The 72,089-nt window shown below is 40.6% G+C and overlaps 2 long non-coding RNA genes across 2 annotated transcripts in view; both read left to right on the top strand.

The window, feature by feature from the left end:
- The first annotated feature begins 31,524 nt into the window (after positions 1 to 31,524).
- Positions 31,525 to 41,959, top strand: LOC149916141 (uncharacterized). The gene is made up of 3 exons (XR_016470741.1): positions 31,525 to 31,758; positions 34,980 to 35,103; positions 41,851 to 41,959. It is a non-coding gene; the product is annotated as an uncharacterized LOC149916141 (long non-coding RNA).
- A 20,302-nt stretch (positions 41,960 to 62,261) lies between these two features.
- Positions 62,262 to 72,089, top strand: part of LOC149916140 (uncharacterized) — a 13,815-nt gene continuing 3,987 nt past the window's right edge. The window contains exons 1-3 of the long non-coding RNA XR_016470753.1: positions 62,262 to 62,290; positions 63,643 to 63,704; positions 66,945 to 67,012. This is a non-coding gene — a long non-coding RNA (uncharacterized LOC149916140). The remainder of the gene's footprint in view (positions 62,291 to 63,642; positions 63,705 to 66,944; positions 67,013 to 72,089) is intronic.

The raw sequence follows: 72,089 nt of genomic DNA, 5'->3' as shown, positions 1-72,089 counted from the left end.
TTTTAATAGAGTTAAATGGAAATTTTAAATTATCTAGAAGGGATTTCAAAGGTTGTTCTTATTTGACATATTTTGGTTTATTTTAACTTAAGATTCAGAAATGAGGATAGAGTTGAGCTGAACACCTTTTCTACAGCCAGTTCAGCTGCTGTATTTACAAAGCTTGTTGTTGTGTTTGTTGACTTTCTGCACTGTTGAAACGGACTATGATCTCCTATCTTAAAGTTTTATATTTTTCATCAAGAGGACATCTTAAGACTGACATATTCAATTTAGATGTTTTGTGGGTAGGATATAAGCCCTGTCACGTGCAATGTAATCAGATGTTATAATTTTCCATCATTAGAAAATCAGCCATCTTTTGTACAATAAATAAGTGGTAGGTACTGCTTGGGATTCATCAAAGGCAAGAGGTAATTTTACCCAGCTGAATTCTTCAATGTTGCAGCTTAAGGTGTGGTCTTGAAGCATTCTCACATCTGTTTCTTCCCCCAAATAAGAGCATCTTTCTTTTGATAAATACATCACTGTTTAATTGCATGCCTTTGGGAAAGTGTGTGTAGCCTTTCTGCAGGCAGATGTGAAGAAGGTCTGCCTGAACTGTGAGCTTGCCTAAGAATGGAGTGGATGTTAACAGAGCTGAATTCCCTCTAAGGCGTCTTGTTCAGGATCAGTGCTGTGCCTACCCACTTTCTTTCAGCCTATAGGCAAAGAGGAGGGGATGGGAACTCCCTGGGGTTTGCAAAATGCTGTGCAGTTGTATCTTGAAGCTCTAAATCACCCACAGTGCAGTTACTGCTGTAAGGGCAAGCAGTGCTGTCATAACAAGACAGAGATGGCTATGGCCTTCCAAACCTGCTGGAGATGCCGTGTCTGTAGATGGTCAGCTCTTCAGACCTAAGAACAGATACTTCTATGTGTTGAAATGAACTGCAGGGCTGTGCAAGATGGGCACATAGTGTGCAGAACCCACAGCCATGGGTGAAGTTGTCTCAAGATTTATTTGATGGTATTGAGCATCCTTAATGTTCTCCATTTTTTACTTTTCCTGAGGTTTTTGTGAATGTTTCCCTTTTTTGAAGGTCAGAGTGGAAAGGAGGTGCTGCGTGATAACATAGCAGTCTTTCAGTTTATTTAACTTATCTTCTGAACTATCATTCTGTTTTCAGTGGCTCCCAGCAAATGTCATTTGCAAAACAGCAAATTTTGTCTCATCCTCAGAATTTTAAAGACATTCACAATGTACTGAGCTTGATATTGCTAAAATCAGCAGCATTTGTAGTAGAAAGAAACAGATGTTTGGCTGCAGAACGTGGGCATCACCTTCTAACAAAGGTACTTCCCTAAACATGGATCCAAAGGGCAGTGTGTCTCCTTGCTTCAGTCGTACTGATGGACGAGCGTATCCTGGAGTAGTCACATTTTCTGGCTCTATTATACCCAGAGTATTTGTTCATTCCAAAGAGATTCAATACTGAATTGTGTGACTCTGATAAGCCTGACAAAAAGAAGGGACTTGTGTTTGCTGGAAGAACAAACATACTGGTTTTCATAGCAATAGGAATCCAGCAGGAGAAAAAGGCACAATTAATTACATTTGAAGGGACAGGAAAGTGATGTCCCACATTTCCATCGTTAGTCTGCAAAACCACTCAAAACATGAGGGGCTTTCCAGAGGTACCCTTGGGGATGTGGGAGTCCGAAACGCGAGTGCCTGCTGTGTGTGCCAGAGTTAAGTACAAGGCATGAGCCTGCCCTCACTGCCAGTTGGCTGTACACAGAAACAAACCTCATGCAGATGAGAATAATCTTCATAATCTTAAGCTTCCTGGCACCTTAATGTGTTGCTGATTTATGAGTACTGGAGCGTACATATATCTAGACTTTTTATTTTATTTTTTTTAAGGGAGGAACATTTCTTTAGAAATAGAGACCCCGATTGATCATTATGCCTTGTGTACCCAATCAAAGGGCTCTTCCAGACCGTGTGCAGAACATTTCAGTGGCTATGAAATCTTCAGTTGTTTGTGAATCTCTCTTTTAAAATGTGATCTTAACAGAGAGAAAGAACAGCCCGATTGGGCCAATGGATCAGGCTGCCATCATATTATCCCTGCAGGTTTTCAGGCACAGCACTGGAGAAAACTGTAAATCAAAGAGTCAGCTGAAAATAGATATGGCATAAACCATCACTGAGTTCTAATTCTCTGTGTGACAGACATTTTTGAGAGTTTTGAGTAATAACTGAGGAACATCTCCACATTCCCAATCAGGAAATCTAGTCTAAAATTGCTGACTAGTTGTGTGCCAAGGCTCATCCATTGCAATGAGAGCAGAATGTACAAAACACAGTGCTGAAACAGAAGGATCTGTGCCTGACTCAAATCACTGTGTCTTTATTGCTTACTTCATAGGTGGCTTTTTTTGTTTGTTTTGTTTTGTTTTTTAAATCATTTTAAGTGCATTAAAGTTATAATTTCCTTGGGTACTCACAGTCTTCATGAGACTGATATCCCTTTTGATTGTTTTATTACAAACACTAGAAACAAATCTTCCTTACACAAGGCTCTTGAGTACATTTCAACTAGATTTGGTTTAAGATATTGACGGTCTCAGGACATTCAAATGCTTTCAGAAGTTGGTGTTCAAGTAGGTTCTGAGCATCATTTTCCGGCTCATCATAGGCTATATTTTATTTTCTCCTCACAGTATTTCCTGTAATTCAACAAAGGCCTTTGTGAAGTTTTGGAAATAGCTTGGGCAATTGTGAGGTCCATTGTTTGAGGACCCTGACCTCAGTTTTTAACCCTTTGGGCCCACAGCTATCTATTGCTAGTAAGTTCTCTTTTCTTCCCAAACAGTAAAAATTAAGACTGGAGAATTCCTTCCCTTCATTGCTGCCAAAGGAGAGACTTCTAGAGCAAATTGACTTGTAGCCTCAAAAACAGTGTGGCAAGATGCCGTATGTAGTAATTGTATGCACTGTTCAAAATATTTTAAATGAACTTGTTCTCACAAAGAAATAAATTATGAAGTTAACTTTTACGTGTGTGTGAATAATTAAACTATTGTCACTACTCTAAATTATCATCTATTGTTAACTTACATCATTAAATCTTGCTTCTTTGCTAAAGAATAATGAAAAATACACTTAATTAACAGTTATTGCAAGCTTGAGGCCATCGATAACACAGTTCTCAGACTGAATTTCGCAAGTGTGTTTTGTACTTGACTTGAAATTGCTGCTTTATTCTAAAGCCCTGCACAGTGATGTGGGCATAACAAATTTTGCATCACAAGAACGAACTCCCTTAGTAAATTATGTCACTGTTGGTTAAGATTAGATTGCTACAAGCAAACAACTCAAGTGTTATTTTTTTCCCAGTTGCAGAGGGCGGAGTTACGGTTTGAGCCTGCTGTTTCAGTTGCTTTTAGCAAATTTACGAAAAGCTTTTGCCGTGTGCCAAATCTGACAGAATCCCACCCTCTTTGCCTCTCAGCTTTGCTGTGCCAATCCATCAGAAGGTTTGGTTTTGGGTTTGTTTTTTTTTTTTTTTGTAGCAGTTCCCTGAGGAAAGTGACTCTGGTTAATTTCCTTGTTGTTTCGATTAAAGAGGTGATAGGGTTTTTTTCCTTGGATATTGTTAAAGAGGCTTGCCAGCACCGTAAAGAATGTGCTGCATTCTTCAGATGAAATAAGGCCAATCAGTGGAATAATGAGGAAAGTAATATCTCCCTAGAGAGTCTGATTGGGTTTTCATCAAATCAGCCAACCTTTTCCAGTCATTTACACCAATGTTTACTCCATGCAGGGTGTTAGGCTGTCTCAGATTCTTTCCTCCTTTTAAATCCCTTGTGATTATTACTGATAACTAAATAATTAGGATGAGGCAAATTTATGTATATTGTATATGTTCTCCTCTTTAAAATTAATTATTTTGCTCTTATTTTTTCACATTTATTTTAAATGTGTCTCCTATCCCAGAAGCTATTCGAAGGAAGAGAGGCATATGCAAAGAGCTGGAAGATTTATTTCTTTGTGACACCAAATGTCCTTTTATTTTTAATATGTGGGGCAGTCTCCCCTGAATGGAAGGTTACCTACCGCTCTGTCTAAAATTTCATGTCAAGGCGCCCAGTTCTTGTTGTTAATTAGAGCCTGACACATTTATTTTTATTTATTCATTAATTTGCCTTTCAGAGATAAACCTCTAAAATGAGCTGTTTAATTTATTGGGGAGCGAGGAGAACAATAGTTACCATGATCTTCCCTTATTTCTCGCTCTTTTCCTCTATCAGGAGCGTGGCATTAAATGCACAAGGAACAGCTCTCTAGCTAAATAAACACACACTTTCTCTTTTGCATTTGCACAGAATTCAAACTAAGAAAACGGTCATTTTAGGTTTGCACATGGCTACAGTGGGAAACCTGTATAAGCTATGTGCATTCTGAAAAACAGGAGGATTGTGGGTCAGGGGCAGATCCTCCCATGGTGTAAAGCAGCTGCTTCTACTGCTACCAAGAGCTGCAATCATGCTTTTGGAGCGTTTCACCCAGCACATCCCTGCTGGTTCACACAGTTGTGGGCTCACCAGGGCCACTGCTCAGCCATCATGGAATGGCAGTTTCCTACGTAGCTGAGGCCTCCCACTCACTGAGGAGAAACAAACTCAAAGGGTGCGGGTGCTGGAGAGCCTGCTGTGCGGGTGCCTTTGCAGACTGGTTGTTGCAGTCGACTATGGCTGGCAGCTGCACACATGGTTGTGCTGTACCTAGAGGAGGGGGGGTTGTGTTCTTTCTGTGCTATTCGTGCTGTGTTCTTAGCACGGACTGAAGGAAAGCTGGCATCCTGTCCAAGTCATCTTCCTTCTACGGCAGGGAGAGTCAGAGACAGCAAGGCAGTTATACGCAAGCACGTTTATGGCATCTTTGTCAAGCTCCTGGACCACATCAGGCATGGTCTGATTACATCACTAAAATTAATGTGGTCTTTGGATGTTTTACGCGGCAATCTGGGAGGCATTTGTTTCCTGCAGTTGGGGGGCGGGGGGACATGTTTAGCATGTGAAAGTTTTCAAAATTAACTGAGTTCCATTCACACCAGTCCTCCCACACTGCTCAGCAAATGATTCAAAGCCTTCAGCGTGATTTCATCTGTGCAGACTCTAATCCACTTACTTAATGAAATACATAATTAACATATTATAATTGCAGTAAAGATGGTTTTGACAGAAATCATTTCCCGTATCTAATACCGTGGTAATTTAATCTGTTCCCCACTCCCTAACACGACCCTCCGTGATTAAGTTTCATAAGAATTTTTTTGATTGATTGATTCATCTGACGTGCCTGGGCCCTGCTAAAGGAGTGTCTGTCAGTTTGCAGAGCCACGTGACGTGGTGGCAGATGGTTGTGGAGAGGCTCTCTGCGCTGTCTCCCTGTGTGGTCTTTTTTTTTTTTTTCCCGTTTTCCCCTAAATGCCCTGATAATCCAAATACAGCAACCCTGATCCACTAAATCGCTGCCTGTTTTTATATGCTGTCTTTTAGTTGTGTGTATAGTTATTAAACTAGGGAAGGCAGGATGTGTTAAACTAGGAGGTCTAAATCCTAATGCTGTCATTCACTTCCACAATAAAACAACCCACACAGATACTTTTTATTTGATTTTTCTTTCTGTTTGTTTTCAACACAATCTCTCTAGTCTGTCATTCACTCTCAGGCAGTTCCTTGAGTTAAAAGGGCCAGCAAGCCAAGTTATACAGACCTTCTCAGCTAAATATCACTTGTTACCTGCAGGAATATATGGGAGCATTATCAGCCACTGGCTTTTCAAGTCAGACTCAAACGGCTGCTCTCTTGATATGGGTCATGACTCATGAGATAATATCCAGTAAAAGGTCTGTGGCAAATGATTACTTCCTTCTTATAGACTGAAACCCTATAATTTTTTTAATGCTGTCAGTCTACAGGAAGCTGTGTCCTAGTGACACTAAAAAGAAATAATACAGATATATATATCCCAAAGCAGAGTGATGCTGGGCATCTTCCACTGAGACAAACCAAACCATGTGGCAACACAAAGTGCTCTCCTCTCACTTCCATCCCTGCCCTTTGCATTGCTCTGTGCCCCAGTACACGTTCTCCATCTGTTTTGCTTCTGTTATGGTAGCAGTTCAGTCGGCAGCGCTCACCCCACTCCTGTCTTTTCCCCTCTGTCAGCAGCTTACATGCAGTGAGCCAGTTCTGCAGCAGTCCTGGTGAAAGCAAAGACCGTCTGTGTTGGGGATAGTCGATGGAAAGACAAAGGCTTGCTGCTGTTGAGGCAGCTAGGTGCTGCCACAGCTGAGATGAGAGCGGCTTGCTCCAATTAGCTGCCCAACACGCTAATACAACACATTTTCTTACAGGTTTGGGCACTGGTCTTTTGTAAATTTTGTTACGCATCCCAGGAGGTTCCCTGGCACCCCAAGCAGAGACAGTGGCAATATTTGCTCTTTTGGCTATATGGGACCCAATGTCAGTTGTAGGGTTTGTAAGAGCTGAGGAAAACTGCAGGCACAGGGACTGCTGTCAGCTGCAATGCTGTCATGCCCAGCTGCTGGATGTGTTCTGAGCAGCAGTCCCTTGGCTCTGTTGGTCAAAAGGTGGATGAAGGTGATGGAATGGTAAAGAACAAGCAAATCTTACTTTGCTTTGTGTCAGCCTGAGTCTTAATTTCTTGCTTTTTCATAACTGCAAATAGTCTCACAAGGCCTAGTGGCCAATGTTATTTGTGTGACATGGGGTACAGATTTTGGATGCACAAGAATTGCTTGTGCAGTTGCAAATTGCAGCATTTGTTCTGCTTTACACCTGGAAAGTCCAAGTGGTTGAATCTATCGCCAAGGAAAGTAGAGGCAGTAGGAAATAGCGGAAGATAATCTATTGCATGTCTTTTTGCTTTGTTTTTGCTTTGTTTCCTTTTTGCTCTTGGTAATAAGTCAAAGGTGACTCAGGCTCCCTCCCTTGTGATGGTTGTAGTGCACCACAGGGACTGGATGGCAGTGCTGACCCACCAGTCCCCCTGCCCCACATCCTGAACATTACACACTGGGCAACTGCTTGTGACAGAGCCTCTCATCATAAAAGTCTTCTTCCTGGTAGAAAGATATATGAATCATTTTTGATGATCTGTAGCTGTATTTAATTGCATCGTCTTTCATAAGTGGCATGAGAAGCAGTGCTTGATAACAGTAGTTTGTGTTTTTCTGTTCGATGATACTAAATGCAGTGTGTTCATTCATTTTGTCAGTGTCTTTAACACTGATAGGGATTTAGGTGCCTAATTTCTGTTGATGAGCTAATGCATTAGTTATGCTTTATCTGCTTACCAGTCCTCGCTGACCTATGTACTACTGGAGTGTTTGCATAAAAACTTACGCTGGGATTATCCTGTGGGAAGTGGAGGCTTTCTGTGCTGCATCTAATTCTGCATCCCCTCTCAGTGACAGATTACAAGTGCGCTGATCAACAAAGCTCTGCCTTTTCCCATTGAACTGAGAAACACTTACCTGGGAACAGCTTGAGCATGCAGTGCAAGGGAAATGAAGAAGAGGAATTTATGTAAAAGGGGAGGGGCAGAGATTTTGTAAAAAAAAAAAAAAAAATGAATGCAGATAGCCGGTTTGTTAATCCCCTCACACAAATCCACGATTGTGGACAATTGCCCCAGCCCCATAGAGCAACCCATAGAGAGGTCGAGGAGACCATACAAAATGATGCATAACAGCTCTTTCACCCAAGTCAGTGAACTCATTGAACTGGACTGAAATTCCTGTTGGAGCATTTTCTTTTTCCTAAGAGTGTGGAAGGAGGGGGAGGCTCCTTTGTGAGTGGCAAGTGTACATGAACACTACCACATCAACTGCCAATATGTTATGAGGCCTTGGTAACAATCTGGAGTCTCTGGGGAGCTCTGCTGCAGTTCAAGTGAGTATCAGACAGAGAGAAAACAATTTCTGGTGCCAATAATGCAGCACAGATGAAAAATGTTTTAATATTTGAAGCTGCTTTATGGCAGAAGCAATGACAGTGATGGAGTCAATGTCAGCTTTTTTCCTTTAAATGTCATCTTTCGTCTATGAGTTTTTTCTGCTCTGGAGGCATGCAAGCCTGATGCTGACTGCTTGCAACCATTGATCATTGATTTTATTCTAAATGGAAAGCTTGCCAGAAGACTAGAAATTCTGGAATTTATTAGGATTTCTTTAAGAGGCACTTTAGCTCAACAGTTCTCATTACTGTCTTTACAATGTTACTTATTTTTCTTTTTATGTCATATGATTTGTAAAGGGTTAGTACTCAGAGAACAATATACGATTAAACCATTGTGCATGCTGGAGTTGCAGGCTTAGATGGGAAAAAAGAATTCTAAGGAGGGCTAAGCACATATCCGAGTGTTAAACAACAACTAACATCTCTTCAGAACCAAAGGCTCTATTTTGAAATCTGTGGACATGGTTTTTATTAAATGGCACTTTTGATTAAATAAGGTCACTCTTAAATTAATAACTCTTAAATACATAAATAAAAGGGCTAAACCATCTTTATATTCTGACATTTAGTGCATAAACAACGTACTGTATGTACCAAATGTCAGAATATAATGAAAGTTTGTCCTGTTAAACTAATACTACTGATGGGCAAAAATGTCTTGGACTCTAATAGCTCTTCAATGTATTTATTTACAGTGACATTATTCTGAACATGCCAGCTAGGAGTGGTTTAAGGCTTTATTACATATTAACATTTCACATATTTGTGTGCTTATGTATAAGTGATTATTCTTCATTTGGTTAAAAAGAATCCATTTACAATTATACAGTAGGCTAAATGTTTTCAGTTTGTGATATGTTTCCATTGGCACAGGACTAGTTCAAACAGGTATGTTAGCTTTTGGCTGACATGCCTGACATTCAAGCTTTATTACAGAGCGCCGTACCCAGGGAATGTGAATTATAGTGAGTATCAACCTTGGCCTACTAAAAGCATCATTCAGCCTCGTTGATTATGGAATTTACTCTGGACTTTGGGCCTGGAGATCCATCTACTGAACTGATGCTCTTTATTTGTGTAGTCACAAATATGTTGCAGGCCAGACAAAGGGAAAACCGTAGTGGGAAACAGGCTGGCGAGGTATCAGTGAAGAGGGAAAATCAAAATCTTCCAGGATAAAGAGCCAATAGTAAAGTTTATCGTTGCTGTTTAGATAAAAACTAATTCTGGCAAACTCTTCAATACACCATTGAGCGCGGCACTTGGAACGTAAGAGAAAACTTTCCAGAAAATAAAATGACCATCTGCAGCATTACCTTTGATGCTGTAGATGGAGTTTCTGGTGTAGAGGGGTCTATAGCACCCCACTGATCAAGTTGCTTTTAATGCTCATATTAATAAACTCTCACGGTCTGCACTGCCACGTGTAACACAGTGGTTATGTTGTAATTGGGATTGAGGAACAGCAGAATACTCTCTGCTTGCCTCACCACCCTCTGTTCAGCACAGGCAGATATCCCCACATACTCATACTTGTTAACAGGTGTGTTTCTGTGTCTGCAGCAGTGAAGCACAGGTAATAAAAAATGGCATATTTTCTTCTTATTGTCGAATAACCTATGCTTACTTCTGCATATATGGCCACCAAAAGGGCTTGCTTAGAGTTGTTCTGTACCCAGTGATCTGTTATTTCTGGCAAGGTTTTAAGCATTCACAGATGAGATTCGTACCCTTTGGCTAAGTGCAAAAATGAGAAATACTGAATACCCTCTGGCAGCCATGTTCTTGAGAGTACCATTTGGGAGCTCTGGTACTAGTAATATCTATATCCATAAACTGTAATATCATTTGCATGAAACATTTGTGCACTGTTAAAAGGTGACTCTTCAGAGATGGTCCATCAAGTGGCCTTGCAGCTTAAAATCTTAATGAACATTTGCAAAGCAGCCATGAATTTGCCCTAATAGGAACAGCTGGGAGCTTATCTGATTGTTTTTGTATTTGTTTGCAAACCAGAGAATCCTAAAAAAAAATAAATGTTAAGTACAAAGACGTGACAGCGCTTTATGCTTCCATGGCAAAAAAAATAAATATTGATTTGTGTTGTAGCAGAATGTAGGGGCTGCAGTGGATTTTAAGAGTCCCATTGTTAATGCTTCACATACAGATGTTTCTTGTACTTAAGAACATAGTTTCACAAGAACGAGATGGAACAGGGAGAAATGGGAAATGAATAGGAGATGTCCCAAAGACCTTGTGGTTTGGGGGTGGAACTGAGATTTAGTGGACTTTAGTTTAGTGTCTTGTTTTTAGCAGATTGCTTCACACACTTCAAGTACCCCGTATTTTTCTGCACAGAATTTATGGTTACAGATTTCTCCCTGGACAAATCTATGGCTGACTGCAGGTCTCTGCTTCCATCGGGAAGTGATTGGCAAAGGAGAGCCACCCAGGAGAGCAAAAAAGTGGTGTTTAAAAAAAAAACTAAGTCAAAGTAATCCACAAAGAAAATATTATATGGTGGGGAAAAAGATTCTAAGGAAAAGCAAACTTAACTTTTCTACTCCTAAGTGGCTTGCTACTAAGTGGCAGTAGAAGGCTGCAGAGACAATGGTGAGTGTGTCCAGAGCAGTAATATTAAAAAATAAAAGAATTTTGAGGAGGAACCTCCATGCCTAGGATATCTCTAGTAAGGATGCGACTCCTTTAAACTGGCAGTTAGTGACTTTAGCACTCCTGTGCTCAGCAGTACATAGCTCTGTGGATCTACCTTACTTTCTTTACCAGTACCCAGCTAACAGCAGTGGAAGTAGTCAGTTCCTTTGCCACTGGGAGCTTAGCCTTGCTAGAAACCTTCTCCTGCTAATCCTTCCTCAGAGAAGCCCTGAGAGAGCTATCAAGGCTATACTGAGAATAAATTATGCATCCAGGAGAGGATTACAGAATCCTGGCTCTGCTCAAGGTTCTCAGCTAGACCAAGTCAGTATTTGGTGTATGTTCATGCTGATGATGCTCAGTGTGCTGATGGCCGTGGGACTATTCCTTAGAGACCTCTGAGAGGCTGAAGAGCAGAGCCTTGGTTTTCAGAGCAGGTGAAATCCACAGCCACTGGTGATGCTGAGTGGAGCACTTAGGTTTCACTGCTGGTGACACCAGGCTGGGACACAGCTGTGATCACCCTGTCGCAGTGCACCTCTGTGACTAAAGAGAAGAGTTCAGCTGCCAACATAGTCAATCTAGAGCTCCTCATTAAAAAAGGCACTACTCCACATTTCATCTTCAACAAATGTCCTATATATATTATGACATAATTTAATTTAGTGCTCAGAATGTGTTATGGCTGCCATAACGATTTTACATTTATAGATTTCATACTTTTGCTACTATAAAAAAACTACAATCTGTACCCTTTCCAGCTAATTACAATAAAATGCTTCCATTCACATTTGCAATGTAAAGAGAAGGCAGGTGCAGGTGAATCCTGAATCAGGTTTATAGCTTCCCAGCCCGTGAGACTTCCTAAATGTGGCATCCCCTGACGGAGGAGCCTTCTGGGGTCAGTGCCCATGGACACCTGCCAGGTAGGGATCATGCCCATTGATGGGAGATTGTAGGAGTCAGTGAAGGGATGAGAAGAATTCTTCCCTTGAGAAGAGGGAAGAAGCTGGGAGAAAATGAGACTGTATGTCCATTTAGGTAAAAAAGAGTACCAGACCCAGGTATGATGGGACTCACTAGAAAGAGGAGGGGAAATCAGTGATGTGCAATCCAGATTGAGTGAGAAGGGTCCAGGTGAATGAAATTTCAGAACCTAAATGACAGATTCAAAAGGCATATGTGTAACTGAGAAAATTCAAAGCAAGATGGGAGAACAAGAGATATTATAATGGGATTCATTTTCCTACCATAGTGTAATGTATTTATTCAAGAGCTGTTTGCTTACAGAAACTCTGCTAAAAGCAATGCGTATTTTATTTTTTCAATTGAAACATAAAATCAAATGTCCCCAATGACTGCAGAAAAAGTTAACAAAATCCTTTCTTATTTCAAAATCCCCAGTGCTAAAATAACCTTGTGTCAAGAAAAACGATAATTTCCCAGTTAAGAAAAATAGAACACGATACTTAATGGACTTTCTCTGTTTATTAATTAACAAATAGATTTCCCATATCCACACAAATCAGTTAAAAATGAGCTACCACCTACTTTGATATTCTATTTGTTTAAGCCTTCCCCAGGCTGTATGTAAGCTTTGCACGTAAAAGTATCTGATAAGGAGATGCAGGTAGAGAGGCCTTGGGTTCTTGTGGAAAGCTCTACTCAGGAACCCAAGTTCTTAATGACCACAGTGGAGAGGAGTCATTCCAGCTATTAGGTCATGTGCAACTAATGAAAGTATTTTTTGAGTTGTAGTCCTTCCTAGGCAGTAATAAAAATGCCCTGGCAAGTTGATCACATTTTTTATGATCCATCCTGTTTTCTGATTCTGTGAGGGCCTCTTTTTTTTAGGAAAGAAAATTCTACCTTTAGATGGATTAGAAATGGCTGATGTTTGTGGCAGCAAACACTACTGCCACTACAATTCTAATGAGGCAATATACATGTGAGTTTGCGCTTGCACATACAATAAAAATATGTCTGATTCCACTTCCACGTGGCAACCCAAGTATATCTGATGACCCAATTTTTGACACTGCGATATGGCCCCAGGTCTAATAACCTTTTTTCTGCAGATGCAGTTTTGTATGCTTTTAATCATGAATCATTCCTTATCTATTAACCAATCATATTTGCTAACTGGATTGCATGTGAAGACCTCTTATTGTAATTAGCATGCTTCAGCTGAAGAGTAAACAAATATTCTAACAAACTACTACGACATAAGTTGATTTTCTGTTACTCAATCACTACCATTGTGGATACAGCAAATTTTGAATTAAACATCTCTCCATGATATAATGATCTCAATCAAGAAGCTTTTAATTAAATTATGGTATTTAAACTTTTATTTTTGACAGGGAGTTAATAAATCAGCAAAAGGTGATTCTGGTTCAGTGAAAAAAGTTGATTCGGAGAAACAAATCTGGGAAATAATTAAAATTAGGTTGACCAACTGTGCTCAAAAGGAAAAGTAAATATTTTGTGCTAAAACATAAAATGTACCACAGTGAATTCAAAGTATTACTGGAGCAAGATGAGCATGTGCCTACCATACAATAGCTCTCTGACAAGGAGGTCATGTCTTCCAGCAGTACCAGAGCTCTGTTCTGTCATCCTTGTGTTTGAGTTGACAGATGTGAATGTTGGGCTATTTCAGGAAATATATTAGCAACATTTTGGGAGGTCTAGATATATTGGAGAATGGAAAGACCTTCTATTTGAAAAAACTCAGCTTTAAATCTGTCTGGTATGACTGTTGAACTGAGTTTGTGGTCTGCAGTTTTCTGCCTCTCCTTTTGGATACTCATCCACTGTTACAGAAGCTGCAATATACAACATTTACTACGACCTTTTGTTTTACTGGCAAAATAAATAGAACTGGACATCAATCCAGAACAACAGATTTATGTATATAAAAAACACATGACTAATATGCTCAGATCAACCAAATAGCATCTGTCTGGCTCCTTTATTTTAAATTTATACTATGTTTAGAAACACATGCACACACACACGTATCTCTGGATATTTAATCAGACAAATTACCTGAGAACTAGGTCTTGTGTAGTGAATATATTATGAGCTACCAAGAAATATAAGTTTAACAAAAATACCTGACATCTTTACAAAAAAATTCAAGGTTAAAGCAACTCAAGGATCCAATCTGTAGAAGCTTGCTCATACATCAGACAATATCTCTTCTCATATTCTTTAAACCACTGCACGCAACTCTCCTAATCTTAATAGTACTCTGGAGAGTGTAGAATGGCCAAAACATGAAACAGAATAAACCAAATACACAGAAAACTGTTGCATTTGCATTGCAAAATATTGGCTTGAGTTTGAAAATAATGGAATGACAGTTTGTCCTCTAAACATTGTCCAACCTCCTTAACCTTTAAGTGTCATCTGCCTAGGCGGCCCTCAATGCTTGTTTTCACAGATGAAAATAGGACCCATAGGACTTGGAGGAGATCAGATAACTGGGTTCCATTAACAGCTGGGCTCATTCCTAGAATAATAGGTAGAAAGAAATAAATGAAAACAAAAGGGGACTGATTTAGAAATGAATTTATTTGCAGGAAGGGAGAGGGAAAAATAATATGAGGGCAAACTGAGATGCACATGCCTGAAGCATGCTTCAAACCCTTTCATCCTGTCCTCATCCTGGTGGCAGGAAAGAAAATTCAAACTGGGAGGATGCTTCTCCAAACTCCATCCAGGTTCATCTCAGTCCAGTGTAGATCAGCAAGCAGAGCATGTGAGAACTTGCACAACTGCCTCTCTTCCTGGCCTGTCTCCTCATCCTCCAAGAGGCAGCCAGCTATGTGACAATTCCTTGTGGACATCCACCTTCCAAACTTAATGCAGCATTTAATTTTCCTCATTTTAGTAAGAGGAATGTTTTGGTTTTGGTTGTTTTTTTTTTCCCCCCTTGTTTCTCCTCACCATAGCTCCACTTAAAAGTCAGATCTAGTTTCTGATACCTATTCTCTCATAACCTCTCTCACACCTAAGAAAATCTTTCTAGTCCTTGCATCTAAATCTCTTTGCCAGACCATCAAAAATTCATTTCTTGAGTACTACAAGATCCTCTGTAGCCTATTTAACCCCCTTCACCCTCAAATGACACCAAAAGGGTTCACTAAAGAGAGGCTTTGAGATGCTGTATCAGAAAAAATGGCAATTTTAGTTTGCAAAATGACATTATAGAAAAAGGAAGGATTGTTCTTAGGATATTTGTCCAGATTTGTTGAGATGTTTTGCATTGCCCAAAGAAGTGTTTTTGTATCTTCATGGTAAGAAAGTGTCTTTGTTCACCTGATAAGAACAATCAGGAAACATTTGCCTTTCTCTCCCAGAACTGATTTCAGTGGTTTTGCCTTTCCTCCTCATGGGAAAGAGAGCAAAATACAGCAGGAAATAGAGACAATAATATTAAGTGTGCAAAGGAAAAAATGCTATAAATATTTTGTTGAAACAGCAGAGACATTAAAGATAAAAGTTAAATGGAAATAAAGGCAGTCAGCTGGTTATTATATGTTGCTATAAAATTCAAGAGCTGTTAGAAAGGTAGATCAGAATTTGCTTTTAAAAAAATGACAGGCCTGTAAGAAAGCAATATTTTTGATTGATAGAGATTTTAATTGCTCTGATATTTATTGGAATGACAGCTATTAGGAAGTGAAGCAGTGATAAGGGATTCTCTGAAGCTTGAGGGTATTTGGATAAACACCTCAAATTTGAATGCCTATCAGAAGCTTATTAAAATTATTAAGACCTTGAATTTTTCATTTGGGCTAAAAGTCTTTGAAAAGAGGTTTGCTTGGAGAATTTCTTACAAAATAATGTAGCCTATTAGTGAAGACTTTTTTCTTCTCCTTTTGCAAAGTATGTGCAAGCTAGAATAGGCAGAAACTGCTGGCGTGTATATCTGTAGAGATTATAATGGTGGGGATAAAATTCATGTGGATAAAACATGTTCCAGAAAAATGTGTTGCCTTAGAATTAACAAATAGTGTTACTTCCGTTAGCAATTCAGTTCCTTTTTTTTTTTTTTTAAAGGGACTTAATCTGCACATGTGCTGTTTTCCATTTATGGCAACTTTAGTTTTTAGAAATTTAGTTACTTGCTTTGTATATGTAATCTGAAAATTAACTTCTGGGTTTTGATTGTTGAATGTTCTCTTGTCCAAAATGATTTTTCTGAACTGTTGAGCATCTGCAAACTGAACCAAAGAAAGGAGATGGCTGTTGTTGCAGAGGCAGGGGGATGTGAAAGTTCCAGGTGTGGTTGTCACATCACAGTTTTGCTGATCTATGTGTCTTTTATTATCCTACAGCGATAAAAACATGAATGGCAAAGTTAATAAAATGGCCATTCATTATCTTTCATGTATATTTCCTCTTTTAAATGTTTTATTTAGTCATTTCCACATTAAAAGGCAAGAGGGTAGAACTCTAGCACTATTTGACCTCATGATACTGGTCATGCAAAGGTAGGATTTTTCTTTCTTTCCCTTTGCACAAATGCCATCCCAGTTATGTGGTAGTCATGACCATTCATTATCATTAGCTAAACCAGTTCCCTGGGAGAAGTTCTAATAAAATGTCCAAATTATACAGATTAAGTGCGTATGTTATATAGTGATAGCTAAAGTCTAAGTATAGGTGAGTTTGGCACGGAGCATTTATATGGGCATATTAAAATAATGGGATGGAGTATGATTGTATAACAACTTAAATTGCTGTTTCCAAGAGCATTGGAAAAGGATGATGTGAGAAAGGGATGATGTGAGGATATCACTGTTTTTGGAATGATGAAGCCTGGACAATAGGATCAGATAGCAAATAAAACATAACCTGTAATAGCAGTACCCTGCTGGTTTTATGGAACAGAGTTTACATGGCTGAGATTTCAGAATGGATACAGTAAAAGACCAGGGACTGGATCCTTCCAATCTACAGATGTGTTGTGAATCAAGTGACACAAACTGTTAGAGAAAAAACCGTGTAAGAATGAAAGAAGCAGTACAGGCAGCTATTGCATGAGTTTTGGAAGGAAATGGAAAGAAAGGATAGGTCTGTGGAGAAAGGAAGCAATATCCTATGTTCTGATGGCCAACAGAAGTGTTGCCTGGCAGAATTAGCTCAGAGGTACTGAAGAGAGTTAGACAGAAAAAGTAAATGTTGGAAAGAAGAGTCATTCCAGAAAGTTTCAAATAGATATGTTTACTTTGGAGAAGTAAATTACAACATGATTTAGTTCTTTCACATGTAATTTTCTCTTTGTCATTTTTTATCCCATCATCTCTTCTGTGCTGTAACTCGATGTCTTTTCCTCCTTCCCAACCTTTTTTTCCTCTTGTTCTCTCCCATGAGTTCTTCACTGTGGGACTCAGTTTATTAATGCTTGCAGTACAATGCTTCTAAAATGCTGTGGTAGAGGAAGGGGAGAGTATGTTGATTAAATGCATGTAACAGCATTCCACTCTTTGTGGTACCGGGCAGATTTCACCCAATGTATTGCATATATATTAAACTATTTCAGTCACTTGTGTATTTGGAGCATTTTGCTATTTGAATTTCAATGCCCAACTCAGAACTGTAGCTTTGGCTTGTTTTTATGCTTCCATGCTCCACTAAGATGTATCAGCCAATAATTAAGAATGTGAAAAACAAGCTGCAGTGGAGAGTCAATACTCCATACACTTCCATGTATCAAGCGTCCTCCAGATTGTTAGCAAATTTCTCTCTGATAACAACATGTTTTCTTTCACACTGGCACAGTGACATGACATAACCCTTGACTATTGAGAAAAATAGGTATTTTTTTTTCTGTTGGATTAGTTCAGGTAAGCAGATCTGATCCGAATATTTAACAGATTGTCCATAAATCTGACGTTCATAGGAAGCTGTTAATTCTGAAGTGATCATAAACACTTCAGAAATGTAAAGACTTAATTTAGTGCATAATTCAAGTAAGACCAGAAAGTGAGGTGGTTGCTTCTGACAAATCTTTCATTGATGTGTGTGTCTAGCCATCAAAAGATGAACAGAGAGTCAGCAGTTTCATAAAATACACTCCTTATTTTAATTCTTTTGTAAAAGTATTTGACATCTTTTTAGATCATTTCTTGGATTTACTTTTTGTTGCACTCAATCTTGATTCAACTAAATGTTCTTACCAAAACATTTTTAATAATGAAACAGTTACAGCAGTAAATTTACATAACTAATGAGTTCTTTTATTGTTTCTGTTTACTACAGCATTCTTCTTTTATTTCAGAGTACTGTCTGCTAGTCAGTGTGGACCAAAGAAAATAGTTTTGTTGAAACTGCAGCTTTATTCATTGAGCCTTAAAATAATGACAGTTTATTTCATATTTCTTCATAGTTTCAGTGACTCTGTAGTTCTAGAATAAAGCTAGAAGCAGAAGACAGCAATAATTGGTCTGTTCTAGCAGAGCTTCAACCCCAGCACTAGAGCAGTGACAGCTGGGCTGTCTTCACAGTTCCTCCCCCCCGCACCACATGGGGACCTGACCTTTCCTTAAATTGTTCTCTATTTCCTTCCAAAATGGTGGTCCTTACGATATTGATTGCATCTTACAATTAAACAAATCTTGCAGCAAATTGCGCACACAAGCGCTGAGTTCACTGGTGCTCAATAGCTTTCTCAAGTTGTATATCAGGTTCACTACATGGGCACAGTACATTTTCACCAAGTTTTCCCCTCTTTATTCTAACCAAGGAACCTCAAAGAATGCTGATCCTGCAGTGGCAGCCCTACATATTTTGCAGCAGGAATGGGGAGAAAGTCTTGCTGCTGCTCTTTTGAATCATTTGAACTCGCATCCTTCTAGCTGCTTACTTCATGTTGTCCAAAATAGTGGCGTTTTGAAATAATCCAGGTATGTGGGTGCAACTAATGAGGACAGTAAAACAGAAGAAGCAAACTTTAGAGCAGGATTAAAAATATGCTATGGAAATAACCTGTCTCGGTTTTGACAGATGAAATTTGAAGACAAATGATTTGTCTTTCAAGCAAAGGCATTTTTAAAAGAAAATTTAAATGTAATGCATGAGGAAGAGTTGTGCTGATCTGAAAGGTGGATTAACTGACATGATCTTGATTGTAGGGTCGTTGTACTGCTACTTTGGAAAAATAAAACAAAATAAGTTAAGAAGAGGTCAGGCAGTGACTTTTAGCAGCCCAGCCCATGGGGGAAAAATGTAACATGCAGAACTGCAGAGTGTAGAATTGCTCGATTGTGGGAGATTTATGGGCTTTGTGGGGAGCAGAGGGCTGTGCTGCATTTCTCCCAGAGTCCACAGGCCTGGGGGAGGGACAGCAGCCAGAAACAGCTTCCCCAGGAAGGTTTCAAGAAACAAGGACTGCCGTGAAACCATCTGAGCCTTTGCTCTGACTTAGCCATCAGGTCGTGCTGGAACTTTGACATTCCAGTCACTTTTGCAGCAAAAACCTTTGTAAGGAGAAGAAAAAAAAAAAAAAAAGTGTTGCGAGATTGATAAAATGTGCTCATCACATAATCTTGTAGCGCTGCTCCGCCAGAAAAATGTATAACAATATGTGCAATTTATTGATAAATGTCAGCCTAAATAGTCTGTGAGAGAAGGGGGGGAGAAGAAAGCTATACATTTCCCACAAGCACCCCCTCAGGCAACAGCTTGAGCAAATACAATACATGCGCTGCAATAAACTAAGATTATGGGACTTCACTGCAGACAAGTGTGGCCTTCACCGTAGGCTAAGTAGGCAGTCACCTCAGCACTATATTTTAAAGGGACACTGGAATAACAGAGCAAGACTGGCCATTCTGCAGCATTCCAGACCAACTCCTCTACAGCTGTTTCAATAGCACTTGGCTTTCTGTCTAAAGAGATTTTTCTTTCAATTTTGTGTAGAAACTCAGGACTTGCACGTCTTTGGTGTTGCTGACGTGCATGATTTTCAGCAGTGCACAGCCAGAGATTTGCATGAGCTTGGTTTCCTGTTGCAGGCTGCACCAGGCTGTGGGCCTGCTCTGGGCTCTCTGTATAGCCCTTGTCCCCAAAATGCTGTTCTGCAGCAACATGTAGCAGAAAGGGCAGAAGTAGTCTTCACACAAAGGAAATAGCTACAGTCTGAGGGCACAAATACTGTCTTTTGTGGCAGGAATGATATGACCTATGCTGTTTTCTAGATCCTGTTCAATTCCTTCTTGTTGCAAGCTGCATTTCAGCAAGTAGCACAAAGTGACTGCAATCAGACTGTGCCTTCGTGTAGAAAAGGAAATTTTAAGGTGACAAGAGGGTGAGGTCTGGCCTAAACAACTATTTGGAAGAGTTATTATTCTAAGTGTACGTTGTCAGATCCATACTGAAACGATGACTTTCACACTGGAGGCACAGGTGACCAACAGCACACTAACCAGCCCCAGAAGGAGCACTGGAGCACGCTGCCCAGAGGTTTGGAGTCTCCTTCTCTAGAAATATTCAAGAACCCATCTGGGTGCTTTCCTGTGAGACCTACTGTAGGGATCCTGGACTTGATGGTCTCTAGAGGTCCCTTCCAACCCCTAGGATTCTGTGATTCTGTCATATACATTGTTCTGTGTACATGAGAACTCTCTTTTAAGTGAAAGGCCCTTCAAAGAACTGTGTGAAACTGAGGCACCCTGAAGAGTTAAAAAAAAGCAGGCAGTGATTGGTATTTATAAGGCTCAGATTTGGAAAGGATCCCAATGGGGAAATTTAGTCTTTGTTATTCTTAACATTTTATTTTCACCCACGCACTCATACCTGTGTGTGTGAGATTTGGGGTGCTTTATTATGAGGCATGCAATAAATCTCTCAAGTAGAAATGAAGAATTAAAACGTAACAATTTGTTCTCCAGTGCTACCAGTACCTAAGGAGTCTGTGTCCATATAGGCCTGCTAAAATACATCTGAGCTGAAGTACTTGTTTTTGATACTGAGCTGAGTACACAGAGAGGCATAAATCACTGCTTCCCTCTTCACCGCTGCCTTCCTCAGTCAGATCTCCCATAATGCCTCTGCAGAAGCTGACAGTTGGATGCTGCACAAGACCCTGCTGGACAACTGTCAGCTTTGTTGAAGGATATTAAAGAGAACTTGATCATGTGTCAGCTCTCTTCAAAATACACTCACATTGGAAAAGTGATATATCTGTCAAAGCAAGGACTTCAGCATTTGGCAGAACAGGCCATTTTCACAAACAAAACTGTCCAATTACATTAGAGGGCATGAACTTCAGGTGTGTATGCCAGGGACAGGAAGATCTGCAGCCACACATCACAGAGACTGTCTCCTTAAGCCATATGGTTGGATGTGGGCTGCATCTCAAACATAGTTTCTTTATGCTTCATAGATTAGAATTAATTTAGAATTATCAGAAACATAAATTGCTGCTTTGAACTTCTACATGAACTTTTTTTTTTTAATTTCACTGAAGACTGCCAAGAATTCATTTTAGGAGAGAGAGAGAGAGTGGAAAATTTATCAAGTTTGATTAGATGATTAAGAACTAAACTATGGAACAGAAATGCTTCTTTATTTTGTTTTTTAAAGCTTTCAGGAAGACTAGTGTGAGTCTTGATTAAATAGCATCGTTGGTTAGGAAACAAACTGTGCCTGAGAGAAAAACAGCAAAGACTTTTTCTTGGAAATATGTTATGGTTGAGTTTAGGTCTTTCTTGGCTCACACAAAAATGCAGACATTTGGTGGGAGTGAGCTTTCAAGTTAAAACTGCTTGTATCACACACATATCCTGTGTGTGGGGAACTGTTATATCTGAGTTCAAGAAAACCATCAAGATTCTGCGATGGGGATGGAAACTGTCTTGATCACATTGTTTATGCCAAAATGCTCATTTTTGTGTACAAGAAATTGCAGACTTCATCTGTGTGTGGAGGTAAAGTACTGCAACATAGAGCAGAGCCATACAGAGCCTGGCAGGCAGAATTTGCAAAGGTTGAGCTCAGTTTTGGAAGCATTATCAAGAGATCTTAAGGTGAATTTAGTTTGGTTGGATTGTTTACAGTTCTATAAAATAATTGTAAACATTTATACAACCTTTTTATATGAAGGAGATGCTTCGATTTCAGAATAGAAACGTGAAAATCTTGACATTGAGACAAAACTTCCTGTTCCAACTAAACATCTGGGCTAGATTTTATGCTGACTTTCACCTTGTGCAATCTCACCAAAGATTGTTCATTAAAATGACAGCTCTCAATACTGTATTTTTTTCTCTTATTTCCCAATCCCCAAAGCAAAATCCTGCTTTGATTAACAAACTGATTTATTTTGAATTAAGAAAGCAATTCTTCTTTCTCCTCTGGAGAAAGAATTCCACATAAGTGTTCTCAGTTTCAGGAGAACCTCCTCTTTGCCTCCTTGTTAGTATATGCTTCCTTAGCCAAGTCCTGAGGAGGAGGAAAACTACCAGATATTTGTAATTATTTCTCTTGTCAAATACAGAAATACATAGATATGTATGCAGGCACACACAGGCATAGGCATATATGTGTACATATACATACATGTTCTCCCACCTTGCTTCTGTTTACCCACAGGCTCAATTTCCTTAGTTGTAATGCTTACAGCATATTAGCCATAAAAGTTTTGGTATCTTGGTGCATGCATTGCTGATGTAGCTGACTGCCTCTATACCTTCTTTTTAAGGCACTCTCCAAACACATTTCTGCAGTTGCGCTGCTAATTTTAATGACTTAAGGATTGTTTTTACTCATGTCTAAATCTGTCCTTTTTTCTTGTGAGATCTCTGGAAAACAATGGAAGGAACCCTCCCTTGTCTCCACCTAGTCCTTTGTGTCATTCCCCTGATGGATGTAACCCACTTTTTGAGAAATAGGCGCTATTCTGTGTTATTAAATTTGTTTCAAAATCCTCATCTAAAAGTAGCTTAATTTCTGTAGAGCTGACATTATGATTGATAGGAATTTCTACATCACAGTCAGTAATCCTTAAGAAACTAAATAGCTAAAGTGGAAACAGTTGTAGTGAGGGCTTTTAACTCTATGTCCGTGATAGCTGCATGGTAACATGGTGACATGTCACCATGACAATGATGTGACATGTCACCTCATACAATGACATGTGACAGCCACATAGTAACTCTGGCAGTACGGGATAAATCACAATTTGTGCATAACCGTGATCGACTCCCTGCTTGCTGATCCACTTCTTGTGCAGATTAACAGCAGTTCAGACTTCTAATTAGCTCAGAAACTTCCTGTTTCAAAACATCTGGCCAACATATAATTGGATGGGTGGTGATGTTTAAAGCAGATTTGAGGGAGGTGAAGTTGTTTGCGTTGAAACCTTCAGCATGGGCTTGGTACTGGGCTTCCCTGCAGTGGTCAGCCAGGATTACAGCAGGATTTATTACTGTGCATTTGGTGTTCAAACTAACACACTGTGAGTCTCAGCTGCAAGTGTGGGCACAGCAATAGCCTAATTCAGCTTTATAAATTTTAGAGAGGCAGTGGCTTTTGCCTGACGTTGCTTGTAAGTGGGTGAAGCCATCATGAGAATGTTAGCACCCATAGGGTTTTGGAAGATTGGGTTTAAGCTAGTCCACTATGGAAAAGAAATTTTGCTCAACAAAGGATGGAGAGTCAGACTGAACACAGTGCTGTAGCATGTACATGGTATTGGTGTGAATAGCCCTATAATGTTCTGATGTGTACATTTTTGGGGGGCACTCATGATATGTATGGTATACTATTTGCTATTCACAGTCAACAGAACATACCTAAACTTGTGCTGATGAACTTTAATTCTTCTTTTCCTCTTTCTCTCCTCGTCTTTCTATCTGAATAATGACAATAGAGGACTCCGCTGCCAGTACAATTTCAGCTTCACAGTAACCTCAGTTGACATAATGATTTGAGATATTCACGGTTCTGGCTATGTCAGGCTCTTCAAAAGCCTCAGTTAGTGGAATAGCTCCTCCACCTGACAAATCACTTGCCTGAAAATGCAAGGGGACCTTAAATTTTCGTTCTATCTCTGCTTTGTTCCATAATTTGATCTCTTAATTGACATGCAGAGTCTATCCTTTTATTTAATGAGTTTTGTGGTGACCTACGCTTATTTTTAGTAAAGATCTGAATGCAAATGATGCTCAGCTTCCAGCCAACACTAAAGGTTCACCACATGAGAGCTCAACAAGTGCTGTGAGAAATAGGGAGAATGAAAAAAAAAAGGGGGGGGAATAATAATACTCTTTCCCAAGCCTGAGGTATAAAGCTTGCTCTTTTAGTAATGCTGAAAGCCTCTAACTAAAGTCTTTAGGTTTACCTGGGCTTACCCTAGACAGGGTGATATGAGGGGACAATCTGGGAATTAGTTACCTCCTAAAATGTAGGTAATAATCATCACTGCAAAAGCTGAGGAAAATCTGCTTGGTAAGCAAGCACTCTAAAAAAGTCAAATCATTAAGATGGCTTAATTGGCTTAATTTACTTCCTGTTACTTTAGAATATGCCTGTTTGAGTCTTGACATAACAGCACTTCAAGATGCTCCCTCTGATGCTGCATCAAAGCCGCGCTGAAGCAAGAGAGGCTGTAGTTTAAAGTGGCAGCTCTAAAAATTACAGTTCTCCTCTTGCCCTCCTTAACTCCCAGCAGCAAAACCCCAGCCCGATTAGCAGACTGATTTATTTTACATAAAAATAGTAATCTCCCTTTTCACTCATCTCCTCCCAGTTGGTGAATTCCGTTCCTGACATCTGCAATTTCATCTGGATACTGTTCTATTTTTTCACCACACCCCACCTTCTATGCATATCACATTGCCGGGTGCTGTTGAGTATCTGTTATATTTCACCACAGAAGTGGGTGCATTTGGATAATGTATTTAATATTTCCTATATATGTATAATCTTCAGTTCTCTGCTTATACCTTTTGGAGTGAAATGCATTATGGGTCACATTTGAAGACTGTTTTGCTCAAGTCAGGCATTGAAATAACTTTTAAAATCTTGTGATCTTGCTCAACTCCCATAAAGTCCAAGAAATTTCCCAACATTGTTTAGGTTGAAGCTTAGTTGGACTTTAGAATAAAGCAGAGGTGAAACCACTTTTCTTGCCCTGTTTTCTAATAAGCTCAGGTGAACTTGCAAAAAGCTCCCTTGAAGGATGCTATTGACTGGAAAAGCATCACATTTCATGTTTGCTGAAAAACTCTGTCATCCCCTGCTATCAAAATGACACTGAAGATATGAATGGGGTCATCTGACTTGCCAAACATTTTGGAAGGGAGAGTGAAAAAGCCTTTCCTTTTCAGAGGATACTTAGAGGTGAAAAGGTAGAGATCAGTAACTCCTGGAATCGCTTCAGAGCAGAGGTGGTGTTCCAGGAGCACAGGGTGAGGGATCCGGCTTGTTGAAATGCTTTGTGCATCCCCAGAGAAAGAGGAAAGGAGGCATTATATCAAAACCAGGTGATCTTTGTCTAGAATTGAGTTGAAAGTTTTACTCAACATTAATCGTACTGAAAACCAATTTTCATCCTCCTGTATTAACGATTTCAGGAAAAAGGGTATTTGGAAAGAAGAAAAAATTCAAAGAAACATGGCTGAGGTATTTAATGGTGTGAGTATGTAGTGAAAACTGATCAGTTCTTCCTTTTCATGTTAAGTCTTAATATAGCAACAACTTGTCGTTCACTGAAATTAATGGCAGGTACATTCAGAACAAGTGAAAGAAAAACTTTCTTCACTCAGCATGTCCCCAGCCTCTGAAATTCACTATCACAGCAGGCCATAAGGACCGCTGTCGTAGCTGGAAAAGGTACAAAAGTTTGTCTAAATACCATCACCTATAGTAGTAAGAGTGATCTGACCATAGCCTACAGTCAAAGCCTGTAATGTTATCTGGATTGACCTGAAAAAAAATTGAACATGAGGATTCTCCAAGATGGCAGACAGTTTTACTGTTACAGCTGTTCCATAGTTCTGTTATTTTTGTCACTGCTTGAGCTCCTCTTTAAAATGCATCTCTTTATTTTATAAACCATTATTTTTTAAAAAAGGTTCACAATATTTGCTGTTAAACCTCCATTTGTCAGAAAGTTTCTTTGCTCCATGCTGTAAACAGCTGCATGAGAATTGAATACAAGGTGCTAAAGATCGATGTGCACAGCTGATTGCTGTTCCAAATGAGACTACCAAGCTCTCAGACACTGAGAAATCAAATTGATGACCTGTAAAAAATAAGTTCTGATTAAGAAATATCAAGTAGAGAGAAATTCCTGAAGGCAAGGAGAATAGGGAAGATGCAATACTTTTGAAAGTGAATGATGTTGTTGTTGGTTATGGTTAATTCTGAATTCCCTTTACAGTCTGTTACAGCTCATCAGATCTGTGGCTGATCAGACAACTCAGTGCCCGGGTGGTCAGTATAAATCTGTTTTTGTGCAGTGGCCTTCTGCAGGGGCAGGTAGGATTCTTATGTATTCTCCTTCCTCAGCTGCACTGCCAGCAAGGAGCATCTTTGAGCATGCACAAAAATCATTCTGTGTGGTCTACAGTATTATCATCTTCTTCTTTTTTTTTTTTTTCTTACCATTATCTGATACATCCAATTGGGATACTGTGCAATTGGGAGTATTGTTACATATACAGATTCTCTGAGGGAGCTTATGGACTTGTTTTGGTGCCTGGCTTTAAGAACATGACCTTGCAAACATTTCTTTGCATGAATCTTGAGTGTATGAGTAGAGCCATGAAGGGCAATAGGACTTTTGTATGACAAAGCTTGCGTAAGAAATGGTTTGCAGGGCTGAGCCCTCAGCTAGCTGTCTCTCTGGTAGACAAAGCTTGGCCTCCTCTTTCCCCTGGGCTTGCTGTGTGCCCTCAAAAGCCACACTACGGTCCTCATTTTCAAAAAGAGAATTACCCCAGTGCACACTCAAGACTTGTCTCTTCATATGCTCATGATAATAGCAGGAGAGAAAAAAGGGCAAATCTGGCTTTCGTTTCATGCCTCCCTGTAATTTTACTTGCCTTTGCTTCTGGTGCTCTGCTTGTCTCTCCAGCTGTATCTACAGCAGAAAGACAGTGGTAAATCAAAGCCTTGATGGCTTCTGGAGATGTCTGCCCCTGAATTTTGGTCTCAGAAATGGCTTAAGAGGAATACAAATTGAAGGTAATTTCCTTACTCTGATATGGATTTTCATTTGATTTTTACTGTATGTTTTCAAAAAGAACTGTCAGGGTGTTTGTTCAACTGAGTATATATGATGTTATAATTGTTTTGTTTAGTACTGTAAATATTATGTGTGATTAATCTTGTTCATGCTGGAAAGGTATTTGAGTTCCTTACCAGACAGTATATATTTAAGGTTTGCTTTATTTATGTGGAGAAAATGACAAATACTGTAGCTGAGGGAACAGAAAAAAAATGAGAGCTCTGCACTGAAAAAAAATCTGGGTTGGAAACTGGGGAGCAGTGAGGCTGTGCTGTGCTCTGGGTTGAGGTGATGCCATGTCACAGAGGGTCAGAGCTGAAGATTGCTGGCAACTGTCACACACAACCTGAGATAACAGAGAAACCAGAAGGAGCCAGCTGAGCAGGATGTGACCCCAAAGGGTAAGGAGAATAAACCAGAGAGCCTGGAGGAGGCGTCTTCCCCAGAGTTTAAATCTTTTGTAAATAGCTTGTTCCATCACAAGTACTGATATCATGACCCTGAGCTATTGAAGTTACTGCTTTCAGTAGATCCTGGAGGCTCCATTAATACTGTTAGATCACTCACACAGGATGACATGATATTTCTTTTCTTTTCTTTCCTTTTTTTATTTTTATTTTTTGTACTTCCTGAGCACTGCACACTTAGAAAAAAAGGGGAAAAAAAGCCACCCACCACCCTTCTTCAAGAGTGCATCTACTTAAAATGTAATAATAAATTGTGCCCCATTAGGGTTAAAATAAACACGGCTACAGCCCAGCCATACTTTTGGGAAACACCGCTGTTCTATTTTATTTTAATACTGCAGGACTGTTTTGCTCTCACTCCACACCAGTCTCACAAATCACTGGTGCAGTGCTCTCACTAACTTGTCTGTATTATGTTCATTTTCTGGGTGGCAATAAATATTAGAATAAAATAAACTAAAGACTGCTGGCTGGGGCTCTGTTAGCTATCTTTATGGTTTCCACGGCAGCTGAATGACAGCTCAGGCTGGAAGCAAGCGGCCCCTTTTCACCAAGTAAATTTAGCCTTGGGAAGGATGAACATCTTCTAACTCTTGAGCTGCGATGGTTGATGCCAGTCAGTAAATCAGTCAGATTTTAATTATCGGACACATGACAGGGAGCAGTGACAGGCGGCAGTCCACTGGAGAGCATTCCTTCAAAGCAGCTTTAAAAACAGAACAGCACTTGAAGAGGAAAACCAAGTGAACAGAACACAGTCACAGCTGAATTGCAGGACATTAATAGCATGATGGAATTCCCTTCCTAATAATTTTAACTGCTTCTCGGCCACAGCCTTCCTGACGAAGTAAGTCTAATGCAGCCTTATTGGGAATTTATTTTTTTCTAAGCCCCCTTTATACAGACCTGTGGTTTTTAATAGAGCGTCACACAGTTCTCTACATGAGCAGCTGTTTGGTGCAAAGAAAGCAGTGACAGATTTATAATGCAGCAAAACCTGCTAATTGGGTAGATGAAATTGCGTTTCTGACAGTGGCCCCTCTATGAAAATTGGTAACATACCTCACAAAGGTTTGCGTATATACCAACCTGATTCATTTTTGTATTTTTCCTTTTATGTTAATCCTATGATTAATTCTTGGGTAATTACCTGCAAACACCTCCCTCTTTAGATAGTTGGGGCTGGGTGGTTAGTGGAAGGTGACAGAAATTTTATAAAATGTACTTAGAGAACTGTCAGGATATTTAGAAATTCTCTATAGTCCCAGTCTGTATTTGGGGAAAACTGGGGAATTGCTAAATATTAGCTACATTTGTTTTTGAGAAGAAGCTATTAAAGGAATCAAAGTCATCTTTGGAAATGATCATGGAGTTAACAAAAAGCTTATGAGAAAATTTAATGATAATTACATCAAAAACAACAAAACTCATAGCTATTCAAAATACATGAACATGCCACCTTCCCAAATGGGCAGCTTGCTATTATTTGTTAATTGTGATATGTGAAAGGGAAGCTGGGGTGTAGTCTTAAAGCTGTTCCACTTTTTCCTGCACTGGTTCAAATTCATTATTTAGGTTCCCAGGCTGAAAGCAAGAGGAAGATTTGGTCAAGTTCAGTCTTATGGGCTGCTGTATTGTCCATGTGCATGGGGTGGCTGGCCCCACTCATGAGCCCCCTGACCAGACACAAGGCAGCATGAACCAGAGCAGAGCTGATAATATGTGAAGCTTGAAAACAAAAATAAAAATGGACTTGATTCCAGAGAGGATCAATTCTTTTTCAGTGAGTAACCCCTAGCCAGGTACAAATAGGCCATACTTTGGAATTAGAACTCTCCTATGAACATGAATGTCTTTTCTATTGTCACAAAAATCACCCAGTGTGTATAAATGAATTCCTTTTCCCCATGGAAATCATACCGTACACTTGAACTCTGATTTGCTTTTGATGTTTTAGGCTAGGCTTCAAAAAATAATTTTAATTTAAATACTTATGTGGGAAGAGTTTTATAATAGGAATGCAGGTCTCCAACAAATACAAAACTGCTCACCATTGTTGAAGTTTCTCAGTAATCATCTTCACAAAGCTAAAAAGCTTCATTTTTATTATTTGTTTTATAAAAAGAAATCTGTAGATTGTCAAATGTTCAGGTTTCCTTGTTTTGTTTTGTTTCTAAAAGAAACAGAGGAAAGGAAAAGTAAGTTTTTTTTTTTTTAGTGCTTTTATTTTCCAATCAGGTAATTCAAACATCCTCCCCAGCTGACAGGAACAGAGACTTAACCAGTACCTACCCAAAGCAGACTTGTCCTGTACTTGTCAGCTCCTGCTTGTCCATGGTTATTAAAGCCTGGAACATGCTGTTAGTCCTGTTTAAATCATGGGCCAAGGCCAAGGACAGGGATCAAAGCCTGCTGTGCTGGACACTGTCCTGTGCCTTCTGATTATAAGAGCATAGCTTGGTATCCTTAGGAGTGCCATTTTCCACTCTAAGTAAGTGGAAAAAGACATGAAGTGCAGTAACATGGGATAAGCCCTTTGCTCTGGCTCTGTACCTGACTTCCAGCTGCTAAACTGGACTAGAAGACAGTTAAAAATACATTAAATACTTCCCAAATTCTCTTTTTTTTTTCTTCTTCTTTTTTTTTTTCTTTCCAGGAAGACAATTTCTATGGCTCCTGCAGTGATGTTTTCTGGCTGTAGGTTTTCAGGGGATGCAGATGTGTGTGCTTGGAAAAGGCAACCATCCTGCTGGCAGTGAATGAAGGGAGACCACCCCTAAGACAAAACCTAGAAAGTATGGCTCACTGTGAGGGTGTTTGTGAACATCTAGGTTCAGTCAGTGATGATTCCTACCTCATTTGAACCCATTTGTAAATGAGGATCTGTCATTCAAGGCTGACTGTAAAACTTGGTACAGAATCTGGACCTTGTGTTAAGTTCACTAGAGAATATTCATCTCATCAGGATGAGTTGTTTTGTTATGTTGTTTAGATGCATAAAGCAGATTATTCAGGTGACTTATACAGTAAGCTGTAATTTCTACAGAAAACAGAGGTTTGTAAGAAGACAGCAATATATGTCAGTGTTTTACTGCGATTATGAAATGTTACAGGAAATGCATCGCATAATCCATACCCTTTGTGTTTTTTTTTTTCTCATTTCTATGTGAACAAGAGGATGTTATGGCTGTAGACAAAGAAAGAAATCAGATAGCACTGAGTTTGATGTAAAAACACCATCTTCTTTATAGGGCAGCACCTTCTGGCTAGGGGGCTTATAACCCAAAGGCAAGTTCTTTCAGGAGGATGGAAAGATCACGAAACAATAGAAAACAGATGAACTGGGTCATCTTTGGGGAAGGAAAATCCTTTGGAACTCAGAAGAGGTTCTGTATATTATTGGAAGCTTATGATATCCAGAAAAGATAGCTATCTTTATTGAGGATTTAATATTGATAGTTTGTGTGGATTTCTAAGGGAGACACACTACTTTGAATGGCAAAGTGAAATTACTCACTAATACTAGATAAAAGGTAAATTGTATCTCACCAAGTATGACAACCAAGTCCGCACTATTACAGGCAGTATTTTCACTGTAATATTTTTTTCTTCTCGTGGTTTTGGTTGACAGTGAAATATATAGTCATATACTTAAGCATTCAAAGAACCTGCTTATGATTTGCTGTTCCTGATCTGTGGAAAGTGAAAGGCTTCTATGAGTTTTTCTTCTCATAGCGTTTTGTACTGGATAAGGAGAGAAATGATAGAAATCTGAGGTTAGGCCTAGAACTTAATCTTCAGTGGGCTCAATTGCCAAATTTGAAAGAGAATCTGAAATTTTCTAAAGCTGCTGGTGAGGTTTAGTTTAGAAATAGAGTCCAGGAGTAAGATCTACATACAGATACAGATTTGTCCCTCTTTCAGATACCAGTGTGCTTTAAAACTGGGTTTGACACCAAGTTCTCTTTTATTTAGTATATGGTGCACCAAAACTTGGATGCCAATCAATGCTAAAGGGTTTGACTCCATCTATTTGAATATGAGAGGAATCTATTAATAAAAATCTGCAAAGACAAGTAATAACCAGATCTATTGTCATGTCTTCTATTCCTATGAACCCTTTCTTGAGAAGAGCTGCAAGAGCTGATCATGAGTGTTCTGCTGCTGAGGGCAGAGAAGGAATGCTGGGTGAAGAGCACTTATCATCCTTCTTGACAGAGCGGATCAGGAGAGGAAGAAGGACCATCATGTTTGTACAAGTTTGGGGAGGGTAGAAGAGAAGGTCTGTCATGCTGGACTGGATCACTGACTGCTGGAAAAGACAGACTGACAACCACCGTCCTGACAAAGGTTTGATTTTAGTTATCTGACCCTAAGCCACTGACCAATGCAAACTAGGCACAAATAGTACCATTTTTTTGTAACAATTTGTAGCCACTTTGTTCCATGTAAGCAAATGCTTAGGGCATAAAGGAACAAAATCTGTGCTGGTTAACAAAATGTTTCTAGTGGCTGTCACTCATTCTGTTCACTTCACCCTCTTCCCTGCATCTTTGACTCTTAAGAGATGTTCTTGTGCTTAAAGTGTGTTTATAGATTTTAATTAACCAAGTATAATAACAATCTTTGAGAGGCAAGAAACTCTCTTCACCACCATAACATGCAGCTGCTCTTTTAATAGTGAGCAAGAATGCTACTGAACAGTTTGGGGCAGGAAATAAAGTTTATTCTAAGCAGCTCAAAGTGTAAGTAGGCAGAAAGGAGCTGGAAAGCAGCCAGCAGGATGAAGCACAGAGATGTCCAAGAACTCTGGTTTGCATCGTATCTGAAAGCTTGCTCCATTAGCATTAAAGTTCATCCATGCTTGGTCATACTGGCCCATAGAAGAAACACAAGACTTCTCAAATCACTCCCCGCTTCCTGTACCACCTAAGTATTTTTGGAGATATTCAGATATAAAATGGACATGGCCCCACTTTGGTCTGTGTTCTTATAAAGCCTTAAAAATTTAACAATTATCTTAACAGACAGACAAACAAACAAAAAAGTGAACAGAAACTGCAAATTTAATCTCTTATTGCCATCCTCAACTACACCAGTGAGGAAACTGCTAAATCCACTGTTGTCCACAAAACAAAGCCCTGCTGTCACCAGGATAATCAACTTTGTTACTTGGTCTTTAATTGGAAGTTCTTGACAAATCTGAACTTAAAATTAATCCTTCTGGAAAGTGAGCTTTTCTGGTTCTTAGCAGAACAAATACCACTCATAACCCAACCACCCAAACATTAGAAAATTTTGGGGAAGCTTCACTTTAGATTGTGACTGTGTAATTTTGTTGTAGTAACTCCACCTATCTTTGGTTGGTCTTAAGCCAACTTAAAATGGCAGAATGCAATGGAAAATGTCAGAAGTCAGCTGCCCTCTGCAACCTGTGCAGAGTCACACTGCAGTGGAAGAGGCACCATACCTCTAGTAGGAAACTATCCACTTTATTCCATCCAGACTCGAAGCATTTAAACTTGTCTGTTGCTATTATTACAGCAAAAACTCTGTGGAAGATGGAGCAATAGAAAGCTGCAGAACTTTATGTATACCTGAGCATTTGGAGCGCCTCTGAGACAGAATAGGTGCCAGAAGTTGTCTGATAAATTTTGGGTGGCATTAAATTCGCTTCACTTGCAAAAAAGAAATGATTTGATAGAGTAAACTATATCCATCAATGGAAGAAGTGGTGGTCAGGTTGGAAAGTATAATATGACTGGCTTAGGCAAAAACCCTTTTTTTCCCAATTACAATTAATTTCAGTGGACTTGGGCCTACAAGCCCCTGGCCTTGGGCACTTTTCACATCATAACAGTTGTGGGGAGGGAAAATGCAGAGATGAAATGCAGCCATTCAAAACTAGCCCAAAGCTGTTCTAGCAAATAGACAGACTTTTCTCATTTTCATGAAACCATTGAATATATGAATTTCACTGGATTCACTTTCTTGTGCCAAAGAAGTCAACATAGTTCATCCTGGCATGTTCAAAATTGGAAGGATCTGATTGACAGAAGAGGGAGATGGCAGATTCAGAATATTCAAATCTTGCTGTTGCGCACTTCACTGCAGTACAAAAGATACACACACAAAGAAATACTGCTGACAGTCCATCCATTGCACTGTGCCATGTATGCTTACTCTACATTCCATTTAAAATAATTTTTGTGGTTTTCTGTTTCACCACATCATAATCAAGTTTTAAACTTCATATTGTATTTTTCATATTTTAAGCTGTATTCCTCATGGGTCATCTTTTAAAATTACGGCCCCACAGCACTGTTCTTCCTTCATTTTTTTTAGGGGACACACCTAACTATATTTTCTCTCCCCAGAAATGTCTGTCACTAGGTTTTAATTTCATTTTTTTTAAAATTTAGTATGTCTAGAAATAATGCCTCAAATCAAAAGTATTTCTTAAGAAAATGTGGGATTTCAGTTCAAAGCCAACACAGAGCAAGTAGATGAAGCCCCAGTGAAGAGTTTGTGACCAAAAAGCACACATACATTGTGCACAGAAACATGGTAACCAAATTATCCTTAAGCAAACTAGGGTGATGTGGAAGCAACTTCCCCATAGTGGTGCGATGCTTCATGTAGGTTCCTTTCCCTAATTTCTCCACAGCATTAATGCCCCAGGACTTTCGACAGTCCAGAGAATGAACTGAGCTCTGAAAATCCAGAAAGGGTTGTTTTTTTTTTTTTCTTTTTGGTGAAATCACACAGAGCAGTGCCAATCAAGGCAAAAGATGCTCTGTGTTCACATACCGCTGTGACAGCATTGGGCAGCGGTACCCCATGGCACCTCATGTAGCTTCAATACATGCAGGGACTCATCCTGCGTAGCTCTGCTCCCTTCAGAGTTCATGAAGGAATGAGGCAAACATCTGGCTCCTGCTTGTTCTCTCATCCTCTTCCCCAGTGCATCTGCTGAGGGAGTGTTTTGCTTTGAAACCTTTTAATAATATATAGGTACATTGCTGTGCGTTTAAGTCAGGGAGGGCCAAGCCAAAGGCAATGCCTTGCAGTTGCTGCAGAGATTGGTGTTGATCTTCAGTTTCAGTGGGATTTCATTGTCAGGGACCAGATCCCATGGAAAGGTGTCAGACTGCTTTTTCTCTCCTTTGTGTGGGTGAAATGCAGACCTTCTAGGCAGTCCAGGAAGGGCAGTCCAAAAGAGAGGGCAGCTGGGAGATGGGAAAACTCCTCCACCCTGGGAAAATGGCTTTGAGGTAGCTGTCTGACTGACCTGTGCTACCAGGGAGCATAGGAAAGAAGTTCCTGCATTTCTGCACATTGTATTAAATTCTGTGATCTCCTTGGTGTGGGGAACAAGTATTTTTTTCTCAAGAGGAATGGGACATCAGTCACAACGGAGGCAGTCTAGGCAAACAGCTTTAGGAGAGCATTTACCGTGCTTCAAGATTCCCCTCAGATGACCATATGCATTTCCCTAGAATAGGAAACCACCATCAGTAAAGCTTGCAGGTATGCTGAGAAATTAGGGTCTCTGTTCTTGCACTTCCTAGCTCTGAGCACTCCGCGAGTAAGTTGAGTTATAACAGCACGAGGCCTCAAAACTCAGTCCAGCAGTCAAACACTGTCAGATGATGGATGAATCCTGGCTGAACGCTGGCTTCGTAAGGAGAGCAGGTGAGTCCTGTCTGGTCCTGAGTTCAGTTACAAACAGCTCGAGCTAATATGTCTTCTCATCTCCTGCTTTATTTGTCATTAAGTGATCCTTCCTCGGGCTTTCTTGTGTTCTGCATAGTCATTCATTTGAGCTGCCATTCTCTCTGGCAAGTTGCAGGATTTTAACACAGGTTACAACAGATATTTCCCAAAGCAGCTAGTACACATACTTCTGGGATCTCTTTTAGCATGTATTCTACTAAGGTCCAGCAGCTCCCTTTTGCCATTTGCCTCATCTCTGGTCTTGCAATTAAAGATTGTGCTTTAACCCATCAAAAAAGCCCTCTGTACAACGCTAAATAGAACACTTCACATGAAAACTTTCCTATAAAAAGAAGGTTTCTGGATATGAGACGCACAGTAATTAATGCTGCATGATAGAATCTGTAAATGTATGCTGTAGCAATGCTATTTGCTTTAAGTACTACTTTAAGCAGGAAAAGGCAATGAATCCCCCTTCCAGTGTCTGATTTTATGTTTAAGAGCTAATGAACTGAATTCTTCGTAAACATTGGCAAAAGATGCAAATGAACAGACAGATTCTCCAAATGCAAAGGGACACATGAGAAAGAGCTAATTTTACACAATTGACTCTCTAACCTTTTTGGATCAGTGGAATTAGAGGCTGATTAATCTGCCATGATTAGCATTTATTGAAGCTTTTGACACTGCTGCATTGTTTTTCTTTTCCTTTTCTTTTGTGTCTCTGAGAGTTAACAGTTTATAATACATTTAACTGCCAGTCCATCACCCTGACAGGGTCATAGCTTTCCTTTATGGACTTTTAAAATTAATAACAGACAGTTCTATTTTGACATGCCCTTGCTTCTGCAGCAGAGCTCGGCTGTTTAATTGTAGAGCTGGCCTCTTGTGGCCAAATGCTCCCAATGTTTAGCAAGGGTTGAAAATATGGATGTTAGGAGAAAAACTGGCAGATGGCTGACAAGGCATTTTTACTCATAACACACCAGTAAAACTTTAACTCAGAAGATTTAGTGCTAGAGCTTTGCAGTCAGCAAGCTGCAGCCATATGCAGATTTTTTTTTCAAACTTCTAAACTGATGGCTTTGCAAAGTGTGCATAAGCAGCCTTTATTGATTATGATGTTAAAAATTGAAAGCGTCAGAATCATTTAGCTTGAGACACTTTTAAAGGAAAAATGAACATTTGTTTTCATTATGAATTCCTGATAGACCAGATACCAGTAAAGTCGATGGTCTTTATTTTTAAAACTAAAGCAAGGAACACTCTTACTGTGCTTTTTCTCTAAAAGAAATGTTGTATATATGAATTAAACAGCACCTACCATACATACAGTAACTGTTGGTTCTTACACATTCATAGACTCCAGATGATGTCCCGACCCATGAAAGTGACTTGTTAGCTGGATATAAAATCACAGACGCCATAAGCCTGGGTGATAGCTTCACAGCCTAACTTTCAGACACAAGTTAGTATTTATAACACTCTCAGTACCTATCTATCACTGCAAAAAGCGTGTTAAATAACTTTAAAGGCCTGACAAACCCACAAAACTAGGAAATGAAGATTTATGGGTGCACAGTCCATGAATTCCTCCTATTGTGCCCAGGTGTTACGGCACACACAGCAATGACATACGTTTGCTTTAGTTTAACTGTGAAGTGATACAAGTACATTATTATCACAGGTATCCTGCAGTGGCTGGGCAGCCTCCTGCCATTTTTTCCCTTAAACACAGCCTAACTTTGTGCTTGGTCACAAAATATGATATAAAGGAGTCAGTTACTTAAATTCTTTCTCTGTTTCTATGCCACAAAACATTTATTCATGTATATCAGTTAATCATAAACATTCTTTATAGTAAAAAAAAAAGGAAAAAAAAAAAAGAAAGGAAATGTGTTTAAAGTCTTAGAGAAGGTGAGCAAAGTAATGAACTTCTTTAATCTCAGTTCGGAAAGGACAGATAATTTTTTGGTTAGGCAAATAGAAAGAACAAAAAAACATATGTTTTCCATATCCCTATGAGACAGTGAGACAGTTCTCTGTCCTAAATACAACACTGGCACCAAATACCTAACCCCACAAACCAATCCACAAAACAGATGCATTTCTTAGTGTAGCTGGGCTTCAAGTTTGTCTACCTAGAACAACACTGGTAGATAGTAGAAAGATAAATAGGTATTTAAATAGCTTTGCTCAAAAGTTAAGAGAGTCTACAGCTAGAGAAGCCATGCAGGTTGGTACCTGCTACAGACACAGCTCTTGCACCCACTGGAGCAGCACCACTTCCTCTGGCAAACTTTTACCTGAAATCCCTTTTATGAAGGAATGTTGGAAATGGAATTCCCTGAGATCCTCAAGTGATTATATCATAAATCAAATTAGTTAAACAGTGTTTACATCTATCAGGGCTTCCAAAGAGCCCTGACAAATTTTGTCCTGCCAACAAGTCAGAAAGGAAGCCGAATAGTAAGGGAAGAGGCCCCTTGGAACCATCCAATCCCACACCCTGACTCAGCTGTGGCCAGCAGGAGAAGCCACAGTAGTGTAGCTGGCCCTGAGCACCCAAGCCTTCCTCTCACCGTATTTAATGTGTGTGTTTTCCTTTTTGCCCTTGTAATTTCAGTTCTAATGAGCCTGTGTGCTGTGGGTGTCGGATGCAGCCATTCCACGTAGCTCCTGTGTTGGGTTGGACAGGACTAAGTTCTGCCAACGTCTTGATTGGGCAGGAGCTCAGGCAAGGGACATGCTGCAGACCCACCTCAACTTGTAAGAGAGTGGATGAGAGCTGGTCTTTCCCTAGGGGCCATGGGGAGCCTTCCTTACTCAAACAGAGTGCTTCTGGGAGAGGTCTATAGCTTCCATGTCATGTGTCTGGGAGCCAGCAGGTCTCTTCTGGAGCCTTCACCACCTTCTCATACCTCTGGCCCCACAAGATTGGCCTCTTCTCCCAGGTAACAGAAATAGGATAAGAGTTAATGGCTTTAAGTTGCACCAGGGGAGGTTCAGATTGGATATTAGGAAAGATTTCTTCTCACAAAGAGTGGTGAGGCTGCCCAGGGAGTGGAGAAGTCACCATCCCTGGAGGTGTTCAAGAAGTGTGCAGATGTGGCACTAAGGGACATGGTTTAGTGGTATGATCTTAATGGTCTTTCCAAGCTTACTAATTCTATGATTCTGTGATTAAGGAGGGAAAAGAGGCCCCATGCACTGAGTGGGGCCAATCCCAGCTTCTTAGAGGCAGTCACAGGGAGAAGGGCAGGTGGGAGAAAGTGGGTTCATGTGTGAGTAAGAAATTCTTTGTATAAAGCAGTCAGGAAAGCCAAAGGAAAATCTCCTTTGTGAAACACTGGAATGAAATGGGGACAGGACTTTGAGAATGCCTTGGGTTGCAGCAGCAGCACTGATAGCATCAGCAGTTCACCTGACTCCTTAATTTCATGTTACCAATTACTACAATCAAATTGATTACATGAACTAAATCTATGTGTATTACCTGAGCGCACAGCCCCTGGTGTTTTGAACACTTATGCATAAAAATTGCTATAATTCTTGTTAATAGTGATTATAGTTCATCTATCGCTCATCTATAATCTCTTGAAGATATAATGGGAATAATTACTGTGAGGCACAATGGGGAAATGGAGTCTAACACCCTGACTGATGCTGAATCACACCAGAGCCTGTGTTAGTCAAGCTCTGACTGAGGAATGCCTGAAAATTTTCAAATGAGTCAAAACTGCTGAAAACCTGGCTGAGTTCCCTCCTTTATGAAAACTTTCCAAAGATTTACCCTGCTTTTTGCCATGCAGTTATTTCCTTTGAGAAAGGTACTGCAAGGGCAGGAGTTCATTTTGCCAAATATATACTACCCAATGTTTGTGAAGTCCTGGCATTTCCTAACCTAAAGCAACAAAATCCATTTAGCACCAGGAGTCACAATTCCTTGCTCCCTCAGTACTGTGCCAGCTCCAGGCTGTGCCAAAACCACTATTGCCAAGGGGATAATGAGGTAATGTGCCTGGGTGATAAAATTCTCTCTTTCTGGCTTGTCGCCTGAGATATAAGATGGCACACACCTATGTTCATGTGAAAAGGCAGTGTGGGTTCTTCTAGGAGGCTTTCCAGCTTAAAATAATGTATTAGTGAGAAGAAGGAGCCAGAAATTAGAGAAAACTGTCCTTTAACTGCTTATAAACTGAAAGCAAACTCGAGTTACAGAACACTAGTCCATGCCTAAACCAAAGTCCACATTAACTAATGCTTGTTGGATGTTGAATTACAACAGAAAGCCTATGTTAATGCATGTGAGAGCCACATGAATATCAAACAAATTCATTACGATCAGTGCTATTACAGTGAATACCAAATGAGTTCATAATGATGGAACAATGAAACTGTTACTGATAGATTTTATTTCTGCAACAAATCCTCTGTATAAGGGTCTACTCCTGTAGTATTAATTCTAATATAAGGCTGCATCTGAATATTAGCATCATCAGATAAATTATACCTTTCAATAGACTGAACTCTACAGTTGAACCTTTTTTTTCTCCCTCTTGTACATCGTCTTTTTTATCTCAATTTGTCCTTAAAGTTTGATGACTATTGTAAAGGGGTAACACTTTATTTTAAGTATCCAATCATTAGAAATTCATTTGGTATTCATTGCAATAACACTAATACAATAGAATCGAATGAATAAGAAATTCATTTAGTATTCATATGGATGTGATATGTACTTCTAAAAGAGTTCCACTCTAATTCATCATTAGTTTAGCATTATTTAATGGACACTTTATTTTAAGTGTACTGGTAAAGATGACTTAATTTCTACACTTAGGTATTTAGATTTTTTTTTTTTTTTCCAAAAAGGATTATTAGGAGATACGGCAAATTCATCAGAATATGATGTGAGTGTTTCAAACCTGTGTAAAGGTGTCAGCTTTATGAAAATGCTGAAAAGAAATTCTGAACTGCTTTTTTTCTCCCATTTGACATTTACATATTTACAGAACATGCTGGTTATGCTGGCTGCGTTAATTCTTTAATAACACAATGTATACCTGCTGATAGAAGAACTATTTGGGATCAGAATTTAAAGCACAAAAATATTTTCTTTATTATCTTGAAGGACTTGTAAGGTAAAAATTGCCGTTGTAAGAACAAAGGCACGTCTGACTTTCCTGCAGATTATGACCATTGGAGTCAGAGAAGAACTACATCCGTGTTCAACTGTTAAACACAGTATAAGTAAATGGACAAAAAGCCCCTACCCAGCAAGAGCAGAGCCCTACAGATAACCTCTCCTTCCTCTTTAAGCTCACCTGCTACCGTCCATTAGTGATGGTTACCAGCAAGCTGCAGCCACATCACTGAATCTGACAAAGTTACCCTGAACCCAGAGGGATTATGATGATTTGCCTCTAATTTCTGGACTTCAGCAAATGCACAAATGCATTTATGAAGTACCAACTATCCTTTCAGCTAACTCTTCATTAAAATGTATTTAGATGTCCTTCAAAAAAAAAAAAAAAAAAAAAAAATCATCTTACAGTGAAACTCAAACTGGCTGATTCCCAGGCTTACAGTTACTTTCCTATCAAGAATTAATGCAATATCATGCACACACCATTACTGAAAAATTCTACGCTGTTTTTTGCCAAGTGTTCCTATATAACAGTTTTATCACAAGTCTGACAGCCGCCATAAAAATTCCAGGCATTCTATATCAACAGCCCTCTTTGTACTAAGTTATTAAACATTAAATTTTTATTCGTCATTTGTATTCTGTTATGCAAAATAAGCTCCTTGATAAGATGTGTCTTCTTAATTGGGCCCTTGATGCTTCTTGGATCGGAGTTGTCAGATTAGCTGGAAGAAGAGGCTCTGCATTGAGCCAGCTCGCTACCAGGAGACCAATAGCTTTGTAACAACGATATTAAGTTAGAGGGGCCAAATGGAGGGCAGCACTAGGCTCAGGTGAGACTCTACATCTGTGCATGTCTTATGCTCAGGCACTTTTCTCATAGCATCAGCAGGGCTGATGGAAATAGATTTGTTTGTTGTTTACAGCATGCAGCTGTGGATGCTGCTGCATGGGAGTTGTATAAGATTGAAGCAAATTTGTACTGAGACTAAAATATTGAGCTTTTCTCCAGTCAGCAGTCTCTGGAATCTTATTGTCGAAAACTTTATCTAGTTGTAACCCTCCCCAGGGTGATTTTCATTTGCAGCTGCCCTGCTCTGTCTCTGCCCGCCTGTCCCACACTGCCACCACGTCAGCCAGCACAGACTCCTGGTGTGTGAGCCCGTGGCTGGGCCCTGCGGGAGGAGGGACAACTGGGTCAGGCAGATTGCACACTGGGTTTCCCAGGAAGCTCTCTGATTCCCACAGATCCCTCAGACAGCTGTCATTATGAGACATCATTATTTTCTTTCCTTTTAGCTACAAAGCGAAGAAAGGGCTTAACATTTAGCGTGGCGCTTGGGAACAAAGCATAACAAGAAATTTCTCAAGCACATGGAGGAAAAAAACTCTTGAAAATGTAGAATTTATTATTTTCATAAGGTAGACCAGTTCTAAGAGAAGTATCGTACCTTTCCAGACTGCTGCTGGAAATCTAATTGATTAATACTTCTGGTATTTGCTTGATTGATTTCTCCTGTAAATTCTGAAAGGACTCTATTTATGCATGATTTTATGCATTGTTTTTTACGTTGCAGCCAGACATGGAGACCTTACCAGCATCAGCATCTTCTGTGTGGAAGGAGCTCAACCACTGCCTTGGGGACCAACCAGGCCTGGGGAGAGAATCACGTTTCCATTTTGCAGGTGGGAAATGGAGGATAAATGGTATGACCAAAGCTGCATTCTGGGGCTATGGTGGAAAAACACATTGAACTGTAGCTTCTCATATTTCACAAGGTGTCCTAACCGCAGGACTTTCATCGTGTTACAACAACTTAAAAGCAGCTTTTTCAGTATTTAGTGAAATACTGCGTCTCAGCCTGTTGTATGACATGCCGGAACACACTGCTGTTACTTCCTTAACCTTAGAAATCTTTTTGTAGTTTTCACGTAGGACACTGATTTTTCAGATTTTTGCACAAAAAAAAAAAAGAATTAGAAATATCATTATGCAATATTATATGGATTTCATAACCCATTGCACTCAGTGCAACAATCTGGATTGTTGTTTAGGAAATGTTTAGAATTTATTTATATCCTTTTAGAACTCTTCTCTTCTCTTCTCTTCTCTTCTCTTCTCTTCTCTTCTCTTCTCTTCTCTTCTCTTCTCTTCTCTTCTCTTCTCTTCTCTTCTCTTCTCTTCTCTTCTCTTCTCTTCTCTTCTCTTCTCTTCTCTCCCTTCTCTTCCCTTCTCTTCCCTTCTCTTCTCTTCTTTTGTACAAAGCCTAATCCAAAGCCTTAGTGACATTTTCATTTCAGTATACCTGCTGTAGTTTAGCTTATGGGTGACAGCAAGGACTAGTGATCAATCTCAGCTCTTTACTACCTCTTCTTTAGCCCGTGGTAATTTTTTTTTAAGCACCTCATCTTTACAGGGCATTTTGACTGAAGTTTTGATATGGAATTTTGATATGGAACTGGAGAAATGATTTTTCTAGAAGGGAGAAGTAGTAATGAATTCATTAGATGACCCTATGCATTCTTTTTTCTAGTTTTGTATGAAGGTCCTATGCAAATCTTGCTGTGTTTGTTCATGGGTGTTCATCATGCAGGCTGTATAACTAGAAGGCCGTGGTGGATCAGTGGATATTTCAGCAGCAAAATTGATAATACTAGTTGATGACTAGCATTTCTTGTGCTTTTAGCTGGGACACGGATCAAACAGTAGAAGTGGGGTATGGGGAAAAGCAGCTGTACTGTCCAAAGACATTACAAATACGTTCAGAGATGTCCTTTCTCTCTGTTATACATGCTAAGGCCTGCTTGCTTGCTTTCATGCTAAAGACATCTGTTTCTCTTAAGGACATTCAGTGTTTGCTTTCTGTTCCAAGTCCAAATATGTGTTCAAAGACAAGTAGCTGATAAAGACACATGTCCCAGCATCAGCCTCTCACACAGCCCAAGGAGGTGGTGTTGGCAGTGCTCCCTCCATATCTACAGTCAGCTGTGAAAGGAGGAAGACATGAATTTCCCACATCTCTCCATTGGTTATTTGGTGTAAATCTCTCATGTAGTCAGAGCCTATTCCCTGGGGTGAGGAAGAGCAACTTGTTTCACTGGGAGCCCCTGTGTCTGTGCCACTGGGTGTTCCCAGCAGGCAGCATATTGCCCTTCCTTTGCTCAGAAAGTCCTTCCTGACAGCCTTTGAGACATTTTTTGAGCCTTGTTTACAGAAAACCATGAAGATTTCTGAAAGAGAAAATGGGGAGAGTGTTCAAATTCTGTGGGGAGCTTGATTTTATCTGCAGAATTAAAACTTATAATCCTGACTGGCTAAATAGATACCTTACATCCATAATAATTCTATCAAGAGATAGCAGCTAACCCATGTGATTTCATCAGCCATGGCTCCAGCATCTGGCTGCATTTTGACGTTTCTAAGATGTAGAGGCGTTGTGTGGAATTGCAATGCTTTTGCTCAAACATCAGTGATAATATTCCTGGCATGCTCAAGCAGTGGATATTCTTGTGTCAAGATACCTCATTATCTGCAGATGCCATAATGAGAATATGAATGCTGTCAATCACTTTAAGACGCTTGTAAAAGCAATAACATGGGAAAGCTTTCCTTGATTTTCTGTTACTGCAGTGCATTGGTTGGCTGGGAAAAGTGCTTGGATGTGAGGAACTGGGACTTTGTTTGTCTTCTACTTTACTACTTTGAACCTGTCTAGTCTTGAGCTACTCTCCTTAAATACCCCCAATTCATTTTGGCTTCAGAGAGGACTAATGATATACAGGAAGCTCTCCTGGAATTTCTCAGATAACCATAACCTGTAAGATGGATTGTAGAGGACGTGCAATGGCTCATCCCTGGGTCTGACACCACTCATGCCAGACCACTCTCAGTTATACCATTAAGGTTTATGGACTTTCCCTCACTCTCTTCAAGTCCACAGAGACGGCTGATGTTCAAAGCAGGAAAAATCGTATCTTGAAGCCTAAAACTTTTAGAAAAGCTGGAAGGGTATGAACTGTTCCTGGAAACCACGTCTTTCATCTAGGAGGGCTTTCCTAAGCTAGAAGTCTGAAGATTTTTAATAAGTGTTATGAAATCCCTACAGATGTAGATAGAAAGCATCTACAATAGTTGGCAGCTTCACAGATTTAAGTTATTTCTGAATGGCATATTCTGTAAGTAAACATCTTATGGTTACTAATTGTCAAAAGGGGAAGCTTTCTTTTTTTGCTCATTTCATTCTGACATCCATGGAATTCAGGATATATAATATTCCTCTTCCTTGACTGCATTCCTAGATGTGCCTCATCTGCTGAGCAGCATCTGGGGTGGCTGTGCACTGCTCATAGACCATCCACATGTGAACAAATCACTGGGCTCCTTTCTGCAATTTGGTTGAACTTTCATTCTGGACCCACTTCACCTCTTTTATATTTTACAGTGGTCTTCTGTATGTTTTGAACACAACTCCTTCCATCTAATCATTGTGTTTATCATATACATAAGGTAGCATAAAGGTGAACTTGATTTTATCATTTCATCAGGACTCTGCACTGAAATTCCAACACTGCATTTTTTCACGGAATTCATTTTACCTGTATAATCTCACATTATAATGGTATTGCCTTCCAGAGGGTCACTGCAGACTTGCACTGAGATCATTTTGTCATTGCGAGCCTGTGTGATAATAGGATTACCATAGGCATGTTTTGAAATTGTTGTGAGATTGCTGTGAGGACATTAAGTTTCTATTCAAGAGTTTGTGCCACTAAGAGTAGCACAAACTGAGCTGGAAAACCTGAGAAATGTAAATGTATTAATGTATAAAAAAGATACTTGATGCATCTCGCTCATGCAATGGAAACATTTGTGCTTGTAGAAGTTATGCAACAAGCATGAGATTAAACCAGGGGAGAAATTAAACATTTATTGCAGGTCAGATTTACATATGTGCATGAAAATAGACACACAAAGATGCGAATGGTGTTACTATCAGTGCCTACAGAGGCAAATGTTCACGTCAGTGCCTAATTAAACCATTGCACAAGGCTCTGCTTTGTCAGAGCAATAATGGTATCTGTGTACTAGGGTTACCCAATTGTGTCAGCTTTTTTATTCTCAAATAATAATATGAGATTACTAATATTACCACTACAACAGGGAGTATCCAGTTATAAGAACATATATATACAAATATATATATATACAACTATATGTGCCATAGTTTTGATCAAAGAGAAAGTGAATCACACCATAAAATCAACTTCATGGAAATAAAGAGATACTATATTGCACTCAAATTTTAAACAAGAAGAGGAAGTATTTCATTTGTGCTCATCATTTTGATGCTGTTTATGTTCTTAGAGCTTAATTAAAGAAGAGCTTGTGAATCCTGTTGGGAAAATAACTTCACCCAGAGAGGTGTATTGTATTCTAATATAATTCTGTCAGCTCATTGTTTTATCTCCCTTTTGATTTTGGGGTGTATTTGCAGTGTGATATGGCTTCACATTTTTACTTAAATTTGGCTATTAACCTACCTGCCATTCTGAAAGCAAGGCAAACCTCAGGCCATTCTAAATACTTGCCCATCCAGACCCAAGTCAGTGACAGATCAGCTTAGCAAAGGGCCTTGCCTGGATGTCCCAGATGGCTTTTATATTCATTTCAAAAATATGTTTTCATCAATAGCTCTTCCACTGACAGCTGAGTTGGGGGCAAATAAAAACAGCAAAACTTCTGGCGGTTTAATTTTTCAGTGAAAGCTTTGAAAAAGGATACCATTTTTTTCATGGTTAAATTCTTCTCATCTTCAATATTGTTTTCTCAGTCTTAAAGCAGCCTCTAGCTTTTGCCGTTGGTTGCAGTTTGGAAGACAACAAACGTTCAGAGAATTTAAGGAAATTTTCAGCTGACCCTGAGGAAACTCCAAGCGATACATGGCTTAAGTAAGTCCAAAGAGCATCTGGAATACTACATCTGGAATGGCTATGTATACAGCTGATACGTTAATGGCTGGAGCTGTGGGAAAAGGCTTGGGGAGGCAGCAATTTTAATTCCAATGCTGCCAAGGACTGAAATCACTGAATCATGGAATCGTTTGTGCTGGATGGGACCTCTGGTGGTCTTCTCCGAAACTTTACTCAAAGCTGGGTTATCTGATCTAATTTCCAAGTTATCTCACCTTTCACTGAAGAATATGAAAGCAGCTTTGAAAATAGAGCTTTATGCTCATTTTGCAGACCAGTAAATTGGTACCTCAAGTAACCTAAATCTACTGGCTTAGAACTGTAGATTTCCCATCCTGGCTCCCAAATTTGTGATCTCCCTGCTATGCATTCTGCTTATCTACAGTATAATTGCTCATTATTTATATAGAAGATCCTTGTGATAAAATGCCCGTCGAAGAATTAAAGTGGTCATCACTGCAGGCTCATTTTTTTTCTCTTGATACCATTTAGAGTTGTATACATATGTTTCCCTAGGGCAGATTTTGACCCTTACTGCACAAATTAGAAAAAGAAGTTGGTTATTAAAGAAATGTGGCTTGAAATTGCTTGGCTAGTTGCTAAACACATCTGTGATTACATCACTTCAGGTTTACCTAAAAATATAAAGCTTCAAGTGAAATGTTAGAACAGCAAGGAAAAATAATGCTTTCACGTGCAAATGACATATGTTGGACAACCCAAATGAAAATCTGCACGTGGCTGTATTCAAGGCTCCCTTTTATTTTGCAGCTCTGCGCATACTGGATCAAGGTCTACAGTTGCTGACCACTGCTTTGATTATCTCACTGTAGCACATAATGTTTCGTACCTGGAGAATGTATTCTAGCAAGCCCCTAAATTGTATTTGGACAAAGAATAATTGAACACCGGACAGAATAACAAATGCTATGGTCAAGTTTGCTTCATGGGTTTATCGTGTTGTATTAACATGATAGAAATATGAATACTTAAATCTTATCTCAGGTATAGTTTATAACTGCATTAATCATTTACTGTATTATATATTTTTCATGTCACTAAGATTGTGAGGAAAAGATTCAATTTTCCCGGTGCAGTCAGTTGAATGTGGTTTAGATAAGTTAAAGGCATTGCATTAAACTGCTTCAACGTGGCTTTCTCTTATAGATCCTATAAAAGGATGGGAAACATATATCAAGCAGTAATAACCGGTATATTTTACTTTTTTAAAAAGTCATATAGCAGCGCATTTTCCATTTTCATTAAAATCAGATAAATGAAGTTACTGAGGTTGCCACTTACAGGTAAATGTATTCAAATTGACACGGATATTTTAACCTACTATATTTGCCTAAAATTGTTAGGGAGAAATGCTCTCCTATCAATTAAAGTAGCAGTTTGATAGACACTGAAATTATCCAGAGATGCCACAAAGAGTGACAACAAATACCCCCAGTGCTCCCGACAGTATTTCACTTCCTTATGTTTACTGGTGATGTGGAATATGAGCCATCCAAAAAAGAGTGTGACTCACCGGCATGCATCTCTGAGATTTCAGTACACCACAAAGCACTCCCATTTTACTCCACATAAAAAAGGAATAGGTACCAGCATATGCATTATGCACTGCTAACTGCCTTTTTAGATCATTATATGAACATTGCACATTCATTGCCCATGAATTATACGTAGATTCTAATTTGCTGGAGAGAACTGATTCATTTCCTCGAAATCAAGAAGGTGCTGAAGGAAAACAGTGGATGAAAAGGCGAGGTCTGCTGGAAGGGCTGCCCTGCTCTGCAGGCTGAGCAGCCGCCACAACAGGGATGAAGCCACAGCACGAGGAAGTGGCACCAGTGATGCGTCTGTGACTGTGCCTTGTCCAGCTGCAGCAGTTTGGGCTGTACAGGTGTGTATCAGGTGATTAGGCCACTCTGGAAGCCTTTTATTTATGCTTTGGTACGTGGCTGCGCTGTAGCTGTGCCTAAACACTGTGGCTGGAGAAGATTGAATTGCCTTTCTTCAGACTTCTGCGATTGCTCCTAGCTACATCTTGGAAAGTCCCATTTCACACAAACAAACAAAAAACAGACAAAACAGCTGCACTGCTACTGCTGTCATGCTTTGCAATCATTCATCATTATTGCTTTTAACAATTTTTGCATCCGGAAAGCCAGGTGAAATTCCAGGATCTTTGTTATGACCATTCTTTTGCCACAGAATTCTCTGCAATTGTTTGTACCTATCTGTGGCACTTTGGCATCATGCTCTGCTTGTTTAACGATTGTGAAAATAAATAGGAAATTTTAAATACGTTGTACAATAATAACTTATTTTCCGGTTAGATTTCTTCTAATAGAAATCAACTGGAAAAATCTTAATGAAGGTGTACAATATGGAAGGTTCCCTGCCATGGAGGATTTATGTTCCTACGCTTAAGCGGTGAGTGAAGTGTTTGCCAGCACTCAATTAGTAGTTCCTATGTCATTACTGAATTTTTAGATGGTTTTTCTTAAGCAGCTTTGAATTACGGTGTCACAAAACGCTAAATCAATTACATGTGTGTCCTTGTATCCACCCCATAACGATACCTGCCATGTTTTTTATGGCCCTTTTAGACCTCGTGTTTACTTCATGAAGTGAAGTAAAGGTCATAATGCAGTGCAACTTATTTCTCAAAGTTCAGAAAAAAAACCAAACAGCAGGCCATAGAATAGAAAGGTGAGATTCAAAGACACAAATCACTTCACAGTCACAAAAATTGCCAAAAAATAGCAGCTTGCAGCTGTGCACAGCAGGGACAGAAAACATTAAACACATGTTAAATAACAAATAGGAGACTTAAATATAGCTAAAAGTGGACCTTATTCTGAATAAATCATGTAAACTGCATCTTAATGGTTCTAAGGAATGCAATGGATCATGTGAAATATGCTAAATTTATATTGTTAAAAAATCAATAGTTAACCCCCTCCCTCTTAAAACTGGGACTGTTGAGTCCATGAGTAAATATTTTGTCTTTCATTTCCATTCTATACATACTGCTGGATTTGTGAAATTTCATTTCGGTTAAGGGCGAAGCAGGACTTGCATTCAAAGCAGCGTGGGTTTGGGGTATGAAACTATTTAACATTCTCTTTACAGAGGCTAGACTTTAAATGAAATTGTCCTTTTTCCCTTTCTTCCATTACAAATGCAAAGGATGTGGATTATCCCATTTTTGATACACTCCTTGCAAGGTGTCTGAATTGGCCTATCCAGCTTCCCGCATTCATTTGTAGTGCCTGTGAAAGGGCAGCCATTGCTCAATGGGCGATTCTCATCCCATCCTTTCTACTGTCTGGGAAAGAGCGAGCGGGTGCGAGAGCGAGGGAGAGAGGAGGGGAAGAAAGAATCTCTTCTTTTTATGAGAAGCATGAAAAATAAATCACCGGTTTGAGTATTCAAATCAATCCTGCTGGCAACTATCTTTCCCTTGAAATGTTTGTTGCCTGTATATTTCTGTCCTCTGAATATTTTCAAGCCTTCCGCACTGAGGGGCAAGTTTTAGTTTTCCTGTATGTATCATCTTTTTTTGAGATTAATGCACCTTAATGACATCATTGTGCACAGTGATGGGAAGGTCCCCAAGTTTGCTTTTCTTCTCATCTCAGTTGCACTTCTGAACAAATCAGCTCTCAGGCTTTGATGTTTTTTCCTTTAGGGCTATCTTTCTTATAGGCAATATAGCTTACCTATACATTTAGTGAGCCTGCATTCTCTCATTAGATGCATTTTTGTCATCAATAATAAGTTCCCAAGGAGCCTAATGTGAGGGGTAGCAGATACAGTGTGGAATGGAGCCATTGTTTTATAATGCAATATCTCATAACAATGTAAATAAGAGGCTGAATACATTTCAGGCTCCTTTGTGTTCCTCGTTATTAGGTGGTGCTCTATTTCCAATCTGAATATTCATAATCTGCTCCTAGAGTGCAGCATCGAAATAAGTGGCTTTGAGGAATTTTTTTTTTTTAAGTGGAAGGAAAAAAAAAGAGAGACGAGGAGTGTTCTAATGAGGAACCGTTGAGTTCTATGATTTAACAGACTTCTGAGGTTTCTATCAGCCTGGAGCCGTTCTTTCTTGGCTTGTACACAGTGCATTTACATGGAGCTCTGCTTGGATGAGTGCCTTCCGAAGTACTAAATGCTCTAATGTACTGAAAAGTGATAAATATGGAAAATGCACACATGCATACACCACACATCTACAGATATGTATGCAAACATGTATACACACACCTGTACGCATGCACACCCTCTGAACAGCTGTTTTCATGTTCTCTGTGTGAGGAATATAAGAAGCAAAAATAAAATTGTACCTAGCTTATTTATTTATTACATGACATTGCTTACTACTGAAGTGCTGTTTAAAGGCACATGATCCCACCCCTTCAGTGCAGGGCTGAAGAAGAATAGAGGGAGGGAAAGAAAAACATGAAAGAAAAAAAAAAAAAACCAATAAAATGCACACGAGTGTTGTCACTTCCTCCCTGACCGTCCTGACCCCGCTAACCTGCAAATGAGGCAAAGAAGGTTTTGGTTGTAACCCGCACAACAAGCTGTGCTGCTGGAAATAGGATACTGTAAGCGCCTACGCTGAGCGCTGGGAAGTATCTTGCTGTTTACCAAAGGGCTCTTTGCAGTGACCTTCTGAGCTAACAACAGTGATGGGTGCAGAAATGGTAATTGTGATTTTTATAGCGCAGGCTTGGCTAATTTCTTTCAGTTCATTCCTAAAAAGGTCTGAGACCACAGAAAAAAAAAAAAAAAAAAGAAATAAAACCATGAAAACAAAGCTGAATAGGTTAATGAAATGACAATAGGAAAGTGTCCGTAATGGGGATACAATTGCTGCCTGAAATATTTATTACTTACATTTATTTGGATCCTTCATGAAAAAAATGTCTGTTTTCCTATACTTTGATTTTTGCTCTGAAGTTTCGAGGAGTTTTTGTGCTTTTTCATCTAATATTCCTCCTCTAACTCTCCCAACGTGATTCATTTCTTTAAGATCTTGTTTTATTTTTAAGTCATCAATTACTCAAACTTTGTTGGCCTATCTATTCTCTGCCATCTGGACCCCATACCTTATTTTAAAGCATGTTCAAATAATGACAACCTTCTTTTCTCAATTAATTTATGGGCTGTGGGGACCATTTTTCATTTGTTATCATGCACTTCCATTTGATCTCTCATATCTTTCTTCTGCATCTGCAACCATAGTGTATAAATCTTCCTCTCAAGCATTGTCATGGTGCCCAAGATATATAGGTGTAACTCCCTATTAGTTCCACAAAACTGACCTTAATTTCTAAAAATGGTATCAGATGTGAATAAAGTTTGGTAAGATGATTTGTTTTGATTTACTTTGTACCACTTATCTTGGAGTTTTCTTCCTACTTTTATCTAATTTAGACAGTATAGTCTTGCGAGCCTGGTTGCATGTTTATCCATTACCTTCCTGCCAATGCTGCTCCTTAGAGAGATGGTGCTGTAAGATTTTGGATGCTAAGAATAATAAAACGGCATTTTTTCTGTAACCTGCAGTAAGCGTGTGCAATTTCTTTTTGCATTTAAAAATGGTAATTTTGTTTCCAATAAAATACAGGGATTTTGCAGGTCTGATTGAGGTGACATTAGTCTGGTAAAATGAACAGAAACAGGCAAATCCAAATAGCTTTCATTTCATTCTGCTGTGTTGACAAATGATAAGACTTAAAAATGCAATTCTCCACCAAGCACTTATGGGGAGGAGGTTCGGACTGCTGAAGGGCTGTGGCTCACAGCACAGACCCCCTTCTCATTGGTAGTGCTACAAAGAGGGAGAATGTGCATGTGCGTGTGCATTTACGTGTGTTTTGTTTTACATAAGCAGACTTCAGTCCAAACTACGGATTGCTAATTAAGCAAAAACCATGACCAGATGTTTATTAACACCTCTCAGGTTCATGGGATTTGGATAGTGTGCAGTTTTCATGGACTAATTTGAGAAGGGAAACACCTTGATTGGAATAATGGCCAATTATAATTGCCTGCTTTGCCTATTTTTCTTTTATCTGGTGTACAGGGGAAAAAAAAAAATAAGCCCAACCCATCATCCTAGTGCTGTTGATATTAATTCTGCACATTATTGGGTACATATTATTAATAATAAATACAGAATAATGTACAAATGAGAAATTCCTAAGCCATTTACTTTACTCCAACTTTCCGTGCGTGGCGTTATTAGTTCATCATGTGCCACCATTGTTAACCTATTTATATGCAGCCTGCCACAAGGCCTGCCTCTGCCAAAGCAGTGATGCGTCACTTGGATGCCAAAAAGCACTGAAACAGGAAGAGTTGCTGTTGGGTCCCAGCATGGTGACTTCATCACAGGCCTCAGCTTCAAACTGTGGAGTAATAAAACTGAATAGCACAATATAAAACTCCATGTTTCATAAGACAAATATTGCTTTACGCATTCATGTCCCTTGTACTATGTTAACTGTAGGAAGAAATGGAATACAGTTTTAGTGACCCCCTGGGACCTATAAAGGCTATTTCTGAGTCTGAATCTTGCTGTTTAATTTAATCATTTATTATATTAATATTCAAATGGGCTGCATCTTATTAGCTACTGCAAAGATGTTAGTATGTCTGAAATAAATACCTAATTATGCTTTTGAAGAGAGAGGTTCTAAAGACTTTTGTACATTTGTGCTAATAGAACAGTTCATTTGCAGATTTTTTCTGCAGAAATCAGCAGTCTGAGCGTTTTGTTTTTTTTTCCCTCCTTCCTTACTTTGAATAAAATACGAACACAGATCAAATATTCCATTGTGATGCCTTAAATAGCACACGCGAGTTCTCCCCTTTGTACTGTTAGACTTCATTCTCCGAGCAGTGAGTTATACAGTAGCAAACTGACCAGTGCCCTCAGCTTCCAGCTCAATAACACATTAATAAAAATAACTGCTTTAACCAAATGACCATGAAATTAAGTATGTTCTTATTCAAATTAAACAAATGGATTTGCTTTTGAAAAACATTTTTGAGCCTGACGTGGCCATGTTTAAAATACATTGTCATTTTATTGTTTTAAAAGCCCATTATTATTTTTTTTTTCCCTGAGTGCAAACCAGAGAAGATGGGGACGCTGAATTTCACGTCTCCAAACAATAGGCAGCAGTGTTTTGCAAAATATCTTGAGTGATAATGCAGTGAATGGGCAGCAGGGTATGGGGAGGACAATCAGAGATGGGTGCTGGATGCCTGCACCTCCATGTGATCTCTAGGACAAACGTGTGATCAGGTCTGCAAGAGGATAAACGGAGCTGCAGATACTATGTACATCAACTGTACTAATGAATATTAAAGTAAACGTGCACATTTAGAGCAGCACAGAAAATTAGCAGTAAATGCAAAAGTTGCAGTCCAAAAAACTAGGAATTACAAGCCACTGACTTTCAAAAGATCACCACCACCAAAGCTGGGATGCTCTGCTTTGTAAGCCTCTAAATCTGCAGTTCCTCCTCATACAAAATTATTTCCTTCATAACTGTTTGCTCAATAAGTGATGGCATTAATAACAGGTTAAGGGACAGAGTGCTGGAAGCTGAAATCCCACTTACTTCGGTGAGCAGCCATGTTATGAACTGCAGGATGAGGTCTTCCGTGCTGACCTGCAGATGGTTCACCCTCTCTGGGCACAGTGCAGTGGGAAATCCTCACTGAAGCATCTCCTGCTGCAGAGGAAGACAATTATCACAGCTATCCCTGCTGGGAGTTACCAGCCTTCATGAGTCTGAAGGAACGAGGTGGCTCAGATCCCATGTTTTCCTGGGTGAGTCCTGTCCAAGGCTGCTGCCAGTGGGAGCATCACCCATGGGAAGTGCAGCAGGGCTTAGCTCCGTGGGGCCATCGTGGGGCTGCCCCTCATCCCACCCAGCCCCATAGCTTTTCCCTGTCTCTGCCACCCTGAAACTGTGAGTCCTGCTCGGAAGAACCCCACTCGGTCACACCCCTGTGTGAGCAGGAGCCTTGGTGACAATTATTTCGTTACCCAAATGAGTTGGCAGGATAGCAAGGAGGAACACAGTGCATTATTCAGTGCACATAATGTTTTAGAACCACTGTTATTCTTAGTGAACACCTGACATTATTAACAATGGTCATCTGAGCTATCCGGTATAGAAAACAATAGCCTGGGCAGTTTTCTAATTAATGGAAATAATGTTGGAGTAGCTGATGCATTTCCTCCCTTAAAAATATACATCGTTACCCTGTTTTGCTGTCTTTTTTCTTAGAGTATGTAAAGATCAGATTTTCACCATTGGTTTAATGAGTGGAAGTGAAGCGAGGGCATCAATTGTTAACCTTATATTACCCTCTGCTGCACTGACACAGTATCAATGTAGGGGTTTAACTACCACACCACTAAAAACACATATTCCTGCAGTTTGAGACCAGCCGCAGGAATGCTGTGTATATGTTTTCCTCATTATTTGGATGTGCTGTTTGAATGTTGTGATCAGTGATTCAGAGCACATGATTCATCAGGAAGACATTTGCTAGGCAGACATGTGAGGAGCTGTCTGCCTCTTCAATCTCACTGACAGGGCAAAAATGCTGATTTATAGTAAATCATTAAAATCTGCTTATTATTGCACTGCTTGTTCCTCTTCTCCACTTCAAGCCAGCATCTTGATCTGCATCATGTCTCTTACAATTTTATACTACAGCAAGCAGTTATTTAAACAAGACAGAAATGATCCTTAGTCTTTATTAGTGCATATGAAAGGATATTTTGTTTAAAGAAGACTAATTAAGAAAGCAGACTCTATTTTCTTGCTCAGTTTAGGAAAAAATAAAGATTTAAAACATCTAAGAGCAAAGAATTATTGCAAGAAGCACAGTGTTTTAAAATGATTATTGAATAGCTCGTTGTTGCTTGTTACAAAAAATCATAAAGAAGCATCTCAAACACCACCAAAACATTTGGAAGGGATGAGAGGTTGGGTGGTTTTTCAGCTTGTGATGAACCTCAGGGAAGGCACAGCTGAATAGGATGTGTTATTTGGTGAAGACCACCCCCAGTCCCATGAAACCAGCACCAGGTGCCACCTGGGTGCAGTGACGATGGGAATGGGCTTTTAAAATCATTTTGAACAAGGGAAAGTTTTGTTTACTTTGAAAGAGATGGTCTTGTGAAATAATGCAGTATGTAAATACACTGTCTGATAGAAAAACAAAGAAACAATACAAAGAGGTCCATATTGTGTATGTGTTACTTACAGTAAAAATTTTAATTTGACGCCTGGGGACAGAAATCCTTGCCACTGAATTACAAAGAAGTGAATAAACTGACTCAAAATTAATCCATACAGATCTGTCCCCTTAATAATACTAATTCCAGAGAACAAAGCAGTGCATAATGCATTTTAAATTAACTTGGAAAATGCATAATTTATATTTGTTTTATTTCTTAATATTTGAACACAGGTACATTTTAGAATGCTAAGGACGAGAAAGGAGAGGATGCATTTTGTCCATATATGCTGAATTTATGAAAATAAACCCAGACCATATTTTTCAAGCGCTCTTAGAAAAGGACTTCAGCTGTGAAATATTACAGAGAAAGGATAAACACAGTTAGGGGAGAGAAAATGATTTTTAACATGCTGTGAAATGAATATGTTTGGTTAAAATATAAAAAGGGTCCTAATTCCTAATAAAACATTCTGAAATAGATAATTACATATTAGTTTGGATCAAAAATAATGTCCTTACTCATGAGAAGCAATTGAGGGATACACTGCAGGGTGCCCTGTCGGGCATGGCAGGCAGAGAATATGGGATGTGACGGGCAGGGCCAGGCAGCACGAGGCAGCGCTCCGCTCCATGGCAATGCACCATGTGCACGGCAGACACCAGGGCTCAAGTCTGCTTCAGTATGGATGCTCGTCGCCTTCATGTGCAACGTAGTCACCTGCCTTATAGATCATGTTATTTAAAGTATAGACGCGCAAGCAGACAAACAGACATCCTGTGCGTAGCCTAGAAAAAACATGCCTGCCACTCTGAGATGTATTTATCTATTAGGTAGCTCAATGGGTTGGTTTTTCCCTTTCAGTCCAGAGCAAACATCCAGTTTCCATGCCCCACTTCACCATGGAGAAGAGGGAAATCATGTCACATACTGGTGGAGCATCCTTCCAAGCTCTGCTTGGTCAGCACTGCCCCACTGCCCTCAGCACTGCGCCTGTGCTGCTGGGGTTGGAAGGACATTGTGCTGTTGAAAGAAATAAGGAAGGAAGTGGAAAAAAAAATAAAGATTGCTGTTGCAGTACAAGCATGTGTGCAGAAGGTAATGCACAAAAGGAGAGAGCATTTGGAATTAAATATTTGCAGTCCAGAAAATGAGTCCTCCCTGCTTTCCTCTCTTCCAGAATGTCTTTGGATCTAGTACATTGGAAGGCATTTGGAGAGCACAGGTGGGTGCCTTCAGCATGGTAGGGTATGCTGGGATGAGGAACGCCTCTGCTGGGAGGGGGCTGTCTGCTCTCCCCTCTGGGGCACCATTCTGAGAGCTAAGAAGAAAGCTTACCTTTCTTAAAACCAGGAAACTCTGCAAGCATTTCCTTCCAGGTGTCAAAGCTATAATGCTGCGTGAGGACAGAAACCTGAGTGAGAACTGAAAAATGGGTCCTGGCTGACTACCCCGACTCGAGGGAATACTAGCTGACCCTGTGCTTAACGCAGCAGTGATACCTGTGCAACTGCTAACCAGCGACGGTTTAGAATAATTTGTTTGGGGTAGGTTTCAGTTAGTAAAAGCAATTGTTAACTTTCTTGGAGTGGTTATCACAGGAGCACACAAAGGGTAAAGAGCGCATTTCATGGAGATTTTCTAAATAATCCTTACGATGTCCAAAAGAAGTGAAATCTGCCTGAGACGAGACTTGCTTACAACACAAAAATTTAGGCCCCAGTTGCTAAGTTATAAATCTTTCTGCCAGATTGGGTAGAACTTCACATTACCTTGAACTAAATTTGTAAAGAATGACCATTGTCCTCACAGCTGTAAGAGAAAAATGTAGAGCTTGTCCCATACCATGGGCTTTAATAGGCCTTTCACGTGAAAGTAAAAGGTGAGGAGATAAAACCCACCCAGCTCAAATTTATCCAGACTGATTACCTCCATTGTGACAATTTGTTAAATAATGAATTTACTAGAAAACTAAATTGATTACATGTTGCACACTTTTTTAGTATTTTAACTACCTGGAAAAAAATATCAGCTCATGTTTATAGGAAAACATGCCTAGTTAATTCCTTCCTTGGTGCTATGGTTGCGAGTTATTTTCAATAACTCAATTTACAGGCTAGCCTTATCATGGGCTAATGCAAATTAATGCTTTGAGTCATAAGTGTTTCCCTTGGAAACAGTAATTTCAAGTTAATGTCTCTTGATGTGAAATGGAGTGCAGTGTCACAAGCTTTCTCTCACCAACCTACAAATTAACTTCGGTTCCCTGTGTACAAGAAACACGAATAGCATCCTACTTTGCTTTCCTTAAAAAGCTATATGCACAAACGTGCGTGTGTGTGTGTTCACTCTTCAGTGACCTGGCTATCTCACATTTTTACTAGCGCAGACATACTGGGTGAAATGGCTTTATGCCACAATCGGAAATAAAAGAGAAACCAAACACTGAGACTCACAGAACACTAATTCAGCGATGATTCATGAAGGCACAGAGTTGACCCCAAAGCTGGACTTGTTTTGGCGGGTTGCTGTGGTTTGTTTCTAGGGCTTGGTAATCAAGAATTTGTGAGAAACAAATATAACTGAAGTAAGAAAAGCAAAGAAAGTAGTGAGTTGAAGAAAAACTGTGTTTGTTCATTGTATTTATGATTTTATGGTATATTCTAAATGATTCAACAACTGAAAAATTTTCCAGTCCAGGGTGGCTACGTGTCCTTCACATATACTTGATTTTGTATATTTAGTCCAGTGTTGCAATGCATTGTGTTGAACTCCAGCTACAAAGCACTGCACAAACTGAAATCACAGCACTTCCTTCCATCCTCGCAGCACTCTGCATGTGGGATCAGGATTCTCATAGCTGGGTGAGATTAAGACTACAATTAAGTCTGAACTATAAATGGAAAATTCAGTTACCATCGAGTCAAAGCAAACTTGTCCTTCTGTGCTCCCAGTGGTGCCTTTCCCAAGAGCTCTTGTTTTATTGAATGCATCTTTGGTTTGTACCGTTGGTTGTTCCTTTTTCTTGCAAAAAATCCCTTTCTCTTTTCCTTCTTATAAATCCTGAAGTCAGAACTCTGGTTTTATTTGCACTTATCTTCCAGAACTTATTTAAACCTTAAAAAAAAAATGAAAATCCCTTCTCTGCTTTTTCTTTACATGAGATAGAGCGAAGCTACACTTCATAAGCTTTGTAAACTGACTAATAGCCTAATCCCATCTTACAACATAGAGCATTTCCTACCTTTCCATTTTCCTAAACTCTTCTTGAAGATGCCCAGCTCCTGTCCCACCATGCACACAACTCATGGTTAGCTGTTGGGAGTTAGGTGGTGCTGCCTGACAACATCTTGCTCCTTGAGAGAAGCATCTCAACTCTGTCCTTGGGAAATACCTTCGCCCTTCTTGCATACTGGCAGGAAGATGAATGTAGCAGGACACATCAGCAGCAGATATGGAATTTTGGAGTAAGGGGAAACAGAAAACAAGAATGTCTGAAAATAGAATGGAAGAAAGAAGCAGTGAGACTGCAATAAATGGACTGAAGAGTGGAGGGGAGCACAGTCAAAAACCAAGACAAATAAATAAAACAATAAAAACTAGAGGGGGAAAGGAGCAGCATGACTGATTTTTTAAAATAGAAGTCCTGATGTCTGTATGAGGAGAGAACAAATATAAAGAGTGTAGGAAAAAGGATAGAAGGACAACTGTGGTTGATGGAAATAGCAGAGGTAGGAAAAACAAAGCATGTCTGAAGAAAAAGCAGTAGGAATGGAGAACACATTCCTTTGGGATGAGGCAAAGCAGTGAATGTCTGCATGCTCTTGATGGAAAAGGATCACTGTTTTGGGAAACCACTGGCCAAAGTCAACTCAGTTTCTATTTGTTAACATGGATTGTTTAATGGTTACATTTATCAAAGGTCTGGAGTTGCTTATGGGACTCAGGACATTAAGCAAGGATGCAGGAGAGAGAAACATTTAGTTTAGGCTGGGCAGGTGAGCACAGTGTTTGGTTTTCTGGCTGTCTTGAAAAAGCACATACCGAATAAAATTGCAGAAGGTATAATAGCCTGTTTACAAGATCAAGGCACAGAAGCAAATCAAATGAAAGGTTAATAAGATCTGAGTTCATAAATTAGGGTTTAAATTCTCTTTTTCTTAAAGAGAAAGATTTAGATGAAAGATCATGCAATCTATTTTAATTGTAAGAATAATTAGACATGTGGAAGAACAGAAGGGCTAATATGCAATCCGTGAAAGGACCTGGTCTTCTTGACCAGGGAAACGCCCTTCCAGGGAAAGTCAAAGGCACTGCATATTCAGGAATCAATATATCTTTCTTCAGTTGAAAAAGTCACTTATTGTCCAGGTTGATTCATGCCATCCAAGTTTAAATGGTTTTACTTCATCAAAAGAAGTAAGATTGTCTTTTCTTTCTCTCTTTTTTTTTTTTTTCAAATGTTAGCATAGATAATTCATTGTGACCGAAAAGCTAAGAGTCAGATCCGCGCAAGCAGAGCAGACAGGCTACGGGGGAAGGCTCCATTTAGTACTTTGATTTAGAGACTTGAAAACAACTGAAAATATTTATTTTTATATTTCTAACATAAATAGTGTCATGCTTAGAATTATATTTGCAATCAAATTTATGAAGTCCAAAGATATCATTTTAATGTAGAAGCATCACTTCTCTCTTTTGGAGATTTGTCTAGCGGCACATTTCTTAAAAGTGTGCAGAAAAAGATACTGCGGATTCAGCACTTAAGAGAAATGATAATCGTGTTTAAATCATAATGTTACATTACACTGCAACACCTTGGTTTTCTCACAACTCACGGAATTCCCCGAGGACCATCACTCTAGAGAAAATAAGAGGTTTCATCAGTAACAATCCCATGAGAATTCTTGCTCTTTGTGTGTGTGTGTGTGTATTTTGTTTTTTTTTTTTAAGACAGTTTACACAAAAGAATATGGCTGCTGATGTGATAATTGAGGCTCGCTTGGCAACAACGGTTTTTCTTTTCATAATTAGTTCTTTTGGACCTCATTCTGCGGAAGGATGAACCGAAAGTCTTGGCAATTGTTTTTATGGCTATAAAGGTAGAAGGATGCAAGCTGCTGTTCTCATGGCCATGCTGGGCAAAGGCTGAGTCCTGCTTGCAGGTCACCTCTTCTGGGCCAGGTGAAGTTGCTGTGGCACTAAGGAGCACATCACCTCTGAAAGGTGCTCAGCTGTGAGCTGGGGATTTTGTTTTGAGCAGTGCAAACAGCAACTAATAGGCAAATGCTACTTTGCATGTGTGTATATCACTGGGTCGCTCCTTTTCCTGCAATGTGATCTCATACATCAGAGTCAAGAGGGATTAACAGCTCTGTCAAATGTCATCAGCGAACACAGCGCGGGTACAAGCAGCTCCTGAGCAGCCCGAGCTTAATTCAAATAGTTTTCAAAAACGTCTCCAATTGTCATAAATAGGAGAGTCCCTGGAGAAGCAGATGTTAGTTCTACCAGACGCAGTAAAACATCTTAAGAAAAAAATTGTAAATATGGGCAAAGTTTCCTGATAGAGTATATGCTAGAAAAAGACTGAAAAATTCACTGTGGATGCCATTTGGAGCTTTAAAATACTATCATGTGTGTCATTAAAAAGAAATATTCTCTTAAATGTCTGTTATTTAGTTTTGAAATGAAAAATATCGAATAGTTAAACTTTATTATGTGTAAAATTGTTTTTAAATCATGATGTAAATGTTACATACAGGAAAGCAAACTTGAAAAGCAAGGAAAAGCAGCATGCTTCTCCAGAGCCAAACAGATGTTTTAGAGCCGATCTGAGCACAGCATGGACCACGTGCCAGTGCCTGCTGTCTCCCTATGGGAGGAGGCCAGAAGCACTGTGGGGTTGCAAGCCCTGCTTTGCTGTTGGGCACTGTGTGGATCCCTGAAATTCTGTGTGTCAAATGCAAGAGGGCCTTCTGGCAGGTGCAATCCAGCAAGGATTCCTTGTTTAATAATATGGTTTGACCAACCAGAAGGCAGAGGTATTAATGGTGTGTAAATGGCATCAAAACAGTTGAGATTCCATGGCATACTGACAAAATGAGTAAATCTTTAGTGCTCATTCATTTTGCAAAGATTATTTTTTCTTGACTATTCGTGTGTCAAAGTGAACAAGGGAACGTGCAATTCTCACATCTAAATGGTGAGCACTGATCATTATGCTATGCTGCTACATGAATGAGGGCCAACTGCTACAGAAGCATGATGGCATGAAGGTCCTCACCAGAATTTAATGATCTTTTAGAAAAGCCTTTCTCAGAAACAATCAGATCTTCAGCCAGCACCATGTATAAGTCACACTGTAAAAGAATGCTCAAGAGCCCATTGAGGGAGTGGATGCTTCAACAGTGCCTTGTAAAGATGACGTCATGATGGAAAACATAAAAGATATGACTGATCTGATGAGCTGCTGAGCATGGCACAGAATCCTGCTATGGCTTACAGCCTGTTCAGCATCCATGGGTTTTTGTGTACACCTGTAGCAGAAATGCTAAGTCATGGCCTAGAAACAGTGATTGATCACTTGGCAGGAAGGCAGGGCCAACCCAAGGGGGCTCAGGTGCATGCAGTGTACCTGAGTGATTGGAACAGATGGAGCCAGGATCCACCCCTTCCCAGATCTCATTTAAGAGTTGGCAGTGAAGGTGGGGGTATCTTGCTGGAGATCTCTGCCTACTTGAGGTCTTCTAAAGGTAAGTAGTGTTTGTTTGTTTGTGTATTTATACTTGCTGTACTGGGGTTTGTTTTCATTTGCTGTAGCTTAGGATTGTGCTGGGTTACTAATACTAAACAGTATAGGGAGATAAGAGGAGGAAATCTCTGGGACAGTGCTGAAGCTAGAAAAAGTAGGGTTAATAAGACCTGCAAGTAGCACATATAATTCCATCATATGGCCAGTATGACAGTCAGATGGCACGTGGAGAATGAGAGTGGTTTATAGAGGACTAAATAAGATCATGCTGTCCATTCATGCAGCCATACTCAACACTGCCTCCCTGATGCATGCATTCAGCAGGGAGATAAAAACCTACTATTGTGTCTTAGACTTCACAGCCACATTCCTTAGTATTCCCATACATGAAGAATCCTAAGACCAGTTTGCATTTACGTGGGGAGGCAGGCAGTGGACCTTTCAGGTTGTGCTGCGAAGGTATGATGCATGCACTCACCAACATGTTATCACAACTTAGTGGAGTGTTACCTAGTGGAGTATTAGGATAATCCTAATAGCATCATACTGTACCACTATATTGATGATACCATGTTGATGTCTGACTCACTGGACACTTTAGGAAAATCAATAGATTCATTCTTTACTCACAAGACAGAGAGTGGGCTATAAACCCACAGGAGGTGCAAGGACTAAGCTTGTTGGTAAAATTCCTGGGTGTAGTTTGGTCAGAAAAGACCAAAGTACTACCTACTGTGATAATAGATAACAGGAAGTTTTTCAGTCAAAGAGTGGTGATGTACTGGAACAGGCTGCCCAAAGAGGTTGTGGATGCTCCAACCCTGGAAGCATTCAAGGCAAGGCTGGATATGGTTCTGGGCAGCCTAGTCTTAGTGGTTGGTGACTGCCCATGGCAGGGGGGTTGAAGCTAGATGATCTTTGATGTCCTTTTCAACCCAGACCATTCTATGATTCATGCTGTGAAGGGGTGGTGTGTAGCAGAAATGCTATGTCATGGCCTAAACCTGTGATGGAGCACCTGGTGAGAAGGCAGGGCTAAAGCAGGGGAGCTCAGGAGCATGCAATGTATGTAAGTGATGAGAAGGTGGAGCCAGGATGCTGCACCCCCCCCCCCCAGTCTGCATTTAAGTGTTGACAGTGGAGGTGAGGGTGTGTTGCTGGAGATCCATGCCTACTGTGGAGGCTTTTCAAAAGTAAGCAGTTGTTTTCTTTCGTTGTTTCTGTGTCCACAGCTGCTCTGTTTGGACTTGTGCTCACTTGCTGTAGCCTAAGATTATGCCTCTCAGCTATTATTGTTGTACTTCCCATTGCATGCATTACAGCATTATACCACCCATCCCTCCTCTTCCTCAGCCTTTCGATGTCTATGCCCAGAGACTTCTGGAAGGATGGCAGATTTCAGCTCCCAAAGCCAGGTATGTTTCTCCTTATAATTGGAAATTGTGTGTTCTCTCTACTTTACAGTCTAAATCAAACTGCAGGATGCTCAGAGGAAGTCAGGACTAACAGATTAGATTTCTTCTGTATTAACTTTAAACTTGGTGAGATTTATAAGAGCCTCAGATTCTTAGCTATAAAAAGTATTCAGTTACAAGGAGATCAGTTTTCAATAACAGATCTCTTATAGTCCAACAGTGTAAGAAAAGCCCCAGTCTGCAAGCTGCTTGGATCACCTGGCCCTAAGGTCTGCTTACATGGTGCCAAAATGTTGCTGTCATGTTTGACATTTCTCTTTACCTGGCAGTTCACAATTAATTCAGCTGCAAGGCTTTTTCTAATATCATGTATTCCACAGGAGTTTAAAAAGTCAATGTCTGTGTTCTTATTAGGTTCAAAGAGTTGAATTACTATTTATGGAGTTAAAACAGTATTGAAATTTTAGCTTTGTGAAGATTAATTAATACAATACATAATTCAATCCTAGGAGTACTTTTAAGTGACATTCCTCAAGTGACACGATTCAGCCTTCAGTCCTAACCTTGTGGCCATACAGACCCAAGGACAGGGACATAAGGTCCCTTAGGCAGGAACGACTGGTTCTGTAACTCATCTGTTTTGCAGCATCATGTATTGTTTCCTCAATTCGTGACAATACATGCACTAATATTTGAAATTCATTTACCACAAAGACTGCATACAAAACAATGTCAGGAGGAGAAAAATCAAAATATTCATAAAAGCCAGCTTTCTTGGAGAAATATTCATTGGATCTATGAAAGAAAGGTGAACTTGATATTTTATGTCTCGTGGTTTTTAATGAATAAATGTTAGACCTATTTATTATTTACTACTTTCAAAATTTAATGAATAGTCCTAGTGATAATTTCTTTATCTATAGAAATACAGCACTTCATATATAGAGAACTGTTTTTATCTACGCATGTTCCACCTTTCTGTAGATACAGAAATTTGGTGTTTGCCAGCAGAACTATTCATTACAATTTGAAAGTGGATAAATAATGAATAGTAATGCCATTTCTTCATTAAAATTCTACAAAAGGAAAATATATACTCGTTATTCCTTTCATGAATTCGGCCCATTGAAGGTTCATAAATAATTGTGCTTTACAATTGTGTCTAATTAGCAATGAACTTAATCCAGTGCATCCAAGAGCCTGAAGCAAAGGGAGGAGTTCTTGTTGTTTTATTTCTCACTCTCAGTGACAACTGTCATATTTGCTGAATGCACCTTTACTGATAACATTGATCTTTGAAGATGCATCTTTTTGTGTTATGTGCATACTTCTTTTGCCCCAAATCTGCTCTTTTAAGTACAGAGTTCATAATCACTGTCCTCATTGCACTTAAGGCAAGCTCAATGGGAGATAAGTAATACAGCAGCTAATAAATAATCTGAGAAATGTCTTAAACACACATAGGGGCATGTGTGGCCTTTTGTTGTCTAACATGAGCTTTCCTGAGTGCTCTTACTGCAGGACTGTCTCTACAGCCATTCACACTTGCATCCTAGAGTAAGCTCTGGCAGCAGCTGCCATGCCTGAGGAACTTGAATTGACCTGTAGGAAGGGCAGTGTGCCAAGTGTGCAGTGATATTGGTGGCAGACAAACAGTTGGACCAGATGATCATGGAAGTCTTTTCCAACCCTAATGAATCTGTGGTCCTATGTCTCTGTGTTAAAAGTCTCATCTTCTCATGTTTTCAGTATCTGTAGTTTCTGTGGTTCTTATCACATGCTTGTGTAGCTGCTCTTGTTGAGATTTCTAGGCAGGCTTGATAGCAGTCCTAAATAGAGGAGTTGTTTTCATCTCTCCCCAGCTAGTCAGTGGCCAGCGATGCTGTTGGCTTTGTTCTTTGTACTTTTTCAAAGCAGCTTAAGCTGATATTTGAACTGATTTGATGTTATCTGATTTGTAAACCATTGGCAGCTACAAGATATCTAAGTCTGTTATGAATAGTCATTTAAACAACCAGTGCTTCTTTATGAGACACCAGCAGGTTATTTGATTATATTTCCAATCGCGTGCTTTTCAGTTGAACTTCACCATTCCCAGTGAAAAGCAGGGAGAAGGAAGAGGAAATGGATCTTTGCTTTTCCTGGTGCTCTTTGTAACTCATACAGGGAGCATACTAGACAATATCCTTATTGAATTTATGCCATCTAACTATTTAACACAAAACATGATATATTTTTAAATGGCCTTGTCTCAGAAAACAAAGACAGACTCCAACAGATTTCTTAAGTGAAAGTCTCTCATATCACAGCTTCAATAAAATAAACATCCCTCTTGTTTTTCCTCTTTATCCTTTATAAAGACCAAAGGAAATTCTAAGGACAGACTCCTGGATAGAACAAATTTAACTAAAATAATACTATAGCCTGGCTTTAGAAATAGCTCCATTTCTTCCAAATGTAAAAAGTAGCAAAATAAATGCTGTTTTGTCATCATAATTCACCCCTGAGCAATCCGTCTCCTCCTACAAACAAAATATGAATTAAAATCATCAGGCCTTCCAATACAAGTACAGGAGGAAGTTAAATTGAGAAGGGTTGTATATGAAATACGTGTTCTGGTTTCCACTCCCATTGGTGCTGCAGACATCCAGAATGACAGCCCCAGGTCAGGGATTTGTCAGGTACCTGCTCCCCCTTGACAAAGTCCATAGCCATGAGTTAAATCTGGATGTCTTATAAAATGCATCCGGAGAATGGAGGCACAGAGAATAATAAGTGAAAAGCTGCCTAATATAACATAAATCTGAAAAACGTAGTCACCCTTGCTCATCATAAAATGAGCATAATAGTATTCTCCTACCTCACAGAGTGCTATCAGCATATATTTACAAATGCATAGGTTCATAAAGACTACAGAGACAGTTTTGGAGACCTTCATATCATGTCGTCTGAACAGATTCTGACATTCTTGACCATGACACAAAGTATGTGTGTGTGTATTGGGATATGCCAAAGAAAGCATCTCTAATTTGCTTCTCCTGCAATTTACTGTTTAAAGAGTTTTTTACTTGGTACTATTCATCCAACAGTAAGAACACAGGAACTGTATATTATGAACTGGTTAGGATGGAAAACAGTGTTTTCCCACAGTTTTCCCAAGTTTCTCCTGCTGTAGCTTCTTCGGAGTCCTTCAGAAACCTGAGTTCAGCAACACTAATTTGGTGTTTGTCTCTCTTTCAGGCTTCTGAGCAAAATCACCCTACAAATGTGTCATTGGTCATTTGCTGTGGAGACTAACTTCAGAGCAGGTAAGGCTGCACTGGGCAAGGGATCTGGAGTGAAAAAGGTCGACAGAACTCTTTAAGGTTTTTTTTGAAGCCGTCAATAGTGCTGCACTTGTGCTGGGGGGCTGGCAGCTTGTGGGTGAGCTGCTGAGTGAGCAGGGGTAGAGCTGGCACATTAGCAGCACAGTTTAAACACCCCTGGTGGTGGAGCTCAAAGAGGAGGTGGAGAGATGAAGGACCATCAGGGAGTGTGAGCGGGAGATTGACTGGTGGAGTGAGTCGCTGGTGTGCCAGAAGGAAGGGTGCCAGGGAGATACCCCCAGAAAAATGGTTGACACCCTGTCCTGTCACAGTCAAACAGACCTGACTGATGAAGAGGGTTGGAAAAGAGTCCTGACTCGATGTCATGGGAGCCCCCCTGCCTATCCCCCTTCCCCAGCTCCCACTAAGCAACAGGTTTGAGACGCTGGAAATTGAAGGTGAGGTGATGGAGGATCTGTCTAGAAGGGAGCCTAAGCAGTCATCTTGAGACTGCCTCTGTTAGGAAAGAAGGAAGGGTGGTTGTGGTGGGTGACTCCCTTCTCAGAGGAACTGAAGACCCTGCATGCAGACCAAACCTGAGCCATTGGGAAGTGTGCTGCCTTCCTGGGGCACGGGTCAGGGATGTAACTAGAAAACTCCCAAAGCTGGTTAGGGCAGTCTACTTGGCCTCTGGCCTCTTGTCTGTGAATGGAACCCACCTATCTCAAAGGGAGAAATGAATCCTAGCGCAGGAGCTTGCGGGGCTTATTGAAAGAGCTTTAAACTAGCTACAGCAGGTGAAGGGGACAAAAGATGAGCCTAGGGGAGCGATGCTTGAGCTGGGGGTGAGGCAGATGACTCAGCTGAAGTGCATCTACACCAATGCATGCAGCATGGGCAACAATCAGGAGGAGCTGGAAGCTGCCCACCAGGGCGGAGAGGAGAGGCGTTATCACTGTGAGGTAAGTGGCAGGTGCGGGGTCACCCATTAACGACCTGGTAAGGGGGCGAGGGCAGAGCCAGCACTATCAGCAGCAGGGTAGGGCTGATCGGTCACGCCCTGTTAAGGCTATTCTAGTTGTGCTAATTAGTCTTCAGGTTCTCCATGGCTCCACCGTGGCGGAAGGCTACTGTCTCTAAAAATAATGTGGGGACCCAGACAGAGGCCCCCTGCCCATGTAAAAGAAAGACTGCCAAGAAGAATGCAGAGACGCAGACTGAGGTCCCAAAACAACATGCTAGTGTGCAGGTCACTGGCTGTGATGAGTGCCAGAGCCTGGCCCTTGCAGTGCCAGGCGATGGAGGCAGCACTTGTGTAAGATGTGACCAGCTAAAGGACTTACTTTGCCTTGTGGTCAACCTGAAGGAGGAGGTGGAGAGGCTAAGGACCATAAAGGAATGTGAGAGGGAGATTGATTGGTGGTGCCAGTCCCTATCAGCCCCGAGATCTTGGCACACAGCTGAGGCTCTGCGTGGAGCGTGTCACCCCCTGCTGCCTTGCAAACAGGTAGTAGAGGGGAACCGGCAGGTAGACTGTGTTCCTGCTGCAGTGCAAGGCAATTTGAGAGCAGAGCAAGGCAATCTAAGGGAGGAGGAGGAGTGGAAAAGAATACCGGCTCGGCGAAGTGGGCGTCCTCCATCCTGACCATCCTCAGCTCCCCAGGTGCCTCTGCAAAATAGGTTTGAGGCCCTGAATCTCGAGGGAGAGGTGAGTGAGGGGGTGGAGGGAGGTCCACCTGTGAGGTTGCCTCGGGCGAAGCGGTCGACCCCACGCCTCAAGACTGCCTCCGCCCGGAAGGACAGAAGGGTGGTTGTCATAGGTGACTCCCTGCTGAGAGGAACGGAAGGCCCTATATGTCGGCCTGACCCTACCCGTAGGGAGGTGTGCTGCCTCCCTGGGGCAAAGGTCAGGGACATTGCTAGGAAACTTCCTGGTCTGATTGGCCCTTCTGATTATTACCCATTATTGATAGTTCAGGCTGGCAGTGATGAAGTCGCTGAGAGAAGCCTGAGGTCTATCAAGGAAGACTTCAGGGGACTGGGGCGAGTAGTTGAAGGAACGGGTGTGCAGGTGGTTTTTTCTTCCCTACCTTCAGTGGCAGGGAAGGATATCGAGAGCATCCGAAAAACCCGCCTCATAAATAAATGGCTAAGAAGTTGGTGCAAGCACAGGAACTTCGGTTTTTTTGACCACGGGGCAATTTACTCTGCGCCTGGCATGATGGCTGCAGATGGAAGTAGCCTGTCTCCAAGGGGTAAGAGGATCCTAGCCCAGGAACTGGCAGGGCTCATTGAAAGGTGTTTAAACTAGGTATGAAGGGGGAAGGGGACAGAATGAGGGCCACTGGGGTTGAGCGGGTAGTTTGTGGCTCAAAATGGAGTTCGATGGGTGAAAAGGGTGGAGTTCAAAGGGATGGAGAGAGGCAGGGGGGTGCTGCTTCCCTAAAGTGTCTATACACTAATGCGCGCAGCATGGGAAATAAACAGGAAGAGTTGGAGATCTGTGTGCGGTCGCAAGGCCATGATCTCATTGCGATCACGGAGACGTGGTGGGACAGCTCACATGACTGGAATGTTGTCATGGAGGGCTATGTGCTTTTTAGGAAAGATCGGCTGGCGAGGCAGGGTGGTGGAGTTGCTCTTTATGTGAGAGAGCAGCTAGAATGTATTGAACTCCACCTGGGGGAGGGTGATGTAGCAGTGGAGAGCTTGTGGGTGAGAATCAAGGGGCAGGCTGGTATGGGTGACACCGTTGTGGGTGTGTACTACAGGCCCCCTGATCAGGAGGAGGAGGTTGACGAGGCCTTCCACAAGCAACTGAAAGTAGCGTCGCAATCCCAGGTGCTAGTGCTTATGGGGGACTTCAATTATCCAGATATTTGCTGGAAAAGCAACGTGGCCAGGCACACGCGGTCCAGACGGTTCCTGCAATGTGTCGAAGACAACTTTCTGATGCAGATGGTGGAGGAACCGACGAGTGGAGGGGTGTTACTGGACCTTATTCTCACAAATAAGGACGGGTTTGTTAAGGAAGTAAAAGTTGGGGGTAGCTTGGGTTGTAGTGACCACGAGATGGTGGAGTTCAAGATCTTGAGTGGAAGGAGCAAAGCAAAAAGTAGGATTGCTACCCTGGACTTTAGGAGAGCCAACTTTGATCTCTTCTGGGACCTACTTGGAGCTATCCCGTGGGCTAGGGTGTTAGAAGGTAAGGGGGCCTGTGAGAGCTGGTTGGCATTTAAACAGCTCTTCTTCCAAGCCCAGGATCGGTGCGTCCCTGTGAGCAAGAAATCAGGAAAGGGTGGCAGGAGACCTGTGTGGATGAGCAAGGAGCTCATGCGCAAACTCAAAGGGAAAAAGAAGGTCCATGAAATGTGGAAAAAGGGTCTGACCACTCGGGAAGAATATAGAAATGTTGTCAGGGCCTGCAGGGATGCGACGAGGAAGGCTAAAGCCCACCTGGAATTGAATCTAGCAAAGGTGGTAAAGGATAATAAAAAGGGCTTTTTAAAGTATGTTAACAGTAAAAGGAAGACTAGGGAGAATGTAGGTCCCCTACTAAGTGAGGGGGGTGTTCTGGTAACGGGGGATGCTGAGAAGGCGGAGATACTGAACGCCTTCTTTGCTTCTGTCTTCAGTGAAAAAGCTCCCCCTCGGGAATCCCAGGCCCTGGTGGTTAGTGAGAAGGTCTGGGGAATGGAAGACTTCCCTTTAGTCAGGGAAGAGGCGGTCTGAGAGCGCCTAGGCAACACCAATGTTCATAAATCCATGGGACCCGATGGGGTGCATCCATGGGTGCTGAGGGAGCTGGCAGAGGTGATTGCTGAACCGCTCTCTATCATCTTTGAGAGGTCTTGGAGAATGGGGGAGGTGCCTGAAGACTGGAGGATAGCCGATGTCACTCCGGTCTTCAAAAAGGGCAAGAAGGAAGATCCAGGTAATTACAGGCCAGTCAGCCTCACTTCTGTCCCTGGAAAGGTGATGGAACAGATTGTGCTGGATGCCATCTCCAGACAACTGGAAGAAAAGGAGGTTATCAGGAGTAGTCAGCACGGGTTCACCAGGGGGAGGTCGTGCTTGACCAACCTGGTAGCCTTCTATGATGTTATCACTGGCTGGGTGGATGGGGGGAGAGCAGTGGATGTAGTCTACCTTGATTTCAGCAAGGCATTTGACACTGTCTCCCACGACATCCTTATAACGAAGCTGAGGAAGTGCGGGATAGATGAGTGGACAGTGAGGTGGGTTGAGAACTGGCTGACTGGCAGAGCACAGAGGGTTGTCATTGGCGGTGCAGAGTCTGGTTGGAGACCTGTAACCAGTGGTGTTCCCCAGGGGTCGGTGCTGGGACCGGTCCTGTTCAACATCTTCATCAATGACCTTGATGAGGGGGTAGTGGCCACCCTCAGCAAGTTTGCTGATGATACGAAGTTGGGAGGATTGGCTGACACGCCCGAAGGCTGTGCTGCCATTCAGCGAGACCTGGACAGGCTGGAGAGCTGGGCAGTAAGGAACCAGATGAGGTTTAACAAAAGCAAGTGTAGAGTCTTGCACCTAGGGAGGAATAATTGCATGCACCGGTACAGGTTGGGGGATGACCTGCTGGAGAGGAGCTCTGCGGAGAGGGACCTGGGTGTCCTGGTGGACGACAGGTTGGCCATGAGCCAGCAGTGTGCCCTTGTGGCCAAAAAGGCCAATGGCATTCTGGGGTGCATTAAAAGGAGCGTGGCCAGCAGGTCGAGGGAGGTGATCCTCCCCCTCTACTCTGCCCTGTTAAGGCCTCATCTGGAGTACTGTGTCCAGTTCTGGGCTCCCCAGTACAAAAAAGACAGGGATCTCTTGGAAAGAGTCCAGCGGAGAGCCACAAAGATGGTGAAGGGCCTGGAGCATCTCCCCTATGAAGAAAGGAGAAGTGATCTGGGTCTGTTTAGCCTTGAGAAGAGAAGACTGAGCGGGGACCTGATCCAGGTCTATAAATATCTAAGGTGTGGGGGGCAAAGTGGCGAGGCCAGACTGTTTTCAGCAGCGTGCGGAGACAGGACAAGGGGAAATGGCCAGAAGCTGGAGCATAGGAAGTTCCGCA

Source organism: Phasianus colchicus, chromosome 13 (genome assembly GCF_987193195.1).
Source record: "Phasianus colchicus chromosome 13, bPhaCol1.hap1.1, whole genome shotgun sequence".
Lineage (NCBI taxonomy): Eukaryota > Metazoa > Chordata > Aves > Galliformes > Phasianidae > Phasianus > Phasianus colchicus.
This window is presented reverse-complemented; position numbering and strand designations above follow the sequence as displayed.